A 72,089-nucleotide genomic window follows, 5' to 3' on the forward strand; every position below is an offset into this window, starting at 1 on the left:
CCAAACCCGACCCGTTGACACCCCTAGTCATCGGTAAAAGGATCCCTATATTGGTTGCTTGATTTTCTTTAAGAAGGCCCCACTTTGAAAGGACATGTAGCTTGTTGGATTGGACTGGATCGGGGGTTCAAGTGGGTGTCTTTTTGTGTTGTTGGTTGTTTCATTGGTGTGTGTGTGAAAGACCTATACCATGCTTGTTGCAAAGCTAATTTGGCAGATAAGGACTTTCATACATGGCCTACTCTTTCTTTTCCTTGCATTTTCTTCGTTTTGAAGAAAGGTCATTGGGGGCCTAACAACCACTATCATTCAACTGTGAGAAAAGAAAAAGGGCAAACCATTAATATTGGTTGGTAAGTCATTAATGAAAGTGCCCCTTTTTTCAAGTCATAGGACTAAACTATTTTGCAGAACACCAGTATAGCAGTTTTATGAGCCAGCTGACTTGTACTTGATGCTCAAACTTCCAAGAGAACAATGAAGAAAGGATAAAACCTTGCTGCTGGTTTTATCACATTGGGTACACTAGATGTTGCCAAAACATGGAATTTCTTGTATTTTCAAGCATCCCAATGCAAAAAGGTACATCAAAAGCAGTAAGGTTTCTGTCAGCATCCAAGTGTCCAAAATGACATCTTCTTTTGATATTCTACTTTCTTTGTTTCTTTCTTCCTTTTACCAACAATAGAGAACTTGAAAATCTAAGAAGCTATGGTTTTTTGTGTCACCCAAAGAACCTTGTGGTGCAATGATCAGAAGCATTATCCAACCATCAGATGTTTGCCAATTCATCATGACATCATATACAAAATTTCATGCAATTTGTATAGTTCAGTAATTTTCATGTCCAACTAAAAATATCCCAAAGATTCATTGGCATTAGGAATTCATGATTTTCCTACCACGTCCCTATCCTGGAGATAATCCTATCACAGGTCCAACTGGTTCTATACTAGCTAGGATCTTTGAGCTATTAGAGGTCAGAAAGCAAAACCTACAACTTGTAAAGGGCAGGCTGTTAAAAACATAATCACAGATCTTGAAATCTCATGACGAAAAATCTATAGATATTTTTGGAAAACCATGTTTTCTTCAAAATATCAATGTACTGAAAATATATAATGTATAGATATAGTAAACATATAGCCATAGGCTAGTCTTCACCGCATGGTAGAGGCAACTTGTAAATGTCATCAAGTTGATGAAATTTCCCGAGTTCGAAACCTATGGGGGAGCGTCCCTTGCCACAAGGTTGAAGCTAGGTAGGCTTTCCATTTACCAAGCATAGGCCTGTTAACTTATGGTCCATGATTTGAGGCAAGGGGGAGGGGGAGAAGGGAGTGTTTTTTTTTGTCTTATATATATATATATATATATATATAGAGAGAGAGAGAGAGAGAGAGAGCGTGGGTTGTGCTGTCACCTTTTATTGTTAGGTCACCATTAGGTCTCTTCCTCAAAAAATTGTAGTTTGAGGTGTTTTATGCTAGTTGTGAACTGTTAGATGCATTTATCATTGTTTATACAATAGAAAACGTGTTTTTGATTAATCATCTTTATGCCCATATGTGTATTTTAGAGAGTTAAAAAAAAAAACCGTGGTGGATATTCTACTAAAATTTGATGATAAAATATTTACATCTTTACATCAAATCAATTTGAAACAAATCTTGCTTTTTAATAAATAAGCAATGATAAACACATCAAACGGTTCAGATCTAGCATAAAACACCTAAAAGTATGATTTTTTTGAGGACCTTAATGCTGACCTAACTAAAAAAGCGGCAGCAAAATCCCCATTCTCTCTCTCTCTCTCTCTCTCTCTCTCTCTATATATATATATATATATATATATATGCTAAATAACACATGCTACATAGGTTTTTTAGATTTTTTTAGTTTAAATTTTAAATTCAGACCATACAGATGTGATCTATATACTTGATTTTATAGAGATCAGCCCTTGAAGTGTTTCATTCTGATACACAGGTGAGTTTTTTTGTAAGGTTAAAAAAAACAGCTATCTAAAATCTTTGCACATTTTTTAGGCTTCAAATATCATTTTTTCATTGAAAACACATGATCCATATATAGATTTTTAGTAAATCAACCATGCCAACACATTTATGGGGTTAAAACAGCTAAAAAAAATGAAAAAACCAAAAATTCATTTAGAATGTTTCATTTAACATGGATGCAATAAAATATTACCATTTTTTATTAGCGGGTTCCTTACCCACCCATAAGGGTAGCAAACATTAACCCTATATATATATATAAATATATGCAACAATTGTGAAAAATATTTTTAATGCATTAAAATGCAATAATTTCAAAAATAAGCATTTTTGAAACATTATATATATATATATTTTAAGAATAATGTCGGTCACTAAAAATATTAGTTTAAAATCGCATTAATTTCAAAATATCATCAACCCTTGTCAAAATCATTGAAATGACACTTACATTTATATGAATGAGGGTCACGGCTTTTTTATAAAGAAGACACGACAAATTACAATGCGGTGGGAATCAGCTAGAGGCTTTTTTGGAAAGAAGTGAGGTTGAGGAAACACCTGACCAAATATAGTGGCCTTTGAGCTGAAGAGGGGGGCATTAGGGTTTTCACTTTACATTTTAAGATCACCAAAGATCCTGTCTTTACTTTTTATGGATCACCTTTGAAGTTAGGAGTACACGGGAGATGTGAGTGAAAGCACCAATCAAGCTACCATTATGGGGTGCACTTGCATCATCCATCCATGGGTCATTGAGGCTCTAAATCTATATCAAAAGTTAGGTTCAAATCCGGATCCAACTAGAGGTGTGGCTAGTGGGTCTTGGACCGGTTCTATTGAGTCTGCGGTGTGAAAAAACATACCCAGACCCCATAAAAATTACGACGAACCAGACCTGGTCCATACCCTTTACCAGTAGCAAACCCACCTTTGTTCCAACCATCAGAGTTCACGAACTTGGCCACACTTAGAAGTGGTGCCCAAACACAAGCATCGGTCTTTAAGTTGGCTTTGTAGACCATTTGCTCATCGAACCCACATACCAATCCATAATCCATGCACTGACCCAGTAGTGGCCTAGTGGGTCCCACAGCTACCTCTGTGTGAGAAGAGAAGGACACCCTTACCCTGAACCCTGAAAAGATGACATAAAACGTCTTGTTGTAGGAGGGGGGCATAACTCATAAGGCCTCTTCTTCGTAGGGACACGGAAATCTAATGATACTGGACAGGATCCAGCATGGTAAACCCATGCTGGGTCCCACAAGACCTCACCTGGTGGAGGGTGGTTGAAGCTACCACACGTGTTGATCATGCACGATATGTACGGGTGGCAATGATTCATTAGTTCAAGCTGGTTTGGCGTCGTCCATCTTGGGAGATGGACGGTGGGATGGGCTAGTCGGGAGAGTTCTCAAACCCCCCCAAAGGCTACGTCACAGAGAGAGAGAGGCCACTGTGCAGAATCGGCAGAGTTCAATTTGTGGGGCCCAGCTGGCCAATCGAGCGCCGAATTTATCCGTTTTTTTCGGGCTTCTGCAATCGGGCGCCGCATTCGCAACCCTAAATTACTGAAAAGCCCCTATTTGTTTATCTAATTTACGAGAAAGAAAAACCCAAATTTTAGCAAATCAAGAAAATATTAACGCTTAATTTGCTTTTGGAAATAATTAGGGCTGCCAACGGGTTGGGTACCCGACCCATCAGAGTATACCTGAACCCGCCCAAATAACAAACTGAGGGTTTCGAGTTTTACCGGGTCAAGAAAATGGAATTCCAAACACTTGTACTAAAATTACATATAAAACACTCGGATCGAATCGGGTACCCGGCTAAAAAGTCAGGTCAGATCAGGTAGCTGGCGAAAAACATATCCCAAACCTGACCTGCATATTGCTCAGGTCGGGTTCGGATCTACCCTAATATAGGGCAGCACTTTTTATACCCATGTTCAAAATTTTGTATTTGGATTTGGATCATGTCGGATACTTGATACAAACCCCGACCCATTGACAGCATTATGGAAATTATACGTGTTGATAGCAAACAAATATTAATAGCTGGCTCACTATTATTAATCAACAGGTCTTTGGTTGGAACCCATGGGAGACCCAACTTGAAAGTGAACGCTCTGAACTAGGTTCAGATTAGGCATTACCATAGGAATAAAGTTAAAAACAGGCAAAATCTCGGCAGGAAAAAAAACTCGGGAGATTTTGAAATGTCTTATAAATCTCATGTTTTTTTTTCCAGCAAAATCTTGGGAATAAAAAATATATAAATAATAAGTTTTATACATAAATATAAATAAAATAATTTAAAAATAAAAAACTTGAGGGTTTCCACAATAAATATCTTTTAAAATCTCGGTTTGAAAATCTCGCAAGAAATTTCCATTTTAAACTTTCAAGCAATTTCTCGAGATATATCGGCAAGATTTTTTTTTTATAAATCTTGCGATATTTGTCACAGAGGGCAATACCGAACATGATATATATAATCGATGTTGCATAATCAGATTCGTGGTTCCATTTGAGTTCAAACAAACAAGTATTATGGAACCCATATTTGGATAGAGCAAATTAAGCACATATTTTGTGAATGATATACTAAGTTGAGGGGGCGCTACAAGTTTAGGCATTCTTTGCTGAAAAGGTGGAAACTTAATCTACTCTGTGATAGACAAAGAGGACTTCAAGGATTTTAACAAAGGGAAGCCTCTCAACTAGGGATGGCAGTGGGGCGGGGCGGGGGACAAGGTCTCCACCCCCGCCTCCATCCCCGGCGGGGATGGATTTTATCCTCCACCCCCGCCTTCATCCCCGTTTCATGTCCTCCATCCCCGGTTCAAATGGGGATGAGGCAGGGCGGGGCGGGGATATTGCGGGAAAAAGTGGTCGGGGCGGGGAAAAGTGCATGTTCATCCCCGCCTCCACCCCGGGACGGGGATGGATTTTAACCTTGGTCCCCGCCTCCATCCCTGTTTCATACCCTTCATCCCCGGTCCAAACAAGGCGAGGCGGGGCGGGGCCCCGCTTTCCCCCGGTCCACTGCCATCCCTACTCCCAACTTGCAGTCGGTGAGGGAGGGGATCAATTACGAACCTTGATATGAAAAATTAAAAGCTAATGTTTGATGTGACTTGTTGATCAGGTAATAATGCACAACTAACCACGCCGGTTAAGGCTCGGCTCGTGGCTCGTTTGTGCTATAAATGAACTGAGCTTGTACTTTCCTCTAATGGTTGAATGAGCAAAAATGAGCTTGATCAGCCTCTGAGGCTCGATAAGATTAAGTAGGCTCGGATTATTTTTGGGGCATTTCGGACCTGTCTTACCCCTTTACTGCTTTAGCCTTCTCATGTGTTGAACTAGGGTTTTTCACCCACCCTCGAACCAACCTCCCCCTTGCCTCGCCCCAACCATAGTGACAAGCGTTTTTATCGGCAATTTCTCGTTTTTCAAAAACTTGCGAGAAATTGAAAAAATTCCATAAATCTCATGTTTTTTTCGGCAAAAATCTGGGCAATAAAAAATAATTTAAAATTTTAAAAATTATTTTTTATAAGAAAATATTAATAAAATTTATTTAAAAATAGAAATACATGATTTTTTTGCGATAAATAGCTGTTAAAAATGTAAATATCACATTGAAATCTTGGTATTTATGTTTTTTTCATAAATCTCATGATATTTTAAAAAATCTCGCAAGAAATTTTCGTTTTAAACTTTCATGCAATTTCTCACGATATTATCGCAAGATTTTTCGTAAATCTCGCGATATTTGTCACACTGGCCCCAACGGCATATGCCTCCTTGCCATCTCTGATCTTTCAACGCTGTTGCCCACCAAGCCACCACCACACTCTCAGTGCTATCACCCTTCCCTACGAGACTATGCCTCTCGTCGCCCACTGTTTGCGTCTCCCTCCGACATGCTTCTTAAAATCGTGCCCTTCTCCGAACCAATACCGACCTTCTCTCTGCTTGATGAGCTCGAACTGAGTTCAGCTCAGCTCAATTCATTGAGCTCAATGAATCAAGTCGAGCACAACACGAGCTAATTAAGCCTAAAAAATCAGTGATTCAGGTTCAGGCTAAACCTATACACACAATTTCTTGGATGGAAGTTTGTACATGCCAAACTTGACTCAAGCTCAGCTTGTGTGCATCCTTAACCCCAAGAAGGGTTAGCATAGTGGGGTGAGGCCTTGGCCACTAGACCGGTGGTCAAGGTTTCATTCACACAGTGTCTCTTCTCAGCTCAAGCTAACGCCCAATATAGATCAGTATTTTAAAACCCGGTGACTCATCCTTAAGTGATTCATGACTTGGCTAGGTCATGCTAACTTTATATTTTATATAAAATATATAAATATATCTATATTTTATCAATATATTATATATAATAGATATTATATGATATTTTTATAATATATTTAGTGCATAATTTTATTAATATATACATATATATATATATATATATATATATATATATATTAGGTTTGCTCTTGTTGCAACCATATCACAGCATTAACAAGTTAGAAATAGAAAGGGAAAATTTCATTTAGGGCTAACCTTTTTGCCTTTTGATCTCAAAAGATTCTCAGTTAAAGTGAATCCAATAATAAATCGACTTTATGACAAAACGAAAAATGCTTTCATTTGGGAATAATAAATTAATCACTACCAGTAAAAAACAACCATCTCTAACCAGTTCCGAGGGGCACTTTGGTCAAGTTCTGTGGATTTTGATTCGGGGAAGCACCGGATGCGGGCCCCACACTAAGACAAGGCCGAGCTATAATAAATCTGAGAGAGAGAGAGGACGGGATTACTCATGGCGTAAAAGGATGGAGGTGGCGGCGGCGTTCCGACGGTGACGACTCTCCGGAATTCTTGACGGTGTGACGGAAAATGGCGGAAACGAGGGCCAGCTGCCCACCGGGGACGACGGAGAAGGTGGAGCTGGCGGAGAAGAGGGCGATTGGCGGGTCGGTGGTGAAGATCTTCGGGTTTCGGGTGATGGAAGAGGAGGAGGGTGGTGGTGGTGGAGGATCGGCGGGTACGGACGGGAGGAAGTACGAGTGCCAGTACTGCTGCCGGGAGTTCGCGAACTCGCAGGCGCTCGGCGGCCACCAGAACGCGCACAAGAAGGAGCGGCAGATGGCCCGGCGGGCGCAGATGCAGGCGGCGCGCCTCCCGGGTTCGGCCATGCTCAGCCCGCACGCCGCCCGAGCACGGCCGCCCTTCCCCTGCGACACGGTCGGCTTCCACCACACCGCAAACGTGGTGGCGCTCCACCAGAGGCCGATCGACGCCGCCAGGATGACGACCCCCGGCGGCCACTGGCGTTATTTTCCGGCCCCGACTTCGCCGTCGCCCCCGCCCCCGCCGCAGCCAGGATTCTGGATGTACCTCCCCTCCCGCGGCGGCGCAGCGCCACCGCCGCGAGTGGGCTCTTGGGCGGCGCCGGACGTCGAGTGCGCCGCCGCCAGCGCGTCGAACAACTCCGGAGTCGTCGGGGTCGATCTCCGGCTGAGGCTAGCGCCAGCTGCTCCCTGAGAAATCAGAGGGCTACGCTCTCTCTCTCTCTCTCAGGGTATCATCTGGTTTGGTATTTTGTAAAGAGAATTTTGGTGATTTTTTTTTATGGTGTACTGTCTCAGCCGATGAATCGCAAATCTCTCTTTTTTTCTTCTTTTTTTTCCCTTCTTTCTAGCACCCGCCGCAGCCGGGCTTTGGTATTTTGTAAGGAATTTTGGTGAATATTTTTTTTGGGCGCGTATTGTATTAGCCAATGAATCAGCTCTCTCTCGCTCACATGTATTATTATTGGGTGATAATCTTTATAGAAATGGTTTAAAGGTATATATATATATATATATCGCACATGCGGCCTCATTTTTGTTGGGATTCATTAGGTTCTCTTAGGAAATGATATATGTTAACCCCTACTCCCACCTAGTAGAAGCTTTAATTTTTCAAAGTTCTTGATCTTTTCTTAGATGATTGACATGATTTTCATGCATTTTTTTAGTAGAAAACAAGTTATGGATCATGTGATTGTGATTTACATGTGGGTTTCTTATGATTTAAAAAAATGAATGGTTTATAGTTATCAAATGAATTTCTTTTTTGGTTCATATCGCTGACCCCAATTGTTTTGGGATGAAGGCGTAGTTGTTGTTGTTGTTGTTTATAGTTATCAAAATTTTATTTTAAAAAACTTATTTTTATGTCCAAAAACATGATCGATGGTATGATTCCTATCAAATTACCTGTACTTTATGCATCTATGAAGTTTGATTGAGAATATGCAAACACACCTATGGTTTCTACTTGGTGGGTCTCTCTCTCTCTATTGGTGTATACCTATGTACTAAACAACCTATCAAACTTCATGCCAATTTTGTCCCACTCATTCTTAAACACTCTAAAAATACACAAACGTCATAATCGGACAATATTAAAGTTGATTCATGTGAAATCATACACATCCATATTATCAGATTAAAAAAAAAAAAAACTAAAAACTCAGTTCCCATGCATTTAGAGAGGATGGCATTACCCGTGAGAACAAAACTATCCATGTTGCAAAATACAAACCATTCATGCTGCGTGTGAACATTTCCAAAACTTTTTATTGCAAATGTGATTTGTATAATTGTTCTGATTCCCCCAATTCCAACATCTCCTGCTTTTCAAACAAACCCCATTGTTTGTCACTCAGTCAATCATATAATTTATCATCTTGCCAATTGTTTTGATTTTAAGGCAAAACTTCTGGTTTGCATGAGGGGTGTCAAGGGGTCGGGCTTACCCGGGACCCAACCTGTACCAAACCCTATAGGGTCCGGGTATGGTGATAAACAAGAAGACCCGATTAAGACCCAGGTCCCACTACAAGAAAATAGGTTGTTAGCGACGGACGTTAGTGACGGAAAGATTCCGTCGCTAGTTAGCGACGGATTGGCGAGCGACAAATATTCGTCGCTATTATCACTGAATCTTATGAAAGTAGCGACGGAAGATAGTCCGTCGCCTAGTCCGTCGCTAATTAGCGACGGATGTTGCGACAGATTGTTTTGTCGGTACGATCGCACCATTTACCGACGACGTTAGCGACGGAAACTAGTCCGTCGCTAACTAGCGACGGATGTGGCGACAGAATATAATCCGTCGCTATTTTCGCGAATTTGATTTTACGTTGGCTTAGCGACGGAATTAATCCGTCGCTAAGCCGTCGCTAACTTTCGAATAACCCTAATCCCAACCAGGTTTTCCTTTTCTTCTTTCGCTGCTCCTGCGCCGGTCCCGCCGTTCGCCGGTCCCGCCGTTCGCCGGTCCCACCGTCCGCCGGTCCCACCGTCCGCCGGTCCCACCGTCCGCTGGTCCCACCGTTCGCCGCCCGGAGAAAGGTAACGCCCTCCCCCTCCCGTTTCCGGCAAGGGGTTAACCCCCTGCCGGAAAACGCAGGGGGTTAACCCCCTGCCGGAAACGGCAGGGGGTTAACCCCCTCCCGGTTCACGCAGGGGGTTAACCCCCTCCCGTTTCCGGCAGGGGGTTAACCCCCTCCCGGTTCACACAGGGGGTTAACCCCCTCCCGGTTCACACAGGGGGTTAACCCCCTGCCGTTTCCGGCAGGGGGTTAACCCCCGTTTTCACACAGGGGGTTAACCCCCTACCGTTTCTGGCAGGGGGTTAACCCCCTCCCGGTTCACATAGGGGGTTAACCCCCTGCCGTTTCCGGCAGGGGGTTAACCCCCATTTTCACGCAGGGGGTTAACCCCCTGTCGTTTCCGGCAGGGGGTTAACCCCCGTTTTGACGTAAGGGGTTAACCCCCTGCCGTTTTCGGCAGGGGGTTAACCCCCTTCCGGTTCACGCAGGGGGTTAACCCCCTTCCGGTTCACGCAGGGGGTTAACCCCCATTTTCACGCAGGGGGTTAACCCCCTGCCATTTCCGGCAGGGGGTTAACCCCCTCCCGGTTCACAGGGGGTTAACCCCCTCCCGTTTCCGGCAGGGGGTTAACCCCCTTCCGGAAAATGGAGGGGGTTAACCCTCGCGTTTTCCGGCAGAGGGTTAACCCCCGCGTTTTCCGGAAGGGGGTTAACCCCCTGCATTTTTCGGCAGAGGACCCTTGCCCCTTGCCTTTCCGGTAGGGGGTCGACCCGGGCAGGGGGTCGACCCCCTGTCGGAACAGCAGGGGAGTCGACCCCTTGTCAGAACAGTTTTTTTTCCGTGGTGACTTCATTTTAAAAAATTGTTTTTTTGTGCAGATTTCTCAACGGAACTCGCTTGTGCCCCGCCACCCGTGGTAAGTAAGTGACAAAAACAATGCAAATCGGGTAAATACCCGTGGTGAGTAAGTGAGGCAAGCGCATCACATGTTATTTAATTTATTGAATGTAACACTTTATTGTTCACACACTCACTTAGTTGTTGATATCTAGGACTGCTTTGTTGGAGTTCGGAGATCATGCTGAGCATGATTTTAATGTATGAATATGGAAGTGTTCTTATTTTTGGAGTACGGAGTCCATGCTATGCGTGGTAGTAGTTAGTGGGATATTGAAGTGTGTTTGCTGCAGGTACATGTTTGACATTTGTTTGATATGAATTATTTCGATGTATTGCAATGTTTGATGTGATTGTATCCATGCTTACATGTAGTTACTTTCAATTTGATTATGTCTTCCATGTAAAATTGTATACTGAAAGCATGCTTCAAATGAATGTATCGTGTCATGAATAGTTTGCACATGAAAATATTAAGTTATCAATGCATGCATCATAATTCTTGTGATTGTATGACATCATATATTGCATGATAAATTTGATATTTTCTTCATCATAGCATTTTGATGGTTCTCTTTTAACTGGTTAGGATACTATTCGTAACATCATACGACAGAATGACTGCAAACCGTGAATTGATGTACCGTAGGATAGTGGACAATGAGTTATCGCATGAATATATGGATGGTGTCGACAGTTTTATTGAATTTGCAACGGCAAGTGTCAGTACGGTAGATCCCACAGGTCGGATTAGGTGTCCCTGCAAGATTTGTAAGAATAATCGATTTGTAGAACCTCATGGCGTTAGACATCACCTATACAGGAAGGGTTTTGTGAGTGATTATCAGAACTGGACGTTTCATGGAGAAGAATTTAGAAACGCTTTTGATGCACGGGTGAATGTGGTGCTGTTCTATGGACAATCAGTGACTTCCCTGCATATGGTATGTTATCTGGTTGGAGCACACATGGGAGGTTGGCTTGTCCGTACTGCATGGAGGATTCCAAAGCTTTTAGATTGAGGCATGGAAGGAAGCCTTGCTGGTTTGATTGCCATCGTCGATTTCTACCCAGCGATCATCCGTTCCGACGTCAAAAGAATGCATTTACAGCATGCACAACTGAAATGGAAGGTCCATCCTCAAGATTGTCTGGCATAGAGATTTTAAGAAGATTGCGATACTTTCCAGATGTATTAACAAATGCCCGCAGTCCTACACCCTTCCGTGGATTTGGGAAGGAACACAATTGGACGAAAAAATCTATTTTTTGGGAACTACCGTATTGGCCGACCCTATTGATACGACATAATTTGGATGTGATGCATGTAGAGAAAAATGTGTTTGATAATGTGTTCAATACAGTAATGAATATTAAAGGAAAAACGAAGGATAATCCGAAGGCCCGTATGGATTTAAAATTAATATGTAAAAGACCAGAATTGGAACTCAAAGAGTATAATGGCAAAGTACTGAAACCAAAGGCGAAGTACGTGCTCGGACCTGATCAAATAAAACATGTATGTCAATGGTTGAGACAACTGAGATTTCCAGATGGATATGTCTCTAACATTGCTCGGGCTGTGAAGATTGACGATGGACAGTTATATAGGTTGAAGAGCCATGATTGTCATATCTTTATGCAACGATTGATACCCCTAGCATTCCATGATATGTTAGACAAACCTATATGGGGGGTATTGTCTGAGTTGAGCGGATTTTTCAGAACATTGTGCGCATCGGAGGTCATTGTATCAGATGTAAAGAAAATGATTGTGGTCCTTATTCATGGTATACAGTTGTTCCTCATAGTTAATGTGTTTCATATTTAATTTATTTAAGCAATGTATACTAATTTTCTGAAAATATTTGTAGGCTTCGAATCGCTTTGCAACTACGGTGGAAGAAAATGATGCAAGGAAGGTGTGGCAGAAGGTGGCTGCCAATCGATTTGCAGACATGCTGCACACTATGAAGACTGCAGCAAAAAAAGCATCTGGCGTAGTAGATGATCCATTACTGTGGAAGGGCCATGGTCCTATTACTATCAGGAGAGATTACTGTGATGAAATGTGCGATATGTGGGCGGGAGATGCATTTAAAAATCGCTCTGCGAAGGCTTCACAAAATCGATCGAAGATGCCCGAAGCCCATCTACACACAGGTGGATCTAAGACATTTGGGAGCCACCTAAAGAAAATGGTAACTCATCAATATATAATATTAATTTTATAAGTATAGTTGCAAATTTGTGTACTAAATCTTTTGTCATTTAACTTCGCAGGAAGCAGAAAAAGGAGGCAGTGTACCATATAAGGATGTGTTTGTAGAAACACATAAACGGAAGACCACGGGAGTCTTCGTATCAGAGAAGGCGAGAACGACAACGGTATGTATTAATTCTATTAATAATCATTGCAATATATATGCAAGTCATCATAATGTTATCATTAATTATTAATGAATACTTTAAACATTATTTTGTAGGAGGCATATGAGCAACAAATGGTAGAGCGATATGGTGAAGACGCTACTCAGCATCCATCATTTGATCCTACAGCATGGGTGACTGCAGCAGGTGAACCCAAAAAAGGTCGCGTGTTCGGGTTTGGGAGTAATATGAACACTTCACCAGTTATTGGTTCTTCCAGTTACGGCTCACCAACTTCTTACGCCGACATAAGCTCCAAGCAGCCGACTATTCTTTCCGGTGATGATGTACGCGAGATCATTAATGAATCACTGAATAACTACTTCCAATACACCGTCGCCCCCTTTCTCCGAAATGAGATCAAGGCCGCTGTTCAGGATAGGGGATCTTCGATTCCAGGTCCCTCTCAGGTATAATCACATATATAGTTTTTTTGACTATCTTAAAGCACATCTGAGCATGGTAGAATCACATATAGAGTTTTTCTAGATGCCTTAGAACACATATGAACATGCTATAATCACATATTCAATTTTTTTACTGCCTTAGCACACATATGAGCATGATAGAATCACATATATATATATATTTAACTTTTTGTCTGTCTTAGAGCACATATGAGCATGATAGAATCACATATAAAGTTTTTTTGATTGCATTAGAACACATAAGCATGCTATAATCACATATTCAGTTTTTTTACTGCCTAAGAACACATATGAGCATATTATAATCACATATTCTGTTTTTTGACTGCCTTAGCACACATATGAACATGCTATAATAACATATAGAGTTTTTTAACTGCCTTAGAACACATATGAACATGTTATATATCATTTATGATAGAATCACATATAAAATTTTTGGCTTTGCCTGCCTTAGAGCACATATGAGCATGCTATATTCACATATTCAATTTTTTTACTGCCTTAGCACACATACGAGCATGATCGAATCACATATATAGTTTTTTGCTTGCCTTAAAGCACATCTGAGCATGGTAGAATCACATATAGAGTTTTTTTATATGCCTTAGAACACATATGAACATGCTATAATCACATATTCAATTTTTTGACTGCCTTAGCACACATATGAGCATGATAGAATCACATATAGAGTTTTTTTATTGCCTTAGATCACACATGAGCACATGATAGAATCACATATAGTGTGTAATTTATTTCATTATATTTTGTTTATCAATACTGACTGTTCTTTTCTTGTGTAGGCTGCTAGCGATAATCAGGGTAGTGGAGCTGAAGGGACAGATAAAGACAATGAACAAGAAGACGCACAAAATCTTGGCGATGATTAGAGGACTGTGTTGAAGAAGTTCTATTTTTTTTATTTTTCCTAATTGTAATTGTTGAATTGTAAATAATTAAACTTTTTAGTTTTAAGGTGGAACGATTAATTATTATAGATACTTGTTATATGAATTTTTTTGTGTGGTTTGTTTTTTATTTACAGGAAATATAAATTGTACAGGAAATATAAATTGTACAGTTCTCCGTAATTAATTTTTAAATAAATTTTTTTTGATTTTTTTTCGTTTTTGCAACGGATTAGCGACGGATGATTCTGTCGCTATTCATATTAATCTAGCGACGGCTTAGCGACGGAATTAAATCCGTCGCCACGCCGTGGTCGCCGTTTAGTACCGGCGGATTGGCGACGGAATATAGCGCTCGTTATTCCGTCGCAATTAGCGACGGACTTGGCAACGGAATTATTCCGTCGCCAGTTAGCGTCGAAATATTCGCGACGTAAGCATACTGTCGCCGCGTTGTCGCTAATCCGTCGCTAACATGGTTAGCGACGGATTAGCGACGGAAGGTGGTCGTCGCTAATCTACTGCTCTGTTGTAGTGTCCAGACCTGAAGGTCCCTTTAATACAAGGATCCGGGTAGAGTTTGTGAAATTTTATACCAGACCTGACCCCGACCCGAGTTCACAATTTTTCAATGTAAAAATGATAATTTTTTATTTTATTTTACTGGGTATGACCCAGGTCTGGTTCATGTAGTTCTTATCGGGTCCAAATATGGTTTCTCTTTTGGTGGGTCCGATTATACCCAGGTCAAGACCGGATATCATACTTGAAAATCGGGGCCAAGTCTGATTCCACCTGGGTTCAAACCAAAGCCAACTTGTTGACAGCCCTAGTTTGCATGAAGAACGTAGCAAATGTCTCACTAAACTTATGCATAAAATCCATTGTTCTATGTTCACTAGATTATTGGGTGGTCAAATTTTTGCTTTGAACAGAGAGCCCAACAAAATGTGTCACTAAACTTACTCTCATGTATAAGATCCATCATTCTTTGTTCACCTATTTCATTTAGCAAACTTACTCTCAAAACTACAACTCAAATAGTGTCTAGAATTAGCCCACTAGGGCTCTATGCTTGAATAGGTTGGTTGGAGGCTCATTCATGTGGTGGGCCAAGCTCATGAGTTCGAACTCTCATAATCGGTTCAAGTTAAGCAGGCTGAGTTTGAGCTGGCTTGTTTGTGGAAAAAATGCATTGTGTTAGAGCTGAAAGAAAATAGGATTAAAAAAAATTTAAAATATATTTCTCGAACGAGTTGATATGAGCTCATATTCAGCTTGCTGAGCCTAGTTTACGAGTCATGAACGAGCCGAACATGAGCCAAGCTATGAGCGACTTGGCTTGTTTCCCAGAGTTGCCCATGGTACACGTGTTTTGCTGCAAGGCTGAAGCAGTAGGCTTGGCTCTCGTCTGGCTCGTAAGGAGCTCGCTCAAACTCGTGAACTAGGCTCAGCAAGCTGAACATGAGTGTGCAGCTAAGCTCAGCTGAAATAAGCTTGTTAAGTGATAATACATGTATTTTAGATATATTTCACATAATGCAATATAGCATGGATAAATGATAGAATTAATTTGTTTGCGAGCAATATATATATATATATATATATATATATATTTACTAGGAAAAGCTGCCCCAGGCGCAGAGACCTAACCGCGCTGGCTCAGCCTGCTGTACTTAAGGCTGCTGTCCTGCCTGCATAAAACTCTAAGGGCTTACCCTTCAACCTAAGGGAGACACCAAACTTGGGCTTAAGCAGGGGGTGACGCCCATGGGATTTGAACCTGTCTAACAGCCTAGGCCCCATCCCAATACGCCAAACCACTTGAGTTTAGTCTGCAAACAACAGTTATAGAGATAAAATAGTGTTACTTCCTCATTTTTTAAAGGGCTAAACACATGGGGGAGTCGGATTTGGAACAGCAAAAAATGCAAAACCTCCATCCTGGATCCGACCCATTTGCATACTGAGCTGGGCTTTTATAACGTGTCATGGCAGGATCCACATGTGCGGACTGGGTCATAAAATCAGATATTTCAGATATGGTTTTGGACACATTGGACTATGGTGCAAATGGACTGGACTTTGTTGGATATCTGTTTTGAATCTGACACTTTATTTTTTTATATGGTTCTTAAAGTTAATTCTGAACGTGTATTCACATCAAATTTAAGCTTATATAATCTGACTTTTCGAAATCAGATGCAGGTTCATAGCGATATTTTATGTTGGTCTAGATTTCAAATCTGGATAAAATCCAATAAGTTTGAACTTTTTACTTGTAAAATCCTTGTTTCCATACTTTCTTTTTTTTTAATGGAATCCAGAAATGCTGCATAAAGTTCCGATAAATGTACAATTACCAAAATCTCTCCAACTACTATACAATATCACTTACCGAAAACAAGCCGGATGACGTTTTTCTTTCCGTCAGTTTGGAACAAGGAAAAGGGTAATTATGAAATTTTAGCTGCTTGAGTTTCCCGCGAGTTCTTTCCCGCCATTCTCGTATATGCTTATAAATAAGCATCTCTCTGCAGAGAGAGAGAGAGAGAGAGAGAGAGAGAGAGAGAGTCTCGATTCTTTCATCCATCTGGGTTCTTTTGTGAATGAGTCTTTCACCCATTGATTCAATCGGAATATGGAGGGTTTGATGTCCGGATTTGGGCTTTCCTCTTTTTGGGATTTCTGGACGAGATTGAGATTGCGAAAATCTATCGTGAAAAGGATCGAGATATTGAGTGTATTGTTGACAGTTGCTTAGATGATTTGATTTTCTGTTTTGTTTTTGATGAATTCCGAGTTTTTATGGCTTCAGAGATTGCTTGGATTTTTTATTCAACAGATTTTTTGGTTGTTTATTTGGTTATTTAGGAGAGGATGGTAGGGAGTTCGTTACGGTGGAGCACTGTGGTGATGATTATCTGGCTGCATTAGCCGACTCTGTCCAACAGAAGGAGAACTATGGCGATTTGGAAGCTATGGAGAACGAAACTTGTGGGGTTTTGGAGAATATTTTGGGGAGCGAACTTCAACATGATTATCATTATGGAACGGTTAATGTGATTTCATCGAACGATGCTGAGGATAGTCTTCAGAGTGGTGGAGGTGTTTCGCGCTTGAGTACTGTTCAAGAGGAATGAATAGGAGTCGATTCCTGTAGTGACAGTGAGGATCCGCTTCCCAGCTTATTTGAACCTTCATTTCCTCTTCGTGACCGTGGAAGTGGTGCTATGCCTAGAAGATTGGATGCCAATCCTTCGAATTTCAGTGTAAAGTGTCTTCTCCCAGATGGCTCGTTGTGTCTTGTGTTTGTTTTCGTGCACGGTCCTAGGCCACACGCTTGGTTGTTTGGGACCTGAAATATTGTCAAGCAAGGTACTCTAGGGATGATTGCAAGCAGTCTTTGTTCAAACATTCATAATCAACTGAGGAGATATAGGAAGCAGTATTGGTGTCTAATAAGCCTCAACACCGTGGGTTGAAAGATTAGACTCAGAGAATTCATGATTTGATATGATTCAGAACAATTGCTTTATGTTGAGAAGAACAATTTCTTGGACTCCTTGAAATTAGGCATCTATCCTCATATTATTTTGGGGTCAACTTTAGGTAATCATCCTTTAATCTTATATTGCTTGCTTGTCGACTGATTCTTAACCTTTTGGTATTTCATTCTCTTCTTAGAGCATCACCTCTTCTTTTTTTGTTTTATGATCACTTTAATCGGATCAAGTTTTCTTCCTTTCTTTCTCTTTAGATTGGGGTGTGATCAAGCCTTGTATACCAACAGAATTGGCGTTTTTCACTTTCTCTGTAGAGATAAGATCTTGAACTCTTTCTTATGTTGAGTGAAGTCTCTGTTTTGATGAGTTGGTGTATTTGTTATGAGCCCGTTGGAGTTTGAATTGCTTATTATTATTGATGGTCTTCGACTGTTGAATTGATGATATAACGATGACCTTTTTGTGATCCTTCTTTTTCTTCCTTAGAACTGCATGCTTATCTGCCACAAAAGCTTATGGTTTGATTTTTTGCACAACCAGGTGATGTAGTGATAATTCACTAGATTCCAAGCAAACCTCTTTGCAAAAACTCAGTGCTCTCATTCTTGTTTTATGTTCTGATAATCATTTGTTAACATTAAGCAGTGTTATATTCATAATGCCAACATTCTGAAAATGTCATGATCTTTTTAAAGGGTGACATTATATCGAGAAAACATGATGTTTTCACAATATCTCACCTGTTTTGAATGTATCATGTTTTTAACCTGATATTAATGCGATAAAATATCTTTTGCCTAGTTTTTTATATTATTTGCATTTGCATTTTTGTTTATATGCAATATTTTTGTGAGATTTTTTTTAGAAAAACTCATTTTTTAAAAGTATCACATGATTTTCCCTTGCTAATATTTTCCTGAGAATGAGATGACTATGGTTTTATCAACAATGATTTGCCTTGTGACTGGTGAATATAGATTGGCTGTTTGCACCAAGCACTCAACTATTCTGCTTCTTAACATACACTTTTTAGTTTGGTTAACCTACCTATTAATGTAGAGTTCCATATTTGTTTCCTTGATCAATTATTCACATTCTTTCTGCAATTTCACTTTTGCAGTTCTTTTTGAAAGCATCGGAAAATGCAGAGCGTCGTTTGATAAAGAAAAAGAGATTTCAATCTTTGGTTAAAGAATTTGCTTGACTCTACATTGTTGAATTCTTGAAGGGAAAACTGTAACTATCATAGTGTATGGTTATTCTTTCACAGCTCTTGTGCATTCTTGAATTGCAATCTTTTGTTGATTCTCATTCAAATCCTATTTGGACACTTGTTGCAGGTTTAGGGAACTGAATTGGCTTTATTTCTCTCATGAGTTTGTCCTATGTGTAGGACAAGTAGCAGCACAACCAGAAAAAAAAATTGTTTGATGTGAACTGAAGTAGTGTATCTGCATAATGATACTTGGTAGGTTAAAGTTAAGCAACTGTTTTAAAGGAATTAATACAGATTCAATGGATCTCCAAATTATGATCTCTCTGATGTATTTAAACTTTTTTTCAAGTAAAGAATATGTAGTTGACTCGAGGCCACAAGTGTGGTGGATTTCCGATCTGTTGCTTTTTTCCAATGTAGTTGACTAGAGATCTTCCCACGTATTGAAACCTAAGTATTGTAGTGTAATATAGTGTTTTACCTTTTATGTAATGTCCTTTGTATTAGGACTTAGTATACATTACCTAATACTTGGGGGTAATTTAGACATTATTCTTTTTGTACTCAAGGGGGGTTGACCCTTTTATGTTAGGTGCGGCATGCCCTCTTTTTTCGTCTATCGAATGAATAGTGCTCATGTTTTGTGGCTTCTCTCCTTCCCTTGTTCTCCCTTATTCTTCTCCCTCTTTACTTCTACAAATATCAACATTGTATCAGAGCAAGGAGTAGGGAGAAGATGTGGCTGAATCTGGAAGAAAAAGGAAGCCTTGAAATCGGCAGCTGCTGACATCAGCTGACGTCATCCACTGTAATGACTACCCTAGTTTGGCTAGTTTTGGTGAGTTTGTTGCTTTGAGTTGCTAGATGCTGATGTCAGACAACATTCAAAATAAACCTCACTTGATTTGGAGCTCATTTGGATTTTATATGATTTGTTCAAGAATTTTTGGAGTTGAAAAGTTTGGTCCTGATTTGTGAAAATCGGTAAATCTGTTCAGATTTTTGGGTTTTTTTCACTAATTGATCCCATTCAGGTCATTTTTGGTATAGAAGGTTGAGAAAACTAATTTGGTAAAAGTTTTTGGGGTTTTGGAAGAGATTTGAATTGTTTTTGGGGTGACTATAGTTAGCGGTAACTTGGATTTGAGGTTCGAAGGTGTTGACTTCCTCTCTTTTGCTGGATTTTTTTCTATGGTTTGTTTCAGCTGCCCTTGTGCATAAAGGGTGCTTTGTGGTTCTTATTTGGCTTATTTTGGTCTAGTTTTTCTTGTGTTATTGGCTATTTGTCGTATTATGGAGAGGAAAGGGATTCAAATTATCTAGGTCAAATTGAATGGAACAAATTATGCATATTGGGCTGATTTTATGGAGGTGGTGGTTGTTGGTAAATGTTTGGGAGGTTTTTTGAATGACTAAAAAACAAAACCCAAGGCTTTTGATGAAGGTTCGATAAATCTATAGAAGAATGGGTCACGAGCAATGCAAAAAGGCATGGATTCTCGGGTTTGTGGAACAGTCAATTGCCATGAATATTTCAAAATTTCATGAAGCAAAAGATGCTTGAACGTACCTCAGGCAAGTCTATAAACAAGAAAATTAGGCAAGGCATTATCAATTCACTCAATAGTTAAGAAGTATGCATTAAGGGAACGAGTCTATTAAAGAATTTTATTCTGATATGCAGAGAATCTGGGATGCTCTTGATCTTATGGAGGGCCAGAAGAAGTCTGCAAAGTGTACTAAGTTTGAGTCTTGTACATCATGCCAAACCTGTTGGAGGCTTCTTGATCCGCACAAGGAGACAAGGAGACTGACAAAGTTATTGAGTTTCTTATGGTTCTTAGACCTTAGTTTGATGGAATAATGAGTGCCATTCTGCATCGCTCCCGCTTACCATCTGTAACTCAAGTCATTGTAGAAGCGACCAAGATAAAGTCTCTTGTATCATATCCATATGGGGATCATGTTATGGTAATGCCTAGCAAATAGGTGGTAGAGGTGGTGGTAGGACAGGAGGGTGAGGAGATTTGGGTCTTGGTGGAGGACGTGACCTTAGTTTTGTTCAATGCCATTATTGTAAGAACTTTGGGCATATGAAAAATTATTGCCCCTTTTTTGAAGAAAAAAAAAGGTGGGGCATATGTGCAACTTCTTATGAGAGTGAATGTTTAATGTCCAAGGATGATAGTAGTGAAGTATTAGGTGGTGGAACGCTTCAGACGTTAGAACAAGTTCAACATGAGATTTAACAGCAGATCCAACAACTGCAATTTCTTGCTTAGTCTGCCATTGTTCCCTCTTCTTTTGTCACTTATGCCATCTCCTCTGATACTGCCTTCTTAGGTATCTCAGGTCATTCCTCTGGTTGGCTAATAGACTCTGGGGCTTCATGTTATATGACACCTTATGAATTTATTTTAGCCAATTGTAGACCTTCCAGTGGTATCTTTTGCACTGCAGATGGTTCTTCTATATCTGTTTTCAAAGTAGGTTCGATTACTTGTGATTTTTATTCTGCTAGAAAACTTAATTTCTCTCAAGTGGATCATGTTGTCTCTTGCTATGAATCTTATTTCTGTTGGTTAACTTACCAATATTAACTATAATGTTATCTTCTTTCTTGTTGGTTGTGTTGTGAAGGATCATTTGCAAGGGAAAAAGATTATGATTGGCCATAGAAGAAGGGACTTATACTACTCAGACTGGATCGATATGAGGGAGCATAAGGATGCCATAATTGGATATGGAGCTTCAGCTATAGACGAGTCTGTTTAGTGGCACTAGAGTCTGGGTTATATTTCTAGCTTTTGGTTGCAAAATTTGGTGTCTTCAAGAAGTCTTGAAAAGTCCAAGTTAGCTGTGTCAAATTATGTCAAAGAGTGTATGAGTTATAGAGTGGCTAAGAGTTATGCTTTGTCTTTCAAGTCTAGTGATAAGGAATCCTAAAGTCCTTTTGACCTGATACATTTAGATGTATTGGATCCTTCTCCTATTTTGTCAAAAGGAGGATCATCATATTTTGTTACTTTCATAAATGACTGTACAAGTTTTACATGAATATATTTTATGAAAAATAGAAGTGATCTTTTTGAAAATTTTAAGAGTTTTTGTGTCATGACTGATAATCAGTTTGTAGCTAAAATTAAAACTCTTTGAACTGATTATGGAGGTGAATATATAAGTTGTGTTTGAAAGGTTCTTGCAGGAAATAGGTGTGGTTCATAAAAAATCTTGTCCCTACACCTCTGAGCAAAATGGTGGTGCAGCTGAAAGAAAGAACAAACATATATTGGAGACAACAAGAACTCTTCTGTTTGTAGGAGTACTTGAAATGTTTTGCGCAGATGAAGTGGAACTAGACATTTATCAGATAAATTGTATGCTTTCTGAAGTTCTTAAGGGTATATCTCCTTTTCAAAAATTATATGAAAAAGTTTCAAATTATGATGTGCTAAAGGTGTTCTGTTATGCATGTTTTGTTTTGTTACTTGACAGATACAAAGATAAGTTATCACTTAAGGCTGTCAAGTGTTGTTTTCTTGATTTTACTAATGGACAAAAAGGATATAAGTGTTATGATCTTGTTGGAAAGAAAGTATGGGTATCTCGATATGTTGTTTTTGATGAGAATATGCTATACTTTAGTCAACATCAAGAAAAGGCATAAAATGAGGCTGACTTGTCCTTTGTGGTTCCTTTTGGAGAAAGGATGGTATGAAAGGGGAAATAGAGGGCCGAGGGGAGCAAGGAGAGAATGGTCTGGTTAGGGAAAATAGGTTTGGCCAAACTTACTTAAGGCGACATGAAGATGTGATTGAAATTTCATTCTTAGATCAAGTAGAAGAGCATGGAAGTGAAGAGGCCAATCCCAATCTTATTTCCATATCAACTGATCCATGCCAACAAAGTTTAGAGTTGTTATTTTTCTTCCCTACTTCTCAGGTACGTAAAAGTTCTAGATCCTATGTACCTCCATCTCATTTTGTATTCTATGAGTCATTTGCTTCTCGTCATCATACATTTTTGGCCTTAATCCATTCTTATGTTGAGCTTGAGTCCTATGTAGAAGTGGTAGGAAAAGTGGAGTTGCAAAAAAACATGGTTGATGAAATACACACACTTGAAAGAATAAAGGCATAAAATTAGTGAAACTTTCTAAAAAAAAAATTTATTGGAAGCAAGTGGATGTATAAAGTGAAGACAAAGGCAGATAGGTCTGTAGAAAGGTATAAGGTTAGACTAGTAGCTAAGGGATACGTCCAATGTTTTGGAATTGACTTTGCGGAAACATTTTCCCCTGTGACTCATATGACTATAATTCATATAATTTTAGTAGTGGTTGCAGTTCACCAGTGGCATCTTTGGCAGTTGGATGTCAAGAATGCATTTTTAAATGGAGATTTGCAAGAGAAAGTGAGTTTGAAGACTTCACAAAGCTCTATATGGACTCAAACAAGCACCTCAAGCTTGTTTTAAAAAGTTCAGTTTGACAGCGAGATCAATTAGCTTTGAGCAGAGTCACCATGATCTTGCTTTGTTTATTTCTTCTTCTTCTTCACTTAGGATATGATACTCACATGAGATGACATAAAGGAGGTTGAAGAGACCAAAAAGAAACTGGCTAACATGTTTGAGACGAAAGACTTGGGGCGCTTGAAGTCCTTTCTTGGGCTTGAGATAACATACTCTTTAAGGGGACTGTACTTGTCTCAACATAAGTATGCTACAAATTTGGTTGTGAAAGCAATATTAACTGCTGATTCAAAAAGAGTAAATTCTCCCATGGATGTTAATTTGAAGATAAAGGTTATAGATGGAGTGGCGGTAGAAGATCCAATAATATATAAGCAATTAGTTGGAAGCCTTATATACTTGACTATATCCAGGCCAGATATAAATCATGCAGTTCATATAGTTAGTTTATGAGTGCCCCATATCAGTTCATTATCAGTTCATTTGGCAACTGTACTCAGGATCATTAGGTATGTAAGAGACTCAATGCACTATGAGATGTTTTTCTCATCTTCATCTGGTATCAAGTTGAGAGTTTTTTGTGATGCTGACTTTGGAGGATCCACTAGTGACAAATTTTCAACTATAGGGTTCTGTGTTTTTCTTGGAAGTTCTTTGATCTCATGAAAGAGCAAGAAGCAACAAAGAGTTGCCTTGTCTACTGCAAAAGCAAAATACAGAGCTATGACTCAAGTTACTCCTGAGATTATTTGGATAAGATGGTTATTAAATGAATTAGAAATCTCATGTGAAAAGAAGTCTTAGTTATATTGTGACAATATAAAAGTTTTTCATATTGCCAAGAATCGAAAGGCTTATGAAGATGAAATCATAGCTTTTGAGCATGTCAGCTCAAAGAATAAGATTGCAGATGTGTTTACAAAAAAGTCTTTCCTCTTCTCACTTCATTACTTTCCTTTCTAAACTTGTAATGATTCCCTTGCATCCTCCCAAGTTTGAAGGTGAGTATTGAAATCTAAGTATTGTAGTATAATATAGTGTTTTACCTTTTATGTAATCCCTCTTTGTATTAGGACTTAGTATACGTCACCTAATACTTGGGGGTACTTTAGACATTATTTTTTTTATTCTTTTTTTACTCAAGGGAGTCAACCCTTTTATGTTAGGTGTGGCATGCCCTCTTTTTTCGTCTGTCGAATGAATAGAGCTCATGTTTTGCGGCTTCTCTCCTTCCCTTGTTCTTCTCTCTCATTACTTCTACAAATATCAATACAACACACCATAGGAGCCGTGAAACCGTTCTGGCTGCCGATCTTTCATCGGGGAGAGGGCTTTCATTATTTTGTCAAGAGTGCATTTTTCATTTAAAGAAGTAGGTTAAGGTAAAAATCCTTATTTTTTGTTTTTATTGAGTTATTTTGGAGGAAGATGGCTTTAAATGATCTCGCATGGCAATGGGGCACACATGTAACGAGGGAACACCGATTAAAAATCGAGTGCAACTATTGTCATACAGTTTTTCTGGTGGTATCTCTAAGTTGAAACATCATTTAGCCGAGACACTAAAAGGTGTTCCCTCAAGCATGTCAAGAAATTTGCCGGATGTCGTGAAATGACAATGCCAGCAATTACTGGTTATTTTGAAAGAAAAAAACAAGAAAGAGAGATGAATGAGGCAAAAATGGGGTATGCAGAGCCACGAGAGAATGTGTATGGCGAAAAAAGAGCTCCCTACTTCTGAACCTAGCATAGCATCATACGTAGACAATTTTACAACAAAGGGGAAGGGTGTTGGTTGGTGGTGTCAGTAGTAGTGCCGCAGGCACCAAAATAAGAGGAATAGGAGGAAGAGGAGGAGGGGGGAGTTCTTCGAGAAGAGCTAGAGCTAGAGGCTTTATTAAAAGCTTTTTTCTTCTTAGAAATGCTTTTGGGGCACGTGCCGACATTCGTACTGCCATGACTCAACATTTAGTCAAGCATGTGAATGTCACAGTTGGGAGATTGTTTTATGATGCTTGCATTTCTTTTAATACGGCAAATTCATTTCATTTCAAATCATGATAGATGCCATAACCTGTATTGGGCCTTGATACAAGATGCCTTCATATCATGCTTTGAGAGAAGATTTTAGATGGTAATGTGAATGAATTGAAGGCTTATTGTGATGAGATGAGGTAATCATGGAGATAAACTGGGCGGAGCATCATGACAGATGGGTGGACATGCAAAAAGTTGAAGACTTTGATAAATTTTCTTGTCTATTGCGCTCCAAAGGAACCATGTTTTTAAATTCAATTGATTTGTTTGATATGCCCAATACAACAAATGTATTGTTGAGGGTTTTTTATTAGATTGTAGAAGATGTTCAACTTCAAAACATTGTACGATTCATTACTTATAATGCAACGAATTATAGGGCAGCCAGTAAATAACTGGCAAAAATTTGTGGATTATTCTTTTAGACCCCGTGTGCTATCCATTGCATAAACCTCATGCTTGAGGACATTGGTAGCATGGATGAGATACAACATATGGTTGAATACTGTTAAGAAATTACAAAATTTATTTATAAACATGCATGAGTTTTGAACTTAATGAGGAAGAATACTAATGGTGTTGAGTTGATTCTGTGCAGTTATTAGATTTGCTATGAATTTTTTGACAGTTCATAGTCTTGTAAAGAATAAAAGCGTAGTTAAAAAGATGTTTTTTTTAGATAAGTAGAATGCATATCCCCATTTACAAAAAAAGAAAGATGAGAAATTGTAGATATTGCATTTAGAAGTAAATTTTGGGATTCATGTGTTAACTTGTTCAAAATAAAAATATGCTTCGATTGGTTGACAGCGAAGATAGACCAACTCTATGAGGCTATGGATAAGGAAAAAGAGGTTATTATATATAATTTAAATAAATAAAAAATTAGATTTGCCTATATGGAACATCATTGACCATAGGTGTACTAGGTAACTTCATCAACCTCTTCATGCTGTAGCGTATTATTTAAATCTTGCATTTAGATACTCCTCTATATTTAAAACAAATTAGAGAAGTCAATAAAGGTCTCTTGGATTGCATTGAAATGTTGAACCTTGAGTATGACATTCAAGATCAGATTCATAAGAAAATGAATATTTATGACAATATATTGTATGATATGAGGAGACCTGCAATAGTGCGAAACAGTACCACAATGTTCTCAGGTAATTTATTTGATCAAGCTACCAAGATGCAAAATTACAAACTCAATTTCAAGACGAATGTCCTAGCTTTAATATTTATTATCGATTGATGACCTTTTCTGTTCTTCCATTTGTCAATGGACAAGTGGTGGATTATCATACTCCAATTATTAAATTTTTTTAATTCCTTCTGGAATTTGACTTCTGTGTAGATTTGCAATAAGAATATGGATTGCACACTAAAATTATGCTTACCAGCTATAAATTTATTTCAAACTTTTGAATCTGAAACTGATCTAAGAGATATTTCTACTGTTATATATCAGTTAGTATTTAGTAGTCCACGCAGCATTTTGTTTTGATATGACTTTCTATTTCATTCATGAAATGGCGCAATTTGGATTTTTTCCCTGCTAATCATCAAACATGATGACTCTGACTGCTCAGTTTATCTTAAATGCACAAACTACTAACATAGCCAATTTGGACTATGGTTCATGCGAACAATAGATTAATTTATTCCCTTATGGTTTTGGTGCTCTAGCTGAGGATGAATATGGTAATTTGATTCCTTCGTGTCAAATGCTGCTAGTGCATGTGTTTGTACTGGATATTGATGTTTCCAAGTACTCTACCGAGAGCAAAACTCAAGTAGATATGACATCAAACATAGGCATTTACGACTAACAGCTAGGTGATATTCAGGAGAAATAGTGCAGTTCACAACTTCACATCTAGTGAATATTTAATGGGCATCCAAAATTTAAATACCATATCTGATCTAGACAATTTGAATGGCTAGGGAGATGCACGAGAAATAGTAGTTCCTCTGTCAAGTAAATGACATTCATATCATGCAGGATGTAACAATTTGCTGTACCTACTCCAAGGGGAGATGAATCCTATGTTCATATTTGTGAAAAGCCATGTAATTTTTAAACTGATGGTCAAGCTTCAGTGGAATTGCTTGCTTAGTTATTTGGACATTTTGTTTATTGCTTGTTGATTCCTACAGCTTCTGGCTACTCTCTGTCCAGGTGTCACAATTGTTGTTTGCCCATTACTTCCACTTATTCAGGACCAGATTATTACTCTCAATGTAAAGTTTGGAATTGCGGCAACCTTCTTGAATTCTCAACCGACCACTTCTCAAGCATGGGTTGTTATGCAAGAGCTGAGGCAAGTATCTTTTTACATGTCAATTGTGTGACTAGGCTATTTTCCTTTAATTTCTGGGGTATGAACCCCTGCCCCAGCTTAAGTTCGTTGGTCATTTTTTTTTCTCGTCTTTTCTGTTGTCAGAAATTTATGGGAGTTCTATGGAATATGTGTATCTATGAAGCCTAAAAGGAACTTGACAAAAGGAAAAGAAAGCCGCTGTGAAAGGTGTCACAATCTCAGTATATCAAAGCATGCCGTATTGTGAAGGCCCTTCTATCTAAATGCATTAACACAGTATCCTGGCCCACAAAATGAATATCCTTTTGAATGGGACCAATTAGAAAGATTGGTGGTTCTACTTTTCCTTTAGAGGTCCAATTATTTTAGTATCTGTGAGCTTTTCACTAAGCTTACGCTGTTACCATATCACTTGTGATAGAGCAAAGAGATTCTGAAAGATGGGGCAAGAAGCAAAGTTTGCTTGTGGTGACTACCTCTCATTTTTAAAACCCAAAGCACATCCATTTTTTATCATGGTTATATTTTACAGCCTGTGGGTTGTCGATATTATTGACTTGTGATTAACTAACAGTGCAAACATTGCAAAGATGGTTGCATATGGTTAAGGTCCACTATTACCAATTTTCTTGGTGAAGGAACCCATCTAAAGCTCTACTAGGTACATGTCATTTCCAAAATTTAATCAAATCAGCCTTCCTCGATCAATTTCCAAGAAATATCATCTTTTGCATATGGAGAAATTTACTGATGGCTGGTTTTGAACTTCCCATGGCCCTAAAAAGCGAAACCTAAAAGAAAGGATTGAATGTATAGCCAGTTTAGGTATTTCTTCTAACCAATTTTAGATCAACACATTTTAGGGAAAGAAGGTGTCTTTACACCAAGGATCACATGAATATTGCTACAGGATACAGAGATATGGTATGGAGTAAAATGGAGTGTCTGTGCAGCATAGAATATTATAGATTTATAGGTTTTGTCTATATGTTTACAGAATAGGTTAATAGGAGATTTTCAGTATAAAATTATTTCTGCAATCACTCAAGACAGTTCAAAGTATAATTTTAGGTGAAAATGCTGAATATTGTAAAAGTAGTGCAATCTTAGGTGTGTTGCATTGCACCACAAGTTAAACTGTAACTGGTGGCATTTTCCTTGTTAGCAAGTAGGTAATTTAAACATTAGAAATAGCTATATTGTATATATTAATACCAATCTGCATGACTATCTTGTATGTTTATGTTGTGCATGTGTATGTGTGCACACACAGGTACACATGCATGCAAGCAGATACATTGAACAGTGGAACTCAGAGCTATAATGCCTTTCTACTGGGCTGCTCATCATACTAAGAACTCTTTTTTCTCCTGTTTCCAGAAAATATAAGCCATCATGCAAACTTTTGTATGTGGCCCCTGAAAGAATTGCTGGAAACATCTCTTTTCTGGAAATATTAAAGTGCTTGCATGAGAAGGTGATTTTTCGATTTGACCTAGCTTTCATTTGATAAATGGTCCATCATGGGTCGCTTCGACTTTCTCAAATTTGTGAACTCTTGATATCTTTGCAGAAGGTATGAAGCAGAAGAACATAATGTCTATGTCATGGCAGGGGCAATTAGCAAGGTTTGTCATTAATGAAGCACATTGTGTAAGGTAAGTCAATAACTCTGCATTTTTATTGCCTTTATAAAGATGATTGCGATGAGTGATTTTAAGAATGCATTTTTTAGCTGTTCAGTAAATGAAATTAATATACTTGCTTTCATTCTCTTCTCATGATCCACAGCCGGTAGGGGCATGAATTTCGCCCTGATTACAGAAGACTGGGTTTCCTTAAGCAGAATTTTCCTCGAGTTCCTCTTATGTCTTTGACTGCAACTGTCACCCAAGTAGTTCGTAAGGTAGCTTTAGAATGCGGGTGCTCATTTTCTCTAGCTTGTTGGAATTGCCGTCTAATGCAAGAGATGCCATGCAGGACATAATGGATGCTTTTGCTTTGGTTCTCGTGACTAGCTTTGACAGACCAAACCTTACATATGAAGTTATTCCCAAAAGCTAAGATGCTTTGAAGCAGCTTGGTCAGTTAATCAGAACACGTTTTCAGGATGTGTGGAATCATTTACTGCCTCTCAAAAAATGAATGTGTTGATGTGTGCAACTATTTGAAAGATAAATTTCATGTAAAAATGGTTTATTACCATGCTCGGTTGGCTGCTCATCAGAGGGCTGCTGTTCAGAAGAAATGGCATTCAGGAGAAGTGCATGTTGTATGTGCTACCATTGCTTTTGGAATGGGGATAGTTAAACCTGATGTGAGTCAAGATCTTTTTACGTTCAAATTTCATATTCCTCTTGTTTTTTTACTCTTTTTCCTTTACTGAAGAAAACATAATTATGCAGCGATTTGTCCTACACAATACAATGTCCAACTCAATTGAAAGCTATTATCAAGAATCAGGGAGAGCTGGCAGGCACAATCTTCCAGCGACATGTATTGCCCTGTACCAGAAGAAAGATTTTAGTTAGGTTGTCTGCTTGATGAGGAATGGACAAGGATGTAACACTGCAAGCTTTAGGACTGCTATGGGTCAAGCAAGGAAAATTCAGGCATATTGTGAGTTAAAGATATCTTGCTTGACATCATGATTTTGATGCATGTAATGAGGATACAATTTTGTATATTTCTAGGTAATGAAATTGACTAGTGTTAACTGTTCAACATGAAAGGTGTGATCAACTCTGAGCTTCATGCTTCTGATGGCTTGTGTAGGGATCATGCTCAATTCGTATGGGGAAGCACCATCACTGATAAATGGCCACACCTGGTTTTGGGATATGCACTAGAGGACATGCATGATGGTCCATTGGCTGTGACCTTTGGTAATGCACCCCTTGTCCAAATGACAAATTGGTCCTTAAGTTTGTGTACTAAAAGAGATGGCGATGCATTCATGGTTCAATGCTTAATAAAATTCTTAGCTTCACAGGTGAAACTAGAATGGAATTGAAACAAATTATTTGTGTGGTGTAAGCAGAAGTCCATAAGATTGCAGTAAGTTGAGTACATGTACACGTCCAAATAAACAAGCATAAAGATAGGCAATGCTCATACTCTATGCACCCATATTGAACAATAAATATAAACAAATGAGTATCTATTTATAAGCCTTCCAACCATCTCATCATAGATGATTGATACAAAGCTTCGATTTTTTTCTAAACACCTTTTATAGTAGTATCACTTTAATTTTTTCTGCATACCTCAGTTATTTGTGCAGTGTTCTGGATGTGATGATTTGTTAGAGAAATTCCACGGGGTGTTCAGTGTCAAGAGCTCTTATTTTCACCATAGCACACTTTCTGAAGGCAAAGTGGCAAACCATATAGTTCACAATGTATTTATGTTGATCCCAACTACTAACATGCAATTATGGTAGATCAATTGCAAATATGAACATCTTTATTTTGATTTGACCTCATAAGCTTAAGTTCATCATTGTCGATAATTATGACTATGGATATGTGATGAAGACACATAAAGTTTCTTTCCCTTAGGAATTTATAGAACAATTAAAGATGGCAATGAACTTCCCATAATTGGCAACGCAAGATGCTAGTCTCCATTCTGTGGCCCTATTTAATCTTCTTATCATATTTCTTATTCCACAAGGTAAAGAAATCTGATTTAAATGTCACAAATTGCTCTGACTTGGTATGAGAATAAATTATATTCTCCAATAGTTTTCATTGTCACATTTTAGGTATATCTAAGGATAAAGAATGAAGTTGAAAAGTTACATTGACTAGTCATGGATAAGTGTTGGTATGACTAGGATGAATGGAAACTATAACCTCAAAATTTGATGCATCTTGCTTCAGGTGCATAACCATTTTGGAGTTCAGAACTTCTGTTGTGAAGGCATCAAGTGAATGGCTTGTCAAGTGTTTGACTGTACTATCTGCATGCTGAATATGGATTATACATCCATATAGACCGGAGCATCACAACAATTATGCATCAGATAACAATCAAGTACCAGAGGATGAATAGAAAGGTTGGCCGGATGAAAGCTTGCAGAAGGGAAGTACACAACTGAATGAGCTGATATAGCAGTTGTTTCATCACTTGTCAGTGTGATGTTATGCAGATAAGAACTGAATTGATGGGATATTGCTTGGAAATTGTTTATGGCCTTAGGTTAGCCTAGCAAAACCATTAACTTCACATCTTCAGCTTATACTCAACAGATAATTTTGATCTTAGCATCATCATCATCAAAGGTGTTCAGAATGTTCTACTGTTCTACCTAGCATAAGCTTCCTGCTTTGGCAATATACCCAAAAATAATTATGGAAACTAGTTTGTAGAAGATTTGCTAAAATAAACTTTGATCTGACATCTATGTGATCCGGTTTCTTTTGTCAACTTTGGCTATGTCCTGCTTTGTCTGGTTTTTTAGCATGTTGATTTTTTATTGAATACAGTATATATACATCTTTGATAGTAGAATCGCCCTTACTTTCACCATGGACCCGTTCCTTTTCTGAGTAGAAAAATGCCTTCTATATGAGCATGTTTATTGCATAGTTTTCTACTGAATAAATGCTTGTTGCCGTTAAGAAAGATGTGGATTGGCTGTCAATCTAAAGACACTTATGACAGTTGTTTTCTTTGCAGACTGAGTGCAGGAGACGGGTGCTGCTCAAACATTTTGATGAGCTTTATGACAGGCATCTTTGTAAAACTGGTCCTAGCCCCTGCGATAACTGCCGCAAAATGTTCTGATTAAATGTGTATAATATAGCAGGCTTTAATCTTGTTTTCCATGATCTACTTAACATGGATGACAATGCCCGAGATCAGATTTGCATGTGAAACCATGTCCAAGAGCCTGCATGCTCCATCTGAAATCATTCATGCTTCCACCATGGTCCCCTGACATGCCATGTGTATCAAATGATAGCATATTAAGATCATTGATCGGTGATGAGCATGCTTACTTATTATGGAAAAAGCCCAAGTCATTGTGAAAATTTGCACCTGACACCAAATGGAGAGAGAGAGAGAGAGAGAGAGAGAGAGAGAGAGAGAGAGAGAGAGAGAGAGAGAGAGAGAGAGAGAGAGAGAGAGAGTCTAATTGTTTAGAAAATTACACAACTTTCGTGGTGCTTGAACTGCTACAAACATGTATATCTGAAGATTGCTTCCTACATATGTTTCCTTGGCACGATATATATTTCTGAACATACAGGTATACTGACACGATAGGGAACAAAAGTCATTTGTCATGGCAAGTGACTAATGGAAATGAAACATCAACAGGCAAAAGAAAAGAATGGCATGCATTATCAATCTGCACTATCATCCATCATCACGTGAGATTTCAAACTGTTTATTCATATTGTTTCATGCAAAGGTCTGCATGGTGCATGGATGCCCATGCCCATGCAATCAAAGAGATGAACTGGATCCACCCTCGATGATGTCATTGCAACGGTTAACAGATTCCAGGCGCTGCAACCTCATCTGCTCATAGAAGTTGGCGATGAACTCCTCAGCCTTTACGCTGATCACCTGCGCTTCGTCTGGGTTTGAGTCCTCGCTCTCGTCCAACTCCATAAGGTTATCAGCCGATGCATAGCGGCTCTCAGGTTCGATCGACCACATATCATCATCATCATCATCTCCATCATCTGGTCGCGGCAATGGCTGAGGTGGCAGGTACGCATGGTGCTTTTTCTCTAGCCCATAATTCTGCATTGGCGACGAAGCTCTATCGATGTTATGGTGCAATGGTCTCATGGCTCCAACCAGGTTCGTCAGCACACCTTTCTCGACGACGTTAGCCGGTTTCTTCACGAAGCTCCGCCGGATGACCAAGAGGGTGACGCGGATGAAATTCCAGAAGCCCAGCTTCTTCTTCATGGACTTGGTTTTCTTGAGGTTGTCCATGGCTGCCCTGCTTAAGAGCAGGGCAAATAAAATGATGGGAAACTTATACTTACAAGAGAACAAAAGGGTGTGGTTGGTATACATATATCATAACAAGTACGTGGGTGGCAGAGAATATCGCAGTGGGAAGAGGAGCAGGAAACGAAAAATGAGTATGAGTTTGAATTACAGAAAGAGGTTGGTTTTTCTTGGTAAACTATGGTTACGGGTAGGACTCATGGACTTCCACTATGGGTGGTTATGGTACAGGAGAGGACAGGTTGTTGCTGGGTTTTGCTTGTTTTGTTGGGGTGCTGTTGACGTCTCCAGGAATCGCGTAGGTATGTCCATTGAATGGGTCCAAGGGCAGGTAGCATCAGCCCTCCCACAGAAGTGGGCGTTTCTTCCACCAAAACACCACTCTCTGCTCCATGAAAAACGCAGGGCCGCGCGCCCTACACTACAACCTGTGGCTGTGATTCTTCCGCATGCACCACCTACTTGGGATCTGCTGACTGCTGCCCGGGACTGCCAAGGATTCAGGTTGGATATTCGAACCGACAGATTCCAATTTGTTGGGATTCCATCAGAATATATATATATATATATATATATATATATGTATATATATATATATATATATATATATATACATATATATATATATATATATATATATATATAATCTGTCTATACAGATGTAGTCTACATGCTTGATTTTATAGGAAGACTCTTTGGTCATCTGATTTCAATACACATGTGGTTTTTTATAAGGTTTAAAAGTCATCTGCCTAAGATTTTCATAAATATTTAAGGTTTAAAAAATCATATGTTTTTTTTATCGACAAAGAAATTATCTAAGTGTCGTTCTCTAGTAAATTGACTATGTTGAATACATCTGTGCGGTCAGATTTAAGAAAAACATGAGAAAAACCTTTCAAAAACCCAGTTTGCTGGTCAATTAGCTAGAAAAGTGATAAGCAGTGCACCTACTCCCGCCTACTAAAAATCATAGTTCTATGTTGCATCTTCTCAATCAGACCTTATAAATGTATTCATAAATTATTTGATAGAAATCATATTTTGGACATAAAAATATGACTTCTTAAGTTATAAAATTTTGGTACAATGCAAACATTAAATTTTAAAAACCTATATATATATATATATGCCATATTCACGCCATCCAAAACTTGTTTTCCCCTAAATAATAATAGATAGTATCTATAAGGTCTTATCAACACAACAACAACAACAATGCTTTCATCTCAAACAATTGGGGTCGGCGATATGAACAAAAAAGAAAATCATTTTGAGTCCTCTACATGAATCCTTCTCTTCCAATCATTTTTATCCAATGTCATGTCCTCGGTGAGGTTCAAAGCCTTCATATCCTTTCTTATTATCTCCATCCAAGTCTTCTTAGGCCTACCCCGACTTCTTTTAGCTAATATATTTTTCCATTAGGCCTTTGCCGAATATGCCCAAACCATTGTAAACAATTCTCACTCATCTTATTTTCAATGGGTGCAACGCCTACCTTCTTACGTATTTTCTCGTTCTGAATCTTATCTTTTAGTGTCTTTTCACACATCCATCAAAGCATATGCATTTTAGTTACACTCATTTTTTGAAAATGATGTCTCTTGGCAGCCCAACATTTCGTACCATATAGTAAAGCGGGTCTAATTGTCGTCCTATAAAACTTTTCATTCAACCGCAATGACATTCTACGATCACACAACACTCCAGTTGCACTTTTTCATTTCATCCACTCAACTTTAATATTATGATTTACATCTTCATCAATTTCTCCATTCTTTTGAATGATAGATCCCAAATATTTGAAACAGTCATCCACCGCTATTTCTTGCTCACCAAGCTTTAATACTCTCATCACTACTTTGTTGCTTACTAAACCGACATTCCATATATTTTGTCTCTTACTCAACGTAAAACCTCTTGCTTCCAAAGTTTGTCTTCATAATTCTAACTTAGCATTAACCTCCGCTCTAGACTCATCAATTAAAACAATATCATCAACAAACAACATACACACGACATTTTGAATTGATCTCGTAAGTTCATCTAACACTATAGCAAAAAGGAAATGGCTTAATGCAAAATTTTGATGTAACCCAATCATTATAGTAAAATTATTTGTCACCCCTTCACAAGTGCGGACATTGGTTAATATTTCTTCGTACATATCTTATCAACAAAAAATAAAAAATTTGAAGCTTCTATTAGGTGGGAGTAGGTACTCTTAATCACCCTATCAATACTAAGATTATATATATATATATATATATATATATATATATATATATATATATATATAGAGAGAGAGAGAGAGAGAGAGAGAGAGAGGATCTTATCTTATCTTATCTGTAAAGGTGACTTGTGAACATCATCAAGTTGTCTGTGTTTGTCACGAGTTCAAAACACACAAGGAGCATTCTTTGCCTCAAGGTCAAATATGAGTGTACTCTCCACTCGGTAGGGCGATCTCAAGGGTTTTACCAACCGTAGGCAAGTCAATGAGTGGACTGTGATTGGGGTTTACCCCTTGGCCTAACCAAAAAAGAAAAAATAGAAAAAGTTGCACACTTACCTTTTTCTTTTTTTATAGGCTTAAAAAGCACAACGATGCACAAAAGGCAGCACTGTAATGTTGGGTTCATGTCTAGATAACCTGTGAAGTTACCATATCAAGATTTTGGGAGGATAAAAGCAAATTTCACTTAGATGTTACATCACATTGTCGCATACCCGGCGCAATCTATACTAATTCATGATATTCAGAAAAAATGAGTTCTTTTCTTTTGTTAGGAGATGGCAAGTATATATATATACACAATATGATGTTAAAATTTAAAAATAAGATGATCTCAAAATGGGTGACATTTTGAAAATAATGAGTTTTTTTTTGTGTGTAATATCATCTCCTAAAGATATCACACGATGTTTTCAAAATATCGACAATATTTCTTACTATACTATATCATGCCATTAACAGCCATCAAATCATTGTCAAACCTTTTATTGGGGAAATGGTGTCCTGATCCAGCTGTAAGAAAATGAGTACTGGCAGTTGCCAGCTGCAACGTGCAAGTTAATTGTCAGAGCTTTATTCCCTCTCTAACATCTTCCAATCTTTTCTATTAATTTTGAAAATAACCTTGCTTTTCACAGGAAAAACATTGGATACTCTACAACAGCCTCTAGTAGAAAGTTTTTTCACATTTTCCTTGTTTTTAGTGAATTTGTATAAGCAAATTTTCTAAAGGCTACAAAGTTCAACGGTTTACAGTGCCTCAAAATAGAATCATGTTTGTACATTGAAACCACTCAATCTAAAGTATATTTTCCAGCAAGCAAACCATTTTGTGAGTTGACATTGGTTTGCACAAGTCTTACGAGCCGTGCCCAAACACTATATGACTGTAAACGACCCAAGCCCAAACTGCCCCTGCTGGCTTGTTTGGCTCACCAGCCCAGGTATCAACGAGTTTACTTAGGCCCTGTTTGGAAACATACCGATGGAATACTCAACAACCAAAAGCGTTTGGGATGGATGGAAAAGCAGGAAAATAGGGTAACTGGCGAGACAATTGGCCATTCTGAACATTGTAATATATGCATATTTCTTATGTAATCTATTATATTGTTTGAGTCACACTGGGGTTAGGTTTGGTGTGTTTATAGACTGATATTGACCCTTCTACGAGGCTCAAATCTAAATCTTTGCTAAGTGGTTGTGTTAGACAATTTTTGGATATTTTGTATGTTTATATGCATCAGCAGTTAGAATGTATTGTTGAATTCATTTGTTAAATTGGCAATTAGTGTTCCTTCCAATTTTTTTCATTTGGAGTTATCCAACTTTGATAAGAATCTGTTGAATGTGAGGTTTCATCGATACAAAACTATCAGTTCTACATTCTTAATACGAAACTAATATGTTCCACTATATTTTTGCATTAGTAGAAATCATGGCCATGAAGTGGGTGAGAGTTCAGTTTTCCTGACATGCTCTCCTTGCTACTAGAAAATGCATATAAATAATGGAGTTTGGGGTTGCTTTATTGTAAGGAATTTCATCACTGTTTACAACTTTAGTACTATATTTTCTGTCTTTTTAGAACTACAGATAAGACTCTCAGCACATACAGGATAGGCTCACAATTCTTCTGAAATACCCAAAATCTATCAACAGAACCAACAGTTGAATCTGTCTCTGGGTAGTATCTTTTTTTTTACACGAATCACATTTGCTACATTTCTCTCTGTTTGGAAACAGGGTAGCTGGAGAGGCAACTATAAAATTCACACATCGTCCAAACAGCATCAAAAGTGGATTTGCAAAGTACTCCCCGGTATTATGATGGTGCTCCCAGGTGGAAAGTTGCAAATCCACATAAGTTGTGGATTTTATAATTCCTTCTCCAACTACCTTCGATTGCCAGATTCCAAACAGGGCATTAGGAAAAATGGAGGGATGCAGAAAACCCTTGTTGAGGTTGCGCAGCGGAAGGTTTTCGGTTGTGGCAGCAGCAGAGACGTTGAGGAGCGGCAACAAAGAAAGAGAGTGAAGAAAGAAAGAAGAGAAGGTGCAAATTATTGTTTTCTGATTGGAGGTTTGCTTTTAAGGCTTCACGGTGTGTCCTATTGCATATATTCATAGGGGCCAAGTCCCGTGTTTATATAGCCTTTGGATTCCCTCTCTCGGCTCAACAGACGGTTGAGAGAATATCAGTGGGTCCGATGTTTTTGATAAACTTAGAGTTTAAATTTTAAATAAAAAGGGTTATTTGTAAAACGAACTTAGCTTATCCATGAGCAGGCCTACTCATGGATAAGCACAACGCGCAGCGCATGGCCACACGCACCAATATCTCTTATTTGTGACCTTCTCAGGTACAAACATCAGGTTCCTTCTCATTGAAGGGACATAAAGTACATATTTCAATAACACACTAGTTCCTCCCACATTGAGTCTGTAGGACCCAACTCTTAGAACATCACTATAGGAGTTGTTGCCCATATAGGCCTTGTGCTCGCCTGGTCCTAGCTCTTTGAGATCCATAACTCCATCAGTGGATTTGGCTATATGTCGAGTAGCTCCAGAGTCCACCCACCACCCTGAGAGTTCTTTATTCGCAAAGTGACATTCAGATACAACATACATGACTTCTTTTCCGTCATGCTTTTTGCTTGAATTGCCGTTGTATCTCCCACCATTCCAGTTGCTCCTGTTATTGGGAAATTTTGTCCTACAGTTCTTCTGGATGTGTCCCATCTTGCTGCACTTGAAGCACTTGACTTGTGAGCTTTTGCGGCCTTGAGGTTTGAAACCTGCACATTGTCCTTTATGAAACTTGCCATTACCCTTTTTTTAAAGTTATTTTGCTTAACGGGTACTTGGCTATGAGATGGTGTGTCTTGAACCACCATTAACTCAGATTTCTTCTCCTTAGCCATGTGTTTTTGTTCTATGGCTAATTGCAGGGGCAACTCAGTCAAGTTTAAATTCTTTGAATTTAATCTTAACGTAGTGGTCACCATCTTCCACGAATGTGAAAGGCTATTCAATATGGTGGACACCTGCATTTTATCTAGAATTACATTTTCAACAATGGCTAGGTCTTTAGCCATGACCAATATCCTATTTACGTGATCTACCACACTATCACTTTCTTTCATCCTATATGAGTTGTATTGTTCGAGTAACAGTTGAATGTGGACCTCGGATGTGGTATCATACTTGGTGGCGATGACCTCCATCATTTCTTTAGCAGTTTTATAAACTTTAAAGACTCCGATTAGATCATCGTCCATGTAGGTGAGCATGATGGTTCTTGCCATCAGATCATCTTTTTGAAATTTTCTGAATTTGATTACTTCTTCTTGAGATGATTCATCATTCAATTTTTTTATAGACATACTAAGGATATATTCCAGTCCTTCCATAGTTAAAGCTAAGGGGATCCGCCTTTTCCAAACAGGAAAGTTGGTCCCATTTAACTTGTCTATTTTCGTTAATTCGGAGGTACAAACACGACTAGCCATTTTGTACTAACTAATTTTAATTTAATTAATTTATAGCAAGTCAGCACAAAGAAAACAATAAAAAAAAAATCTTGTTAGACTAGACACATTTTTTTTTTATTTAAACTAAATTTAAACGAGTATTTTTAAATTTAATAGGAGCAAGGTTTTTTTTTTGAAAATTAGAAATTTATTTCGGGTATTAAATGGAAAATATAATTTTTTCAGTTATTTTTTCAAAAATTTCAAACTCGCAAACCCTTTTTAGCAAATAAGTTTTAAAAAGTATGTAGGTTATAAAATACTTTATTTTAACCCTTTTTTCAAAATATGTAAAATGTTCAGGGTCAAAGGGGTCTTTTTACCTCTCGGCCTATTTAAGGCCCGAGCAAGGCACAATCGACTCACATGCATCGGGTTTTTCTCTCTCTTCTTTGCCGAAGCTTCAGACCAATCGGAGACTGCAGCGACGATGTTGGCGGTTGCGACGATGACCTGTTTTTATGGTTGGGTTTGACCCTCTCGATGTAGGCTCCCTTTGTCAGGAAACTTATCGTCGCTCTTTTGTTGGGGCTACTAGAAAATCGGGAAAAATGATTTTCTGGCCAGCCTCTGACGGCGATGGCTCGACTGCCTAGTTGGGTTTGGTCTCCTTGTTGCTGGCTCCCTCTGGCAGAGGACTCTCGGTCTTTCTACTGTCGGAGCACTCAGAAATCAAAAGAGTCGGGTTTTCCGGCCATTCGCCGATGGCGATGGGTCATCTTCCTATTTGAGTTTGTTTTTTCCGATGCAGGCTCTCCTTGCGCTCAGACCTGAGGTCAAACCAGTTTTTCCCGGTGGTTTGGGGTTTTTTCTTTTCTCTGTTTTCTGTTGGTTTGTATTTCGATTCTCTGTTTTTTATTTTCTGTTCAGTTAGGGAGCAACAGTAAAAAAACAGGCTGAAGGCCTTTTATTTCTAATTGATCGGTGCTGCCAGGAAAATGGTAGGCGACCAATAACTTTCCAGTGACAACAAATATATATTTTTATATATGTTTTCCTTTTATTTTATTTTCGTTGTTTCTCTATTTCGCTGTTTCTCTGTTTTCCCTCTTTTGTTTTGATTTACAGAGTCAAATAGGAAAGACTCAATTTAACTACTTTTGAATTTCAGAGATAATGTTTTCCCAGTTGGGGTTTTCAGAGGCAAGCACAAAAGCAAGATCTCTGATCCAGAGATCAAATAAGAAGGATAAAAACAAAGGGGGAGCAGTAGCTCTTACCTTTTCGCCATTTTTTTTGTGATTGCTTCTTCCTTGCAGGTTGAAAGTTGCAAGTACTGGAGAGTATCTCGAACCTCGGCTGTGATACCATTGTTGAGGTTGCGCAATGGAAGGTCCTCGGTTGTGACGGCAACAAAGACGTTGAGGAGTGGCAACAGAGAGAGAGTGAAGAAAGAAAGAAGAGAAGGTGCAAATTAGTGCATATTATTGTTTTCTGCTTGGAGGTTTGCTTCGAAGGCTTCACGATGTGTTGTATTGCATATATTCATAGAGGTCGAGGCCTGTGTTTATATAGCCTTCAGATTCCCTCTCTCGGTTCAGCAGATGGTTGAAAGAATATCGGTGAGTCTGATGTTTTTGATAAACTTAGAGTTTGAATTTTAAATGAAAAGGGTTATTTGTAAAACAAACTTAGTTTATCCATGAGAAGGCCTACTCATGGATAAGCACAACGTGCAACACATGGCCACACGCACCAACAACCTTAGGGCCCACTTGGCCCAACACGAACTTCTCCCACCTCTCTTTCAGACATTTGTTTCACCCAGTATGGTACTTTTCCATGAAATATGCCTCACATATACAGGCCCTTAACTAGGGATGCCAATGGATCAAATGTATCCAACATCTGATCCAATTAGTCAGATTTGGTTAAGAAAATTAAACCTGATTAGTAATCATAATAAGATTTGGTTTATGATTTTATAATCGAATCTGACGGATATCTGCATCCGACTACATGTATTTTCTGGATTTGGTATTAGCTTTTTTCACATTCAAATCTGAATCCCAATTCGAGTCTAATTAGTTGAATTTGATATTGGCTACTTCCAAACTGAACTCGAACCGTTTACATCTTCATTCACCAAAATTCTTTCTTTGATATGTTGGATTACTGACGGAGAAGAGACTATTCTCTTTTGGTAGGTTGGTCGGGTGTATAGCCCTTTCTTTTTATTATTTTCTTTAGAATATTGATTCATAGGTACAACCTTAATAACTTAAAGATATACCTATAGATTGGCATTTTCTTATTTGGAATATTGCAATTTCTCAACTTCACTTTCCACCTTTATTAACAATTTAATACATTTTTATTCAAAAAATAACCATATTGTACAACAAAAATTACAAGTTTTCTAAAATGTGCCACAATTTATCAAATCTGCCAAATGAACAATATTGTAGGTTTCTAAATTTTTCTTCACTTTTACCCCTTGCATATGTGAATTTTCAATTTTCGCACGTCATGATACTAAAATAATACACCCATGAAACTCGTCAACAAAATGGCATATGAGGTTGCAAAATTTCAAAAAAGAATGCGATCAATTTGCGAAACTCGTCATGAGTTTCGTGCAAAAACTTGCGAAAATCATAAAATTTACGAAAGTCTTATAATTGCGAAACTATTGACGAGTATCACATGATGTATTGTAAAATTCTAAAATATTTGCGAAAGTTTGTTATTGTGAAATCTCTTATTTGAATCGCACCCGTATTGCGAGATTAATTTTTCTTATGAAATTTCATCCCATATAAATGATGCTTCGTTTCACAACCCCTTTTTTTCATCTGTATGCCATATTTTTGCAACACCTAGCATTCTTGCGGTCTCCAATCCTTTTGGCGATCTTTTGTCAGCATTCTCACTGACATTCAGGTGAATATTATGGCAGACGACAACTTTGAGAAAATCTTTTGTCGTTGACGGTTCATCGACAATGGCTCATTGGTAGTGAAAAACCTTGAATTTTGGTCTACCTTTGGTGAGTTTTTCGGCGAAACTCCTTTGAATATTTTGGTAAAACCATCGGCGTCCCTCAATCGAGTTTTTTTTCAATAAGGTTACCGATGGCTAGGTTTTCTGGTGAATAGTTATCCACTATTGTTTTTCAGGTAAAAACATATGTATATATTTAAATTGGTTATATGTGTCAGTTACAACCCTAAGTTTGTTTTTGCATGTATATTATCCAATTTAATCGATTATTTTTCAGTTTTTTCGATGTGTAGAACATTGCATGTTAGTTTTTTCATTTTTTTTGGTTTTTGCATGTATATTATCCAGTTTATTGTTGTTATCATAAAAATTAAGTTTTTTATTACGAGATGACACCAAAGGAGAGAAAAAAACATACAAGTTACACCTGCAATCACAACGAAGAAAAATAACATGCAGAATCAGCCCAACATGCAGAATCAGCCTGAAGGGCCTGTAGCGTTTGATGGTTACGTGGTATTTCACAACATATATTTCACACGTACAATAAGCTTGTCACTCCAATAGAGAGGGATCCTGCTCTAATACTAAAAATCTGGTTGTCAGATCTTATTCACAAAAAATATAGCCTTAACGATCTGAAACGTACAAATATGTATTCATCCAATTCGTTGTATGCACTTCCAACAAATGAACTACTAAAATTTTTAGACTAACCCAAAAGTACTGTTGAATCTGTAAAAAAAGTTGATGATATTATGTCTAAATATTTATCTCCAATCCCAAAAGCATCGAAGGAGGGGGAGGGGGACTCATTGGTGAAGCAATTTAAGTCATTGTCTCAAGATGAGGTTGTTGCCAACCTCGATTCTCAGCTTGAAGAAGATGAAGACATGACAACTTTTAGTGGTAATGGAGAGATGGAGATGAAGGTTGTTCTTAAGGATGTCTCCAAATTGAAGGAGATTAGTTACCTAAATATGGAGGAGAGTGAGGTTGGGGTTTGGAAAATTATGGAGGGTCCTCAGGCAGAAGATGTAATTATGGGCCAAGAGATAGAGCAGAGTGAGGGTCTTCAGGCAGAGGAGATTAATGTGATACCATATAGTGCACAAGAGGTTTTTTTTCTCCCTCCTTCTGCGAGAGTGCATGCTTCGAGTAGGAGGTTACAACAACAAACATTGTCCGATGTTGAGGGACAGATACATTTCTATATTTATTTTGTATATAACTGTCACTTGATGTTTGTAAGCATTGAGGAACTACTTGATGTTTTTTTGTGTGTGTAAGCTTAATTCATGAACATAAGGTTTAAAACATCTTTGAGTCGTCTTTCAAAAACTAAAACTAAAAAGTATTTGTGTATTTATATGATATGTAGCTATGCATTTATTTGTGTGTTTGTGTACTTGCATTCCAAATAGTGAAAATGTTATAACTACTGAATATGTGCATGTGTACTTGCAACAACATTAGCCTCCAAACATTGGTCACAATCTCATAGATTCTATTGTGCAGTTTTGGATTCTGTCTTTAAACACATTCATCTTTGAAGATATTGGGATGACAATTACGTTGGAAGACATGACACAAATTACCGAATTAAAGTGCTATGGGAAGCCAGTGATTGGACGTAGCAGGGGTCATTCAAGGATGTGGGTTGCGTTCTTATAGATGCGGATGATGAGGCATGGGACGATGCTTGAGTCAAGTTATCATGGTTGAGGAACGATATGAGAGCAGTCTTGCTCTACTTTTTGATACATTCTTATTCATCGACTCGGGTGAGAAGACAATTCATGGATTGTATTTGGAATTGTTACATCCATTGACTTCCATCGATGAATATCCACGAAAAATTGTCGTTCTTGCATACATGTATGCAGGTTTGTCTGAGTTCAAGACTGACAAAAAAATATTGTAGGCATTTTGGTTTTGTTAGAGGTATTCATTCTTTTATGTTTGCTATTTGATATTTTTTGTATTCGTTATCTATAAATTGTTGACGTAGTAATAATCCTTGTATTGATCCTTACAGGTTTGGATATGATAGCACATATCCATTGGAAGACCCTTGAGATATAACCCTTTTCATGAATTTCTATGTGCTGCAATATAGAGATAGACACGTGAGAATGATGATAGAAATGATCGAAGAGGGTTGGGTCATAATATCAATAGAACATCTTGCATAACACAATTACAGAACATCACCGAAGCATATATAAGTTTTCTTCAAATAATTTGTTGAAAGTGTTTATTCTGTTGTTGAAGGTGTTCATTCTTTTGTTGGAGTTATTCATGATGTTTGTTACGTTTTAGGTAAAGTGGTGCCCTATGTAGACGAGGTAGATGAGAACCATGAGGATGTGGTTGTGCATGTGAGAGATCTTTATAAGGAGCGACATTTGGTTGTACAACATGAACAAAGTTGAGCACTACTAGTCAGCTGAGTGGTTCAAAAGTTTGGCTTTGTTCAGCAAACACTATGTCACCCTGGAGTAGTTAGTAAAACAATCCATGATAAGAAGAAGGATTATCCCACTCTCTTTAAATATGAACTGAAAAACTGGTACAATGGTGGGAAAAACATCAACATGAAATCCATGGCTAATGTACAACGGGATGAAGAGGGAGTTAAAGTCCACATCTAGGAGGAAGTTGGGGTTACAACAAGTGCTACTGGGACGAATGTAGAAAATGCTTGTTTAAAGGAGATGCTTATCTCTCAAAGTGTTCTTATCGCTAATTTGCAAAATTACATCAACGATCATCTAAAGTATTTTATGTATATTAATTAAACTTTGTATATTATTGAAATTTGTTATGTACATTAATTGATTAATTGATCTTGTTTATGAATGAACTTATTTGAATTTTATTATGTACATTAATTAATTGAAGTTGTTTATGAATAAAGTTGTTTCTATCTTATTTTTGAATGAGGATGAATTATGTATATAATATGAGAGAGTTGTTTGAATCTTGTAAGTTGTTAGATATGTGTTATTTTTGTAATATGTGATTGATTTGTTTACGATAATCATTTGTGTATAATATGTAAAAAAACACAGAATGAACATGTGTTTGTATCTGGTAATTTTTTGCACCAGAAAGGAATTTTTCAAGGTGCTTGCAATTTTTTGTTTATTTTTTTAAGTAGAAAGTAAATTCGCAAGGTATGCACGACTTTTCATTCATTCTTGTTTAAACAAAAAAGAATAAACTAAAATGTGGTAGTGTGAGGCAGGAGCGTGTTAGAATTTATGCTCCAAGTTATTATTTTATTTTACCTGATTTACTGTTTTCTTTTGTTTACTCATTTTAGGTATAGTAAAATAAGCAAATGTATTCTATTATAACAAAGTAGATTATGATTGAGTTGGAAAGAAATATGGTAAGCCAAGGCAACGATTATCTATGATCGGTCGCATATGTTTGCAATGTATATATTTTTGTGAGTTATCATCTTTAAAAAATAATAAGAAAAACTCTTTACATTAATCGTGTTCCAACGCCTTCTTCTTCACAACATCGTCGACATCCTGTTAACATGGTATCAGAGCTGTGGGATCAGTAGGAAGCACTGCAAAGGGTCGATGATTTGACATCGCTGTGTTCGTACTTCCCTATTTTTTTGTTGTTATGTGATCCTGTTCTAATGTGACCAAAGTTGCACTCGTTTTTACCTGCTTCAATGTGTTCAACCAGTGTCTTTCCCCATCATTGTGTCATCATCATCTAGTCATCGACCATGTTATTTGATGGAAGCATTGTTCAACTGCAAAACAATGTTTTCGGTGAGAATGTTTCAAACCCATACTATTTACACCATTCAGACCACCCTGAAACTTGTCTCATTTTTCAACCACTCATCGAAGATAATTTCTTGATGTAGAATCATGCTATGTGCATGGGACTTAGTGTGAGGAACAAAATGGGTTTTGTAGACGGGTCCACACACCTTGCAAAAAAAATTTCTGGTGCAAAAATTTATCAATTACAAATACATGTTCATTTCGTATATTTTCACACATACAAAAACAACATATATCCAACAACTTACAAGATTCAAACAACTTTATTTTTTGTTGTATGCATAATTTATCCTCCAAACACAAGACTTAAACAATTTAATTCCTTGTTATATACACAATTCATCATCCTAAAAAAACAAGACTCAAACAACTTCATTCCCTATTATATACACAATTCATCATCCTCTAAAAACAAGACTCAAACAATTTTATTCATAAACTCCAATTAGTTAGTTAGTGTACATAACACAACATTCATTAATTAATGTACATAACACAATTCAAAAAACTTCAATAATATATAAAGTTTCAATTAATCAATTAATGTACATAACAAAAATACAAAAAATAGGATCATTGGCCCATTGCTTCGTTATGTCACCCATGACTGCCCACAACTCTTATAAACCCTCATCAACATCCGCTACCTCATTATCCAATGTCATCTCTATATCTTCAAGGGCAAAGGCATCCCATGTCTTTGATTCTTCACCACCTTTCATTGCCTCAAGCTTAGCCATCTTTTTTTTTCACTCCTCACAGATGATCTTCCTTTCACATTTATAAACCTTTATCAATCAATGCCTAAATGCAGTTACATTAGCCTAAAAAAATGTTACACAGCAAACATGCGACAAATATTATAAAAAAATAAAATAAAACATGAACACATAGCATGGTATACCTATATGAAATTTAATGGTTTGCCTAATCCTAAGTATCGTATATACAAAAGGACATATATTCTGCAATCATACATGTAACATTCATATACCAAGTGAACAAACATGTACAAATTAGTTATTTAACATGTACAAAAGTAATTACCAGTTTAATTACTTAAGAATATCTTGCACAATAGTGGCCAACCATTCTGAGTAAATATCGTAACTAATTCATCAATGAAAAAATGAACCTTCAACACAATATTAAATTGAATGAGTATTTAAACAAAAGAAGCACAATACAAAATAGGTAATAACATTACATACCATCTCTATGACGTTACTGTCAGCAAGTTCATTACTCTCCATCGAATTGTACAACTTTAACTCTTTCGCTTTCATATTCATCTCTCAAAGAACTCAATGATAATTGCTCTAGCTGACAAGAATTAAGATATAGAACATAAATCGATTTTAAAGTAATTGTACATTTCAAATTTTATGTTATGTTGTACCCTTTTCATATTCATAGAACGGATATGTCAAATGACCGGGTTCTTAGCATGCACATGTCCCATCTCGATGTAGGAGAGTTTCGAGCATTTTGCTATGAATTTCAACGTTTACCGGTTAGCTTCTATTAGAAAGAAGAAAAGAAGAGAAACATTGCTTTATAGACACACAAAGAAGTACAAGATAATATAAATGGTGTTGACTTTTGCAAATTTTATGATTTTTGCAGGTGAGTTTTGCAATTTTTTTTTGGAATTTTGCAATTTTTTTGGAATTTTGCAATCTTGGATGCGATTCTGTTGACGAGTTCTATGGGTGTATTATTTTAGTGTCATCACTTGCGAAAATAAAAAATTTGCACGTGAGGGGAAAAAGTGACAAAAAAATTGAAAACATGCAATATTGTCTATTTGGCAGATTTGATAAATTGTGGGGTATTTTAAGAAACACTTAATTTTTGCCATACAGTACAATCGATCTCTATTTTTTATTGCTATTATGGCACTAAAAAACTAGAGCAGGTTATCGACCATCGATGGTGGGTGTTTCTTAATCAGAACTTGAGTTGACATTCTCACTCAATCTGACTCATAGATGTGTTCAACATAGTCTATTTACTAGGGATCACACATAAAATTAGATTGTTTTATTGAAATTTCTTTGATGAATTGTAGGTTGTTTAAGTCCTTGGTAATCGGTTTTACACATCTTAATCACATGCTTCAAAGCCTGTTTTTTGCTAAGCAAGCAATCTGGATCACATCCTAGTTTTTCCAACCATTTGACCATATAAATTGGGGGCACACGAAATGCACCAAAACTTAGGGCTCACCTACCAATTTCTCTGCAACTTTTCTGTAGAGTCAAAAGTGTGATTTGCCAATCTCTGTTTTGATTGGTGAAACTAGCAAAAAGAAGGAAGCCAAGATAAAAAAACTTAAACTTAACTACATCCAATTTGGCTAACTTAACATGAATAGGCTAATGCCTCTGCTGATTTTTTTTTGCAAATCTATGCAGACTACTTTGAAAGCTAATGATAAAATGAAAAATTCATTCTACGGGGCTGAAACATTATTATTATTATAATTAGTCTAGGCCAAGAATAAAATCCCCCATCACCAACAGCATATTGACAAGCTTCCTGTTGATAAAACCCTTGAGATCCTCCTGCTCATCAGAGAGTAAACCCAGCTTCGATCTTCCCGGATGTTCTTGGTGGGTTTCAAACTTGGGAGGTCGACATCCACAAATCACCTCAATCTGATGAGCAGATCCCTTGTGAACTGAAACAGTAATTAGTTAAGGATAATAAAATAGCAAACCACATGACAGCATTGCATGGGGGGCCACAGCAATATATTGCAGGCCCCACATGAAATGCTGTCATGTGATTACCTGTGTCACATGACCAAGCGGGGTGGTTTGTTTCACCCCACTTTCATGTCATGTGAACTTTTCACTAGGTTGAAACAAACACCAAGCAGGAAAGAGCAAGTGGGGCCCACACATTTTTCCACCAAGATAAACTGTTTCCCTGGAAACCTGTGTTACACCTCTCCCCCTTGGGAAGCATTTTCCACCCAAGGGGGGGATTTGAGGCGATTTCGGTTTCCACTGATTTCTTTTTCTCCATCGTGAAACAAACGACCCCTTAAGTGCTCCCTGGATCCCACCTCACAAACTATCAGTGACACCATCCATCGGCCAGATGAGCGGGCACTTGATGTTAGGACAGTTTTATCATTTCTGATCTTTCCATGCAACCTAAACCATACAACTCATATGTTGAACCTAGCTAGCTGTGTCATAAGAAAATTTCCATTTGCTACCTTGTCATGTCCCCTTGTCTATTGGACACAGATCAGGTCATTCATCGAATTGACCTTAGGATCATTCGACGTCAATGACCGTCGATCTGTATCCAGAGGTGCTCGCTACGTGGTGAGCATCTTTCAAGGCGGCGTAAACCCTGCCTTCTCCTTCAACCTTCCTCTCTCTCTCGACCTTCGATCATTCTTTTCTCATTCTGTCCTGTTAGGCCCTATAGTTGGAAGTGTTTTATGGTAGATCTGATCCGATAGATGCGTTTAGCATGCTCGATTTAGTGAGAATCGATTATTGGATTGTATTTTTTGATGAAAAAATGTAATTTTATTGGCCAAAAAAAGTGATGCCTTCATAGCTATTAATTTTGGATCACCTAAAAAACCTGCACTCAGGTCAGATTAGGTTGATCCAAAAACCAATTCCCACTAAACAAAACCTATAGATCACATCTATGGTGTTAGATATGAAAAAATATCAAAACTATGATTTTTGAAGGGGGCCTAATTGCACATAACCAGTGCATTACTCTCTCTCTCTCTCTCTCTGGAGAAGCTGAAAAACCCATTTAGCATATGTTTTAGCACCAAATGGGTTTAGCACCGACCCATTTTCATATATATATATATATATATATATATATATATATATATATATATATATATATATATATATATATATATATATATATATATATATATATATATATATATATATATGTGTGTGTGTGTGTGTGTGTGTGATTTTTTTTGAGGTAAACCCCTTATGATTAAAGAGAAAATTTATTGTAATTTTGAACGATGGTAGTATGCAAGCAACAGCCAAGACCCCTTCCAAAGTGGTACGACCTCTTGTTTGCATATATCTAACCACCAAATGTTGAATCTAACCATATATAAGTGTTAAATATATTTTTTATTACTATAATAGTAGGTTTAACCATCTCTAACGTATCATCAGACGCAAACATTTATATAATAACAAAAAAATCAAGCGGCTCACAATTCATGAAGATGGTAGAAATTTAAAAATGTCCCAAAAATAATCTCCAATTCGACTTCAACATATGAAAATAGTAAGTTTTTTTTTTTAGATATCGGATACATGTAAGTCAACGAGTGTTCCACCATAAGTTATGGTGATTCAATCCTCAAGTCAACATCCACATCTCAAATTTGTAAAAACAAAATAATGATTAGCACCTTAATTTTTCATTTTCCTGTCTTAACCCTAGCAGTATTACTTAAATGCTTTGACTAAGAGCTCGTTGGTGATTAAATAAAAGAGTAATGCCGGTTCTGGCCGGTTAGGCCCCTTCAAAGATAGAGTTTTCAGTATTTTTTCTCACATCTATCACCATAGATATGATTTATAGGTTTTGTTTAGTGAGAATCGGCTTTTGAATCACCGGAATCTGACCTGTATACAGGTTTTTCCGGTGATCCAAAATCAATGGTTCTCAACTCATAAAAATATATTTTTTCATCGAGAAAACATGATCAAAGAGTCGATTCCTACTAAATCGAGTGCGCTAAACACATCCAACTAACAGTTCAGATCTATCATAGAACACTTCAAACTATAAGGCCTAACGGGACAGAACTATAAAAAAAGGGCCTAATATATTCAGTTCTATTTTTATAAATAATAGTTGCCAACCTAATTTTCATTTTCCAGCTACTATATTATCAGCAAGGTTCACTCACCAAGTCAAGTGTTTACTATTCTCTTTTATAAAATGAAGGAAAATTTATAAAAAAAAACTTTTTAAATCATCAGCTATTTACTTTAAACTGCATATCTCTTTTCTTGGTTCTCACATTTAATCAGCTGAGTTTTTTGGCTTTGGAATAAAAACATGCTTGTCCTATAAATTCAGTCACTAAATTTTGATCTCTGGTGGTCAGGAACAGTTATTTCAAAATCCTCAGGTGAATGATTAAAAATTGAAAGATTAATCAAGTTGGGTGGTTTTTATGTAATCGTAAGATGTTGAAAGGTTATGTGCAATTAAATAAAAAGTATGGTGCTTTTTGGCTTACCAAAAAGTGAAACTTGCGTGGACTTCATTGCTAAAGCAAGTCTCGATGGAGTATGGATCTTCCCTATATTATTTTATTACTTTACGGAAACATGACCCGATTCACAAGCTACCTTTTTCACATGGCCTGCCTGCTTTGGGAGTGTCAACGGGTCGAGTTTATCCGGACCCGACTTATACCAAACCCTATAAATTTCATAAATAATAAGACCTAATTAAGATTTGAGTTTGAACTCGATGGTCCGATTAATATATGGATCTGGGTATAGTTTGTGAAATTTTATACTAAACTCAGGCCCTACCCGAGTTTCTATTAAGACCAGCAATTTCTTAATATAAAAATGATAAAAAAACAGTATTTTACTGGATAGGGATCAGGTGATGCGATTCATGTAGTTCTTATCGGGGTATGATTTCTCTTATGGTGGGTATGATTAAACCTGAGTCTGAACCCCATATCATACTCGAAAATCAAGGCTAGATCTGATTTTACCGGGTCAAAACCAAACCAAACCAAACCCATTGACACCCAACATGTGATAGAGAGATGTGACCTCATGATGATTTAGAGAGAGAGAGAGAGAGAGAGAGAGAGAGAGAGAGAGAGATGACCCAATGATGATTTATGTTTCTATTTTGAAATTCAAAGGCAAAGTTCCTTGCACAATTTTTTGGGTAGTTTACGTATAGGTGCCAAACCTTTGTTAATTCACATTTAGCTGCTGCAGTTTCCTGATGTTTAATATAAACAGTTTTTTTTTTTAAGAAATTGCTCAAATGGCTACCTAGGGTACTAGGTATAACACTTATAAACAGTTAGGCTCAGCTCGATTCATATAAGCTTTTAGCTAGTAATAACAATAATTTCCATATATTCTATATCGTATGGTACAAATGATTGAAGTGTTTGAACTGCAAACAATAAGTTTAAAGTTCAAATCCTATTGCTTACAGTTTTGCAACAATGTATTTATTTTGTAAACGAGTCAGTTTGAGTTTGGCTCAATAGGTTTAACATCCAAGTTCTATTATTCTCAATTTCAAAATATATATATTTCCATGAACAAGCCAGCTTTGTTTAACTCTTTAACTCACGAGCTTGAATACCCTCATTTTGGTTCACTTGGCTTGTTTACTAGTCCTATTCATAGTGACAAATATCGCGAGAAATTGCCTGAAAGTTTAAAACGGCAATTTCTTGTGAGAATTTCAAAATATCATGAGATTTATGAAAAAAACTTAAATACTGTGATTTAAATGGCTATTTATCATGAAAAAACCTTGTATTTTATTTTTAAATAATTTCTATTAATATTTTTTATAAAAATATTTTTTTTATATTTTAAAATTTATTTTTTTATCATCAAGTTTTTGCTGAAAAAATGCAAGATTTATGAAAATTTTTCAATTTCTTGTGGGTTTTTGAAAAATGAGATTTTGCTGAAAAAAATGTTTGTCACTATGGTCCTACTTATGTGTAGGGGTGTCAGCAGGTCGGGTTTGGTTAGAACTCAGGTGGAATCTGGCTTGGCTCTGAAATTTGGGTTCTTATGGTATCGAGTCCGGAGCTGAGTCTAATCGAACCCACTATAAGAGAAACCATACCGGGACTTGATAAGAACTACATGAACCAGACCCAAATCATACCCTATAAAACAATATCTTTTTAGCATTTTTATATTGAAAATTTGCGACTTTGAATCGGAACTCAGGTCGGGCCCTGGTATAAAATTTCACAAACTATACCCAGGTTCATGTATTAATCAGACTTCCAGGTCCGGACCCAGGTCTTAATCAGGTCTTCTTAATTATCACCATACCCGGGCCATATATGGTTTTATTCGAGTCAGATCCGAGTAAACCTGACCCATTGACACTCCTACAGTCCTACTTATGTTTAGTTAACTCTTTCACTTTCGTAACTTTCCATTTTAGTAGCTGCAGTTAAGGGCAAACAAATAATTTTAATAAGTAATGAAAGATGGTCATTGAAGCAATTTCTTGAGGCAGCTAAAAGTAAATTTATTATACAACATGAGGTAACTGTATGTTAAATTACCCGTAATATTTTTCTTCTCTTGGTGGCAATCCAAAAACAACAGCCAATACGTTTGTCCGTTTGCACCAACGCCGCACACGCCTTCTTCCTCTGCACAAACCGCGTCTGCTCTCCTTTTTATACTCCCCATTCTCCACCTTCTCCCCTCACCACTCTCCAACTCTCTGCTTTGCATTCCATTCTTCCTTGTCTGCACCAACAGAATTTTCATTGCCACCATCACCATCTTCCTTGATCACACATACTCCAACAATGGCGAAGAAGTCTTCCAGCTTCACCTGCCGAGCGTGGAGCTTCCTGCGTTTCTCATTGCTCTGGTCCAGGAAGAGCAGCATCTTCAGAAGAAGACTAATTCTGAATCTGCGCCTCATGCCCAACTACTTCAAAACTCTTCACTCTTCCGATTCGAATCTTAATGGGGAGCGCGAATTCTCCATCGATGAGACTCCGATCTTCCGTCTCAAGCTCCATAAGAACATCAAGAATCAAAGACGCATCCTGCGAATCCCCTGCATAAATGCGCCCATCGATGTCAAAGATGATTTCGTTTGCGATAATGACAGTTACCATGATGAAGAAGAAGTTGATAACAATGTTGGTGATGACTGTCATGATGATGATGATCAAGGCTTCCAATGCAACAATGACAGGAGGGGTAGTTATGTCAGTGGAGATGACTACTCATGGAGGGCGGAAGAGGTTGACCTGAAGGCAGATGAATTCATAGAGGAATTCTATAAGCAGATGAAGCTGCAACGCCAAATCTCTTACTTGCAGTATAAAGAGATGCTTGATAGAGGTGCCAGTTGAGCACAACTAATCCCATTCTTTATCCAAAGTTTTGGGGTTCATCAAATAACAGATTACTATGCATATCCATTGTTTTTTTTTTAGCTGCGTAGATATTGACGAGTTTCTGTGAGAAAGATATGTATATTGTGTTTTTGCATCAGATCATGGTGCAACATTATGCTGTCTTATAATATTATTTATTTATTTATTTGCATAAAACTCTCCATTTGCGTGCGATTCAGAAAATTGATACAGCAGAGATTGAACATTTTTCCAGAAAAGTCATGAAGGTAAGTGGTAAAGCATTTTATAGCAACTCACACTATTTTGGTTGTAAGGATCATGTAAAGTTACGCAAAGATAAACAATTTTTTGTCAAAGAAAAATAAAAAGATAGACCTAACTAACAATTTGATGCCGATCCAAGAAAGTTCAAGAACAGAGTATTTTGCTGTCACTTATATTTCAGATCCTGGACAACTTCCATCAGCGGAAAGCACAAGATATAATTCCACGCTGTAGCAATTATGAGATTCATGACTAGATCCAAATGCCATATTTCTCTCTCAGGCAATCATGTTATAAGATACGATAGAAAAAAAAACAGCGAAACAAATAAAGAAAGAACAAGCTTAAGTAACTTGAGAACCAGCAATACTGACTGAATCAACCAATCACCTATAAAGAATCATGCTCCTCGCAGCAAGTCCTTGAAATATATGTAAGCAACACCATATGAGGCTTCCAGAACCAAGTCAAATTGGTTGGTAACAGAGTGACTGGAAGCGCCTATGTAGTAGGGGAAGCTCGCTTTCCGGATACACATTTCGGAAGCGCTAAACGTCGCCCTTCCGAAACGTGTGGGGGAAGCATCCCTTTTATGGGGAAGCGTGCTTCCCTTTTATGGGAAACGCACGTGCTTCCCCCTCGCTTCCGGTTCGCTTCCGAGACGGTTCGTGATTAGCTTCTAAGTCATCCCACGCTTCCTGCTTCCTAAAATTTTGAAAGCGCCTCACTTCCCGCTCCAGCTTCCTCAACTGGGAACCATGGTAATTGGTAACAGACCAGTTCATGTTTGCAAAAGAATAGCATATTCAAAGGGCAGGCACAAAAGACAATTCATCTGTCTAGTGACTAACCAATAAATGATGCCTGAGCATGTTGATCCCCTCCATCAACTATGGATATTTTTTTGCTTGCTCTCTCAGATGTCTCAAACAGAATCTAGACAACCAAAAAAATTTCTGCCCTAAAAATCAAATGTTCTTAATATCTCAGATTTACTGCATAATTGGGCATCCAAACATAGGTGGATCTTTTTCAGTCTACAGGAATAGTTCTATGAAACTGATATAGCTGTATGGAAAAGAAACTTACTGAAAGAGCAGTTACAGAATTATGGAACCGGTACAATCACCAGTTTAGAAAAGATTAAACAAGTGAGAAGAGGAATACAAGCCAACAAAGAATCCAGACGTCACTGGCATTGGATGCTCATCCTACAAGTAGGCATGGATACCAATAACAACATAAAACAATTGTTCACTGGCATGGATATGAGGTACACCTGCAACTGCCTTTTGCTGCCAATATAAGACCTGTTATTGCACCGTTCATGGTTAAGGTTGACAAACATAACATCCAAGCACAATATTAAAAAGCGATTAAGCTAAGAGAGAAATTATGCAAGGGAAATCAAACCATCATATACTGATATGTATAAAGAAGAGGTAAAAGATGCACTCATACATGAAATCCATCTCCCATGAAAATCAACCATGCATGCATCTGGAATCAACTATCCTTCTTTTCTACAAATATTTTCCATTAGCAGAAACCTTTTCTTAAAAATTATCTTGTGTGATAAGAATACCCACAAACGCTCATGTTTCTGCTTAGGTTTTCTCAAATAACTTCAAGCACTTGGCGTTGATGAAACTATAATGAAAACACACACGCACACATGCACAGTGTCACATATCTGCAGCCTTTGGTGGACAGTAACAAGTTGACCACTTTTTTTCTTTTTGAACCTAACAGATTCAGAAATAATATAGTGGTTTCATGCATCAATTGTCACGATGCGAGGACCACCCGGGACACTTCAATAAATGCATAAAACAGGATAAAGAAGGGCTATGTTCTCAAAAGTGCAATTAGTAAATGTGCCTTCTACTCTAGAAAATTACTTGAATACCCTCATTAGTTACATTTAATGACGGAATCACTATGAAATTCCAAATTTGTTAGGGGCAAAAATATCTTGAACTTGTTATGACATTCAGTATAGACTGCAATCATCAAGAACACCCCTTTTAAACACTTTTCTCTCAAGAGCACATGGATGACACAATTTCTCTCAGGGAGCGTATGGATCACAAAATCAATATAGTACACTTTGATATTCCTACTAGAAAATTCATATGCTTCAGTTTTGTGTCAGTAAATTGTTTTGGGAAATGGCATCACATCTGTGGCTGTATATGTAGGAAGTTATCTCCAACAATGAAGATGACAGTGGAGAAAGCTACATATGTAAAATGTACATATTTCTTAGGATGACAATGAATCCTACCACTTTGAGTCTTTCCATTCTTTTTCTCATTGTCTTATTTTACTTACAGCAGCACAAAGTTGCTAATATCTCTCCATGTCTCAAAGCTTGGTTCATATTCATCATATTATATCACACAACTGGTGTTCATTTGGTCAAAGAAATCCATTTTTTATCATGTAAACAAAGCTTTAGAGGATTAAATTCATTTATTAACTGTAAATAAAGCAGAATGCTTCCCAGGTCTTAACTTAAATTGTGTATGGAACTGTATTTCCACATAGAATGGATGATTTGGTGGCTCTGAAATCTGCTTGATGTTTACTGCTAAGTGCTAATAGTTAACACTTGAAAGTTTGAAACTGATTCAGGGTTTACTTAAAGATTTTTAGCATTTCATTAATGAAAATATATTACACACTTTTAAAAGCATACATTTGTTTACTACAGAATAGAAAGCTCTCCCTAGAAGTTGTCCCGAGAAAAATAGATACACACACTCTTAAAAGCTTACATTTGTTTACTACAGAATAGAAAGCTCTCCCTAGAAGTTGTCCCGAAAAAAATAGATGGCTTTATAAGAATGGTGGTCAACTTCTGAATCCAGCTTCACAAGCACCACATGCACCACATGGCGTCAGACAACTGTAAACACTACAGAAACTACACCAAGCTCTTGTAAACATCTTCTCAAGTTGTAATATTTTTTCCTCCTGAAAATTGATGATATTCTACACTATACAGTTCAAGTTTCTCTATTGACAACTAGCAGAACTCTCATCCGATGGAAGATGGAAAAGCTAACCCCAATAAACAAACCATTCAACAAATAAACGAACATGAACTCCTCGATGGAAAACCTGTTCTAACAAAAATATATATAATTGAAAAAATACTCGCCAACTTTATAAGATAATCATCACAAGGCCTCAATGAATGACTTTATTCAATGTCACCTGCACAATATATACAAAGACAACAGTAAATAAAAGTTCTCTGGTAAAGACCAAACACTAGCGGTACTGGCTAGAGTATCGAATGCGATTATCCATCAGTTACCTACAGTCCCTGCCAACTCAATTACACAAACATCAGCAGGACCCCCGCTGCCATTCACAGGAATGACAGCTACAGATGTAGTCAAGCCCTTGACAGCATCTTAATGTGTTGAACAATGTAAAAACATAGAAAAAATATTTTGGGTGCATCTCACCTCATCTAATCTTTGATAACTTGATTCTATCTGTTAATCACAGATACATGATATGGAACTTGTATACATTCCATAAAGCAATGCATCTACAGTACCACCACCTGAACTGTTTGCACAAAGATAATCACCACCCCCTTTCTCTGTCTACATCAGACTGAAGATAGAATTACTTCAATACCAAATTGATAAATCAATTAAAAATCCAGCAGAACATAAATTTTTTCCCCACATTCTTGCTAATTAGTATAGTATGCACCTGATATATTTCCAACAGTGATACTATTTTGTCGGGTGAATGTTACTTCCAGGAATTGCACATACTTTCCAAGGCCCAAATCAAACTATGAAGATTGAATTGCCAATGTAGAGATAAAAATGCACTGGAAACTAATTACAAGAAGAGCAATATGAATCAAGGCAAGGGTGCATTTGGGAATGAGAAAGTATCAAAACAACATTTTTATAATTACATGAACCAAAGGAAAAAAGTGTTATTTGTCTATTTTTAGTTGCATATAGGGGCAGAGCGAGCAATTTAAATTAGAGTGGGGGGCACAAGTGCACATTAAAAAGAAAAAATAATTTCTATGACAATAAACTATACTAGAAAGTGCAAAAAAATTTGAGGAACTATAGAGTGCCATATTCATAATTAGGAACCTTAGTTGAAACTAAAAATGTTTTCAATAATAAAGAAAACTATATAAGAACCTACTATAATAACATGCCTGTATACTTCAAAATTTAGCTTTGTTTGATCTTGAAATGCATTCAACAAGATGTGACAAAGGAATACAAACATTTACAAATAAATAGCCAATTAATTAGTTAATCTTCAAAAAAATCTATAAAAAACATCATAAATATTTTATAAATAATTAAAAAAAGTACAAGCCACTCAAAACAAAGAGAAACATCAAACATATTTAATAAATTTTATGTCTTTCACCAATTTATCTTGATCATAAGGTCATTAAATGAAAGCACCAATCCAACAAACAAAAGATAATACAACTAATAAGAAACTGAAATATACTAACACGTTTTAAAACAAAAAAATCAAATAGTTATTATAACGAATACCTTTTACAATCGGCTTCATTGATTTTTTATATTTTGCATTCATAATTGATTTATTGCTAATCGTATCAAATATGTCATTCTCAACGTAGGTAACCAAAGCATCATTTATCCATTCATCTCGCATTCGAGTATGCAATCGAGTCTTGATAATATTCATAGCTAAAAATGTCATTTCAATACTTGTCGTCGCAACGGGTAGAATCAAAGCTACATATTATGCTTTCTGGATTTTACCATAATTTCTACAAGCTTAGTTAGGCAATTTATATTTGAAAACTCCATATTGCATCTCACATCAATGATATATGTTTATAGTTGATTGTCAAGCGTCAATAAATCAGATGTATAGAAGTCCTTAGTAAGATTTATCAACTTGCCTCTGTCAAATGCAAAAAATGAATACCTTGAACTTAGACATGTCATAAAATGAAGTATCTTTGTGTTTGCTTATGTAAAACGGTTGTTCAACTCTTGAAGTTGCATACCGATAATTGTATAAAACAATTCAATACGATAATGATGCAACATTGTAATATCTTTAGCCCTATGTCTTGATCATCATTGAGATCTATATAAATCAATCACATTAGGAATGATAATATCACACTTGCTACAGAAAGCAAAGATTCTATCCAAGAGAGAATCTCATTCCTTATTTCTCATTTCTTGTAATCGTTCTTTTGATATTGCAACTAAAATCATCACTGACAGTATCTTGATCTTTTCATTAAGGTGCTTGTGAAAGCTCATGAGTGGTTCCCAAAATATTACACATCAAATGTAAAAAAAATAGAAAGTTAAAGTTTTGCAAAATACCTAATAAGGTATGTGTTTCACCCTTTTTTTTAATTTGAAGCTCCATAAAAAACTTTTAATACATCAATCATGATAGAATACATATTGATTAAATTGATCAATGCACCATAATGAAAACTCCAACATGTATCACCAGGTCATCTAAGAGTCTTCTCTTGATTTAATCTTTGCTCACTTTCAAATGAATAAATAAATGTCCAACTCAAATTGCTTCATTGTTTCTATTCTACATATATTTTTTTTATTTTTAGGCATGCATGTTTATCTTATGCAAAATAAATATATTATTCTCTTGTTCCATTGAATTTAAAATTGTGTAAATATTATTTTTGTTTAATTTTGTCTCCATATATTTGCTCAAACTCTTTTTTTTCTATGTTCCCTCTGAGAATGAGGATGACATTGAATGCTATAAATGTTTTTTGTATTAATTATGGGGTTATTTCTTTCATTTTTCTTAATCTTTGATTGTCTATGCCAAACTGTAAAATTGTTTGTTAATTCTTCATATATCTAACATATTGATAGATGTGTAAGATGTTGCTCAATAGTCAATGTTAAATGTTCAGTATAAATTGATCTCCTGTTTAGATGCCATGATCTTTTTTGCTTTTCATTATTTTTTAGTTAATTTAAAAATTTTAGTATTTGTTGAGATAAACAAATTCAATGTCATGATCTTTTTTGTTCTTTATTATTTTTTAGTATTTGCTTTTCTATAAATTGTTTTTTATCCCTATTTGATGTCAACGGGTCGGATGTAACCCGATATCCGACCTGAATCGGATTCGGTAGCCAAATCCTAATCCTATTAAAATTTGGATTCAGATTGGGTATTAAATTTTCATTGAAATCCGAATCCAATTAAATCCCAAAACAAACTAAGTTCCGAATCCAATTAAGTGAAAATATCAGGTTTTGGACTAGTCGGATCCGAATTGGTTCTATCTTTTTTCATCCGATTCTGAAACCAATTGTCTGATTCGGTGATGCCTAGATCGATTCGTTGACATCCTGTAAACCAGGCATTAGTCAATTCCACCTATGCTATTATTATGTTCGATTTCTGCCCAGTCAACGGGCTTTTTTTTTAGATAATCAAAGGGAAAGACCGCATACTGGATGGCCTACAGTTGGTAAAACCCTTGATGTCTCCCTTGTCCATTGAGGTGTACACCCATATTCCACTTTCAGCAAGAGACACAACCTGTGGGTTTCGAATTTGTGATGTCTCGATGAATTAGTGGCATTCACAAATGGCCACTACCAGATAGCAGAGCCATGTGGACCGTACTGAGGAAATTGCCATGATGCACCCAGCCAGCACCCAAGTGTCCACTGTTCAATGTCCATAACAAGGGTAAGTTAGCAATAAAATGAATCCACTTGGTTTATTTAAACTTTGAAGTAACCGTTGGCTGAGAGAGAGAGTCAGGGTTCTCATGGGCTGACGAGTTAGAGAAGGAGGAGGCAATGCAATCCCAGATTTGACAAGAAAGCCTTAAGAGGAAGAAGCCAATTTCATTTAGGTCAGCCAGACCCAGGGAAGTTCTACAGGAGAGAGGTGTCGACTGGAGAAGACTAGACACCAAAATCCATAGCACTGATAGAATCCCAGGGTACCCCTTTTCTCCATCTTCAAGTCTCCTCTCTGCTTCTAAACTAACCGCTTGCTTTTCCTTTACTTGATAATGAGTGCTTATAGAGTCATCAGTACTATTTTATGGTGAATCTTTCTTTATTGAATGGTCATGGAAGAAATGTTAGAGGTTGGTTGAAGGGATTGGAATTAACTAAGACAGTTATATCAATGACTATTTAGCATTAGATAGCTTATTTCATCTAATGGCTCAGATTAGAATCTAGGAGGCCTTCACCCCCAACTTTTGATTCATCACTACTCAAAATTATTCAGCCCAAGTCTAATCCCACAAGTGACTGCAGAGTTTTTGTTTCTGTCACTTACAACTGTCCCTGGTGATCAGGTCCAAGTTAATCCTGCTAATGTTAATTCAACATTTGATCCACCTGATAGGAGATGCATTTAGTAGGCACAGCATAGAATTGCTTTTATTAAGCAGTACCATCTAAATTACAGGCTTTCATTTCTTACAAACCCATTTCTGCATGATCTACGAGTTCATAAGTGTCTCATAAGTCGGGCGTCAGGTGCCAAATACTTCAAAATGGTGGGCATTCCTTAGTTACTGCAGTACTTCACCCACTTGTTGGATGCAACAGGATGTATTTTCGTGAGCCTATTTTCTGCAAAAAGCATGAATTGACCGGTAATCATCTTGGATATTGATGGCAATAAATTTCAGACTAGCATTGTTGATAACTTGAATTGCAAGATCATGCAATTTGGGACTTTAGAAACCATCCTTGCAATTTTCAGGAACCTGTTCTGCAATCTTTGGATTGTATTGGTTAAGACTTCCCATTTCTGTATATCAACAAGAAAAGGACTTCTCATTCTTGATTTGTTTGCGTAGTTAGTGCGTTTAATTTATGGATAATGCAACTGTAAGTCAAACTCAAGATGTAAGGCATAATATCCTTTACAGCAAGGGTTTCCCCACATGGCCTTGAGCTTGTGGATAGGGAGCTTTCCCCTTATCCCAAGTTTGAGTCCCCATGTGCGCAGCACCACCTTTCTCAAGGTGAAGCAGGAGGCTCCCTGGGGGTTGAGGGAGGCGCCCAGGGAGTTTTACACTGCTGGGACGGCGATCTAGGTACAGCAGGCTAAGACCAGTGCAACCAGGTCTTCAATTCGGGACGCAGTTTCTGTGTAATAAACAAAGAAAGGTACACTATCCTTTCAGTATAAGAACTTATTAGTCATTTCACTAGGCGATTCATTATGCTCATTTTTCTTTAGCTCCATAATTTCTTGGTCAGGTAGAGCGCATTTGAAAAGTAATACAATTACATAAAAGCTGAACAGTTTTAGAACTATGGAATCCTACAAGCATGAGCTTTAATTGACAAGAATGCTTAAACCAAACATGTGCAAAGAGAGAGAAAGAGTATTATAATTGATGATTATTTGGACATGAAATGATAAAATTTTCATTGATTTTGACTACCAAGAGGAAAAATCTCGTTTTAATTTCAAGATTGACATGGTAATTTGCTGCGTGTTGCTTCTCTGCAAAAATAACAATTAGTAATGGCATTGGTAGGAAAGAGAATAGGCTAAAGCAAAGCAAAGCCGCATACTCAATTGCCAAGAAAGATATTCCTGTTCAAAGACGCAGAGTACCCAAAGGACACCAACCAGCAATCTATGGAAGTGATTTCAGTTGCAATCAGAGTGCATTGCCGGCTTCAGCAGATAATGTATATCTGCCTACAAGTTACTGCAGCACATACACACCACAAACAATCCAATGTCTGCAAGTTGATGCAAGGAAGATGGAACAGATGCAAAGGCCTTACTGCAGAACAGTGCATTTGGGGTGGCAGAGTTCTCAGTTTACAATTCATGAGAGACAGCTTCCTCAGAAGTTTGATAGAATGTTGGAAAACAAGTTGTGTCACGAACATGGGGAGATAAATTATATTGAAGAACATGAGTAACCCAAGAAATTATGTTCAACAAACCAGGGGCCACCCGAGGGAAATGAGCAAAAAGACGGTTACCAATCACATAAATAGAGAAAGGGTCTATTTCATGAGAAATCATAAGAGGAGAGAGGTGGGACCAGCCTCTACAATGCACCAGGATAGCCAGAGGAGGTGATACTTTCTTCAGATAAAATGAAATGGTACTTTCTTCAGATAAAATGAAGTAGCAATCCAGCCAAATTGAGATTTTTTCATGGAATACTAGACTAACATGTTTTGAATCTCAGTTGCAGTAAAATTTTCCATTGACCACTGCATAGGCTTAAAAAATTCCTGGCTATGGTTATTGTTGATCTTCATTCTAGATGTGAAAAGCAATCACATTCGCATGTCACTTGAGAGCAAAGAATGCATGGTCTCTATAGCTTTACATATATTTTTCTCTGACCGTTGGTGTTTTGGTTCCAGTGTTTATTAGTAGAATTATTGTTCACCTTGGTGGTAACATGATATTTTCCACAATTCTGCCTATGTTTAATAGCATAAAAGTGCCTTGCAAAACCAATCAGACGTGAGCGATTGTGCAAGTAGGTACAAAACCAGTTCACAAAGCTTTTCAAGCACGGATTCTCATCCAATTAACCATTGAAATTTGAACTAGAGTCTATATGTTTGGTTGAGGGCAAAAGGCAATCTAATTATTAGTGTGCAATGGAGAATTACAGGTTCCCCTTTTGTTTCAATTGCAAACGGGGTACTTTACATGACCAAACGCTTCAAAAAATGCACCGGAGAAGAGTTGGAACACTTAATCCGCCCATGAAAGTTAAACCTGGGCCACGTTTGGAAGTGAATAAACTTCTTGGAAAATTCTCTCAGTATTTATATGAAAAGCAATGGGGAGTGCAGCTGGAAAGAGTCCACACTGTCATCTCATCTGTAAGACAAGTACTTTTGAACAGTTTGTTCCAGAAACGAGCCAAAACACCTGCAACCTGGAAAAGAAATATATAGTATCATATAACTTGTGATGCTGCACTTCATATGTTCATCCTAACCATCCACATTTTCACCTGTTCGTACATACGATCCTAGCCGTCCAGAAGCAATGTGTTGAACGGCTAATGTGCAGCATCACAATGTCTCAAGATATGATCACTTCACAAGCAGTGCGCTTCACAACGAGTTCCAGCCATCATGCTGCCTCAATAAACAGTGAACCGTCTAAACAGCCTAGAAGTAATCCTTTTTCTTCCATAAAGTACGAACGACTATATTAGATCCTTTATAATCCAATACACTCAACTCATTTTCCATGTAAACTTCTTGAGACTTGCATTTGTTTGAAACAGAAAAACAAGCGTATTTTAAAATAAAATCACTTTTGGCGAAGTGCAAGCAGGCCACTACTCTATACATCAGGCAACTGTTTGCATATGTGCACGTCCGTGTGCGCGCGCGCGCGCGCGCGCGCGCGAGAGAGAGAGAGAGAGAGAGAGAGAGAGAGAGGTGCAAGGTGCAATTCTCATATAGAGCAACGTTCCTTTCATGTAGATAAATGTAAAACTCTGTTCTGCCCATATTATAGAATGACACAACAGCCGCAACCTTTACCACAAACTCTTTATATCGTCACCTGATCATGATTTCATTTATAGGTCACCCCTTCACCCTTTGTAACCTTACCAATAAGGCGGGGCACACACTGACCATGTTCATCATCAAGAATTCTGTTGGATGCCTCTGGGCTGACAACGAGTACCATTCCAATACCCATATTGAAGGTTCTACGCATTTCCTCCTCTTCAATTCTTCCTTTCTGAAAAAATCAAATTTAACGGCTCAAGCAATGTTAAAGTCCAAAGCATAATATTAGACAACACAAACAGAGAGGAAGCATTGACACTTTTTTTTTTTTTGAAAAGCAAGCTGGGGTTAGGCGGACCCCCCTACCAGAACAACAGCCACCCCATGTGGCAGAGGGATTCGAACCTCGGCCTTCAGCTTGACACAGGACCCCGCTTACCACATGGGATACCACCTCAGTGGACAGGAAGCATTGACACTTGATGAGGTAAAACTTATGGATTTTTTTCCAGTCAGAAAACTTGAACCTATAGCTCAGACGCTTTTGCATGGCTGAGACTGATATTGAAATTCAACGACAAAAAATGGCAATAGAGAAACAAAACCTTAACGGAATAATGCCAAAAGTTGATATTTCAGAACTGCAAACTATATGTAAAAGAAGAAAAAGGGGAGAGCCTTCAATCTAGTAAACCTGACAATGTCTTATACAAATTCCATCAAGATACAGGCTAAGCATAAACACAACCAAACCTACTGAACCCAACCTACACAACCCTATGTGAGAAATAGGTCAGTAATTAAATAATAGACATCAGATTTTAATGTGGAGCAGTGGCCTAAGAAAATGATCTGGAACCAGGGTAACTCTCCTAAAGCCATCTTGATCACATGGCTAGTTGGGCAATCTCCATAGAAAAGCCTCTTGAGACAAAACCTACAGAGGCAGGGACATCAATTTTCATGTATGTGTTTAACATGTGGCACTAGGTTGAAGACCAATCTCCACACACTCTTGCCAGATCGATCTCTGCTGTGCTTTATGAAATCTTCCCGGGAGAGTGGCTTCCTAGATATTCTTGCTCGCTGGAATGGTGGGAAAGACATACAGTCGCAAAAAATGGTTGGAGGAAAGCGAAGACAACAATGAACAGGAATCCACTAAATCATTTAGTTAATCACATGCAAGCCAAGAAGTGACTTGTGCATTTAAAATACTAAATATTGAAAAACCTGTTTGACCTTGTGCCTAGTTTCATTTATCTTCAACTAACGGCATGCTTCATTCATGGACTGGGAAGCCCATTCACTGAATAAAGAGTGTTATTTTGTGAATTACAAGAAATGCAAAACCACATTCCACAAGAATAACATGTAGACATTTTGTGGAATTCTTGGACACCATGTGCCAAAACAAAAATGAATCAATTCTTGTTTCTCCCAACCAAAGAGGCAACAGAGACTCACCCCAGACTATTTAAAACATCCTAAGATGAAAAATATGGGAATCCTCAATTATTTATAGAGTATTAAGTCGGAATAGCTCCATTAATGCAATTTGGATGGTGACTCCTCATTACTTAATACTTGTCTTACTTTAAAAAAAAATCCACCAACCCCTTCAGGCTTGAGGGCATTCTAGTTCAAATATCACTATTCCTAATTAAACTCAGAAGGTCCAACTTTATGGACGTAAAATTCATAGGGGGACCACGTTTATATATGCATAAAAAAGATAAATGTATAGAAAAGACAGGACACTACGGTGAGCTGATTTCCTACTTCAATGTCTACAAAAGATATCTGTAAAAAAATGGTTTCGATTTGAGCAAATTACCTCTTGAATCCATTTGAAAATAGCAGGTACCTCCCAAGAATCAGTGTAAATAACTGCCCCTAGGCCTTCTGGAAAGACTCGAGGTATATTATCGGTAAATCCTCCTCCAGTGATGTGTGCTATCCCTTTTACTCCTCCTTTACTGACAATATCGAGTACCTAAGACAAAAAAAAGGTGATACATTTCTAACGGTTACAATTTCAATCACTACTGATAGCATGATGCAAAGACTACCTGCTTGACATAGATGACAGTCGGAGCTATTAAAGCCTCTCCCAAAGTAACTGACTTCCCACTGTTATTTGGTAGAGGGTCCTTCAAAGAAGCACCACTTTGAGCCAGAACCCTGGAAAACCCATGGAAAAACTAATGATTGAAGAAGAGTACAAGTGAAAATCCATACATCCAGAACACAAGATGACCACATCTATTACACCTGCATGTTTTCTCAAATGCATATTCAACCAAAATATGACAGTTAAATTTTCCATAATATTTTGATTTACCTTCTAACAAGAGAAAACCCGTTAGAATGGACCCCGCTAGAAGGAAGGCCAATGAGAACATCTCCCTCAACAATATTTTTTCCATCAATGACTGAATCCTTTTTAATGATGCCAACAGCAAAGCCAACCAAATCGTACTCTCCATTTGCATAAAAACCAGGCATTTCTGCTGTCTGCATGTGAAAATAATAATCATAAGAATCACAAAACACATGCAAGCCGGAATCTTAGACTAAAAATCAAATGGTTGTTCACATAATTCGCTTCTCCAAAAGGAACCACTTAATCAAAGGGGGAAAATGAAAAAACAAACAAACTAACAGCTTAGTTAGCAAAGAATATGAAAGTGATCAAAAGGATTGCATTATACATATTGCCACAAATACCCAAAAAGAAGCAAGACTTGAGTGAGAAGCATTTGAAAACTACTAAAAGAAAAAATGATCATTTTGTAGTTGCATGAATACCTCCCCTCCAAGGAGAGCACAGTCGCTTTGTTGACAACCATCAATGATTCCTTTGATCACCTAAATAAAGAACCCCAAAGAACTCATAAGTATTAACAACTACGCATTAACTAGGATATAACATATGCACCGAGAAAAATGATAGCATACCCGTTCAGCAACATCAACATCGAGATGACTTGTACCATAGTAATCAAGGAAGAACAACGGCTTCGCCCCGGAAGTAACAATGTCATTGACACTCATAGCCACCTAATGAATTACACTATCAAGTCAAAGAGGATGGATCAAAATCAAGAATGCAAAGTCTGAAACAGAGCAGTACCAGGTCAATGCCGACAGTCTCATGGATGCCGGTTTCGAATGCCAGCTTCAACTTGGTTCCAACACCATCAGTACCAGCCACAATGTAGGAATCACCTGTTCAATGAGAAGACCAACATTCTTAGAAAAAATTATAAAAAGTAAGATCTCATATACTCACCCAGAAATGTAAGCGCACCTGGCTAGGTGGGTCAGCTTAAGGCGTACAAGTTGAATAATTTAAGATTAGCCCATTTAAGAAAAGCTTTAATCTTCAACATAACCATGCAACGGTAATGCTCTCAGACTAATTTCCCTCTAAATTTTACCATAACAATCAACACAACAAACAGAGAAAACCCACCCAACCACCACCGGAAACCACAAAAATTAAAAAAAAAAACACTTTGCAATATCGCCCAATAATCCCAATTCCCGTTTTACTCATTTCCCAATAATCCCATTTAATAAAAGCTTTAATCTTCAACATAACCATGCTATGGTAACGCTCTCAGCCTAATTTACCCACTAAATTCCCCACACCAATCAACACAACAAAAATAGAGAAAACCCACCCAACCACCACCAGCACCCACGAATAAAAAAACATAAAAAGAGCACTTTGCAATATCCCCAATAATCCCATTTCCCGTTTATCTCATTTCCCAAGAAACAATTTCACGCTTCTCCTAAAAATATCATAAAGTCACCATCCAAGAGAGAGAGAGGGGGGTACCCCAGGGGAAGAGACCGCCGAAGCCACCGATGCCGGGGGTCATCTTGGCGATCCGCCGGACGAGCTCGGCGCCGGCGTCGATGTCGACGCCGGCATCCTTGTAGGTGAATCCATAGCTATCTCCCTGCTGCTTCTGCATCACCACCGAGAAGGAGGAGGAGGAGGTGGACGTCCGTGAAACCCTAACCCTCCTCCAACGAAGAATCCCCGGCAGGGACAACCTGCTCCTCGCCGTCAGCCTTTCCCCTCCTCCCGACGACAGCCTGGCCTCTTGGGCTCCGCTGAAGAGGTCGGTCGGCGCTCTGATGGCTCTGCTGCTCATGGCCGGAAAACGAGTGGAGTGCGGACGATGACGATGGCCTTTGCTCTCCCCCTTACGAAGGGTTTTGGCCTCTTTGGGGTTTATATCCAAGAGAAAGAGTACGTAGAGAGAGAGAGAGAAGGAGAGAGAGAAGGCAGGAAAGTAACGGCTAATTATTATGGTTCGTACCCCACCACCATATACTCTCTCTCTCTCTCTCTGCAAAAACCTAAAAGTATATATGTGCTGGATGGTGGTGCAAACGGATAGACTTCATACCAATCCATGAAAAATCCAAATATGAATTCAAAATAATAAAATCCAAATATGAATTTGGATTCATCCAGGTTTGCAGCTTAAACCCATGACCCATATGAGTTTACAAGTTTTATTCATACCCAGACACAAATTTGGACCCAAACTCAAATTGGTTCGTGTTTGGGTCTAAATTTTTAAACCCATGGCAAGTGGGTCAATTTATGATCCAATTGATTTGGACCTGATTCAGTTTGGACTTAGATCTATTAAGTCTATGACTTTTACCCATACCCATACCCAAACTCAGAACCAGACCCAACCAATTTCGTTTTGGTCCAGGCCTAATTTTGAGACTTGATTAAGAAATAGGTCTGATAAGATTCGACCTGAACCCTAACGGAACCCCACCCCTTTGCACTTCTAATGCTTAGTGCTATCAAAGCAGAGAGAGAGAGAGAGATTATAGTTCCTCTGTGTTCGTCTCGGATTGTCTAGTAAAAGCAGTTAGTGCCATAGTGACAAAAGTTTTTATAGGCAATTTCTCGTTTTTCAAAAACGCGTGAGAAATTGAAAAAAAATCACAAATCTTGTGTTTTTTTTTGGCAAAATCTCGGCAATAAAAAAATAAATATAAAAATTATTTTTTATAAGAAAATATTAATAAAAATAAAAATACATGACTTTTTTGCAATAAATAGCCGTTTAAAACATAAATATTGCATTTAAATCACGGTATTTATGTTTTTTGATAAATCTTGCTATATTTTGAAAATCTCACAAGAAATTGCCGTTTTAAACTTTCAGGCAAAATTTCTCGAGATATTATCGCAAGATTTTCATAAATCTCGCGATCACACTGGCTAGTGCACCTTGTGTTGAGACATTGCAAGTTTGAATCCCATGGCATAATTGTATCACCGGCAGGAGTTTGCTGAACCCAGCTTGCCTAATAAAAAAACAGAGAGAGCCTCTTAGAAGCAAATGAGATATTATTTAAAAAATGGTCAAATTTTTTGGGGTTTTGGAAAAAACTAAAACATTCACCTACAAGGATCCACGCATCTCAGGTATGGGATTTCAGTATTTCACCATTGTTATCAAAATAACAAGGAGAAACCACTAGTTAAAAAAAAAAAAATCAAAACATCCTACCTCCTCAAATTTCTCTCTCTCTTGCCTCTCTCCCCCGACCTTGGAACTTCCTTCATCTCTCTCCCACGCTGCCTCTCGACCCCGTAACACCCCTCATTCTCTCTTGTTGTTATGAGTGTCCCGTCTGTGAGTGATTCCCGCGACGAGCGACATCCCTTCGGCATGTTGTTACCAACAATCCTCTAGTCTAGGCTGTGAGCGTCCTTCTAACAACCCTCTATCCTTTTCGAGTTTTCTCATCATATCTCTTTCTGTTGTTGTAGGATTAGGGTGCTCTCTCTCTCTTATGGGTAAAACTAAGGGTATGTGAGGGATGATTTGTTTATTGAGTATGTTTAGGGTTTTTTGCATTTTAAACCTTATTTTATTTTGCAATCTAATATATTGAGTGCATGCTAAATTCAACAACTTATTTTTTGGTATGCTTAGATTTTAAGAATTTTGTATGTTAAACCTTGTTTTTGTAATTTTTTTAGGGAATGAATTCTAAAGACAAATATGTTTTTTGAATATGGTTAAATATTGTGTTTAAGTTGTCGCATAAATCAAACAATGGACATAAGGAACACAACCTCTATGTATGATGGAAACAAACATTGGATTTAGTACAGTTGTTATAGAACATATGTTTTGTCTATTTTGCTTATTCATTTCATTGAGTCTTGGAAAAGGCATCAAACAAGCCCTTAGCCTCACAAACAAGACATCCTCGCTAAACATCTTTATTGATAAAACAGGAAGAGTGATCCAATATAGTGATACCTAACTATCATAAGAGATGCTTATTAAGATAAGATGGGAGGGAAAGACGTTTTGAAAAAAGAGAATACTCGTTTAGGCCTATTAAGGAGAGAGAGAGCCGAAAGTAATTCAACATTACCACTCATGAAGATCAACAAAATGTTGAACCCATGAACTGAACAAGAACAAAAGCCAAAACAAATAAAGAAAGCACAAGAGAAAAGAACATTAGACAGATAAAATGAGCTCACGCCAGAGCCGCTTGCCCAGATTGCGACAAAGGATAGGTAGCATCAGCAGGAGGGAGTGTAAGATCACTAAGATGCATGCGCAAGATCGCATAAACATCTACCAAGATTTTATGCACCAGGTTTTGAATGTTAACTCGAATATGACGAAAATGAGCATCGTT

At 37.6% G+C, this 72,089-nt stretch overlaps 4 protein-coding genes and 1 pseudogene across 5 annotated transcripts; 4 read left to right on the forward strand and 1 right to left on the reverse strand.

The window, feature by feature from the left end:
* Window positions 1-6,041: 6,041 nt before the first annotated feature.
* On the forward strand, window positions 6,042-7,664 carry LOC149844099 (uncharacterized). The gene has a single exon (XM_090002055.1). It carries the CDS (start codon window positions 6,938-6,940, stop codon window positions 7,583-7,585), a length of 648 nt encoding a protein of 215 aa, XP_089858181.1. The 5' UTR covers window positions 6,042-6,937; the 3' UTR covers window positions 7,586-7,664.
* A 5,266-nt stretch (window positions 7,665-12,930) lies between these two features.
* Window positions 12,931-14,248, forward strand: LOC149844100 (uncharacterized). The gene is made up of 2 exons (XM_090002060.1): window positions 12,931-13,160; window positions 13,985-14,248. The coding sequence occupies exons 1-2, from the start codon at window positions 12,939-12,941 to the stop codon at window positions 14,069-14,071; spliced, it is 309 nt and encodes a 102-aa protein (XP_089858186.1). The 5' UTR covers window positions 12,931-12,938; the 3' UTR covers window positions 14,072-14,248.
* A 6,426-nt stretch (window positions 14,249-20,674) lies between these two features.
* Window positions 20,675-32,436, forward strand: LOC149844101 (ATP-dependent DNA helicase Q-like 1; annotated as a pseudogene).
* Window positions 32,437-54,129: 21,693 nt separating this feature from the next.
* LOC149844102 (uncharacterized) lies at window positions 54,130-54,570 on the forward strand. Its single transcript, XM_090001035.1, has one exon. It carries the CDS (start codon window positions 54,130-54,132, stop codon window positions 54,568-54,570), a length of 441 nt encoding a protein of 146 aa, XP_089857161.1.
* Window positions 54,571-65,298: 10,728 nt separating this feature from the next.
* On the reverse strand, window positions 65,299-69,619 carry LOC149844103 (phosphoribosylformylglycinamidine cyclo-ligase, chloroplastic/mitochondrial-like). Of its 2 annotated transcripts, none has more exons than XM_090000321.1 (8): window positions 69,226-69,619; window positions 68,512-68,606; window positions 68,337-68,438; window positions 68,187-68,246; window positions 67,720-67,892; window positions 67,448-67,559; window positions 67,213-67,371; window positions 65,299-65,607 (listed from the first exon to the last, which is right to left on the reverse strand). In XM_090000321.1, exons 1-8 carry the CDS (start codon window positions 69,545-69,547, stop codon window positions 65,437-65,439), a joined length of 1,194 nt encoding a protein of 397 aa, XP_089856447.1. In that variant the 5' UTR covers window positions 69,548-69,619; the 3' UTR covers window positions 65,299-65,436. The 2 variants fall into 2 exon arrangements, with proteins under 2 accessions (XP_089856447.1, XP_089856446.1); XM_090000320.1 differs by having other exon boundaries at window positions 68,527-68,606; window positions 69,226-69,615.
* Window positions 69,620-72,089: the final 2,470 nt, after the last annotated feature.

Source organism: Nuphar pumila, chromosome 3, assembly GCF_984573655.1.
Source record: "Nuphar pumila chromosome 3, dmNupPumi1.hap1.1, whole genome shotgun sequence".
In the NCBI taxonomy this organism is placed as follows: Eukaryota; Viridiplantae; Streptophyta; class Magnoliopsida; order Nymphaeales; family Nymphaeaceae; genus Nuphar; species Nuphar pumila.

Coding starts and splice junctions, on each gene's coding strand:
- LOC149844102 (XM_090001035.1), top strand. CDS start 54,130: ATGCCCAACTACTTCAAAACTCTTCACTCTTCCGATTCGAATCTTAAT.
- LOC149844100 (XM_090002060.1), top strand. CDS start 12,939: ATGAACACTTCACCAGTTATTGGTTCTTCCAGTTACGGCTCACCAACT. Junction 13,161..13,984: donor CGATTCCAGGTCCCTCTCAG/GTATAATCACAT, acceptor TTTCTTGTGTAG/GCTGCTAGCGATAATCAGGG.
- LOC149844103 (XM_090000321.1), bottom strand. CDS start 69,547: ATGAGCAGCAGAGCCATCAGAGCGCCGACCGACCTCTTCAGCGGAGCC. Junction 68,607..69,225: donor CGGCGGTCTCTTCCCCTGGG/GTACCCCCCTCT, acceptor CTCATTGAACAG/GTGATTCCTACATTGTGGCT. Junction 67,560..67,719: donor GGGTTTTCTCTTGTTAGAAG/GTAAATCAAAAT, acceptor TGGGTTTTCCAG/GGTTCTGGCTCAAAGTGGTG.
- LOC149844099 (XM_090002055.1), top strand. CDS start 6,938: ATGGCGGAAACGAGGGCCAGCTGCCCACCGGGGACGACGGAGAAGGTG.